Genomic DNA, 72,089 nt, shown 5'->3' with positions numbered 1-72,089 from the left:
AAAATACACTATGAACAATGTCCCCTAACCACCAATGCCATCCTGAAAATCAATTAGAAACTAACCAACATCAATACAATTAGCATCAGTCAATTAATCCATTTCCTCAAACAATTAAAATATAATACAAATCAATTATACAATTCCCTATTCAATTGCTAAAGCCAAACCATTGCCAAAACAATTCTAATTTAAAGTAACCACCATCATTCTATTCTTCCTACCATAATGAAGCCTTTAGCTAAATACAAACTACATTATTCACAACAATGACAAAATAAAGCTGCTAAATACATTATCCATACATGAAAAGAACCTAAACATGAGCCAAACAATCACTTATTATCCCTGTATGTCTATCCATACAGATAGATAAACATAACATACAGGGGCAATAATACAGCATCAAATACAATGCATTTACATACAAAATGCACATACAATACACCCATTCATTGTCCGAGAATGTATTATATACATAGATACATTAACGGGCATTAAATGGGAGTGAAAAAATAAAAGACATGCATAAAAAATCATAAAAACCTGTAAAAGTAAAAATAATAAACTTTCTTTTCTTTACTCACCACTCTCCGAAATCCAAGCGAGCCGGAAGCACAGAAACCAATCCACAGGTAAGCCATAAAAATCCAATCAGAATGGCTTTGCTTCAATTGCCTTTAAGATGACATCATTAAAAGAAACATGGCCGGTCTCACATGGTACCATAGCCAATCAGAGCGTGGAAACTCCATCCCATCTCTGATTGGCTCTAGTATACCATGTGACAGAGGCTTGGGGGAGAACGGATGTGACGTCTTTGAAAGCCTGTCACATGGTACTAGAGCCAATCAGAGTTGGGATGTATTTCCCGCGCTCTGATTGGCTACCGTACAATATGAGACCGGCCATGTTTCTTTTAATGACGTCATCTTAAAGGCAATTGAAGCAAAGCCATTCTGATTGGCTGTGCTTTCATTGCCTTTAAATGACATCATCATTTTTTTATCCATCGGCCAAATCACATGTTTTTCACGGCCCAATCAGGACCGTGTGAAACATTTGACCAAAATGTGACGTCATAGGCCTATAATAGCCTATGTCACCTCATTTTGAAGCTAGTCGCCGAGGAGGGAACATCTCCCCTCCTAAGAAGAGAAGAAGGGCGTGGCCTAAGAAGATGGAAGAAGCCGGAAGACGATGGAAGAAGACCACAGAAGACCCCAAAAGACCCCAAAGAAGAAAGAAGACACAGACGTGGATTTGTTATGGTTTTTTATTTTATGGCTTACCTGTGGATTGGTTCCTGTGCTTCCGGCTCGCTTGGATTTCGGAGAGTGGACATCTTATGGTGAGTAAAGAAAAGAAACGTTTATTATTTTTACTTTTACAGGTTTTTATGATTTTTCATGCATGTCTTTTATTTTTTCACTCCCATTTAATGCCCGTTAATGTATCTATGTATGTAATACATTCACGGACAATGAATGGGTGTATTATATGTGAATTTTGTATGTAAATGCATTGTATTTGATGCTGTATTATTGCCCCTGTATGTTATGTTTATCTATCTGTATGGATAGACATACAGGGATAATAAGTGATTGTTTGGCTCATGTTTAGGTTCTTTTCATGTATGGATAATGTATTTAGCAGCTTTATTTTGTCATTGTTGTGAATAATGTAGTTTGTATTTAGCTAAAGGCTTCTTTATGGTACTTACATTAGAATGAAGGTGGTTACTTTAAATTAGAATTGTTTTGGCAATGGTTTGGCTTTAGCAATTGAATAGGGAATTGTATAATTGATTTGTATTGTATTTTAATTGTTTGAGGAAATGGATTAATTGACTGATGCTAATTGTATTGATGTTGGTTAGTTTCTAATTGATTTTCAGGATGGCATTGGTGGTTAGGGGACATTGTTCATAGTGTATTTTATTGTTACATATATTTTGCATAGTGTTATATGATGCACTGATTAATTGCATCATGTACACACAATGCAATTGTGTGACATTTCATAGACATTTGTGTAGCTGCATTTTGTTTTTTTTTATATTTGCAATGGCTGCTGTATTTATTTTAACATGCAATGTGGTGGTTTTAAGATTAAAAATTCATGTTTTGATGTGTGGATGTTTTATGTGTTTCATAATGGGCAAATAATATATTATCCATATCTGGATAATAGTTATTTGGCACATTATTGTACTCTAGCTGTTGGTGGGGGGGGGTGTATTGGCCCCAAGGGTATATGGGTAGGTCTCCCTTGTGGGTAGTGGGTGAGGGTGGTTAGGCCTCACGGTGTGAGGGGTTATAGTGGGAGGGTATGTAGGCCTCCCGAGTGGTGGGTGAGGGTGGGTTAACCCCTTAATGACTGTAGCGGTTAATAACCGCTATTGTGATTAAGGGGTTAGGGGACATTACATTGGCTATTGTAATTGTTGTGCATGTTTTGCAGCACCGTAGGGGCATGGGCAGAATGAAGATGAGGATGAAGACGGCCTTCATCGTTGGTGCCTGTAAAACATAAGTGTTAAATGTTTTTATTGTATTTATTGTAATTTATATGTATTTAAAATGGCCAAATGCATTATTATCCATATTTGGATAATAGTAATTTTGCCCATTACTATATAGTATGTGTTAGGGGGTGTATTTAGTTAGAATGGTTGTTTTTTATTTTTGGAGGTGCAACATTGGTACCGCAGGCCCGCGGGTACCCCGGGACTCCCGCGGGTACCCTGGGACTCCCGCGGGGACCCCGGGACGGCCGTGGGGACCCCGGGACTCCCGCAGGGACCCCCGCACTCCCGCTGGGACCCCCACTTGGTGAGCCAGGGACACCCGCGTGACCCCCGGGCTCCGTCAGGACCCCTGCGGAGTCAGCCGGGGACACCCGCCGGCCTGCTCTATGGGTTTTGCGCATGCAAAAAAAAAAAAACAGAATTTTTTCTAAGTCCAGATTTCTTTGCGTTTACTCTGACCTGACGATTTCTAATCAACACAACTTTTGCGTTTGCTAAGGTTGCGTTGCTTAGTGCATCCCGCTTAAGGGCAGAATTTCACGCAAACAGGGCTGCGATCGAGCAAAGTTGGACTTAGAAAAAAATCTTTGAAAAAAGTCATTTTCAGAGCGCAAAGTGCCTGTCTGCTTTGCTTAGTGCATCGGGTTGAGCCAAAAATCACGATTGAAGAGCACTTTGCGCTCTAAAAGTGACTTAACGGAGCTTAGTGCATAGCCCCCTCAGTCTTTGATTATATTAAGACAGAACTGTGTTGGTTGTCCCGCCCCGAATTATGCAACCGTAGTTTCCAACTCATGTTTGCAAGGGGGAAGGGCACAAGACTACAGGCTGGTGAACTGCAAAAAGGAGTGGCCACAGGTAATGGGGAGGTGGGAGGAGAACAGCAAAAAGTCTGATATACTGAAATGTAGAGATCTTAAACCATCATACTTTTTGGGGGGTGATTCCAAAGCTCAGATAATCTATATCAGAATTTGATTGTCCTCAACTGACACAGACTTGAATAGAAGCAAAAGCTGCTTGATAGTGTGTATAAGTAATGCGGTCTCCAGCACTTAGAATAATCAATAGATCACAATACACATACAGTATATATTACAAAAGGAAAAAATATTTTATGTGAGATATGCAGCAGCAAAATATAGTAATGTAGCTTGAGAAAACTACAGCAGCACTGGATTAAAACTAGCCTAACCAACATGGAGCAAGGAAAAGTACTATCTTCTTGATTATTTTGACTCTTGACAAAGAGCCAAGAAGGGCTCAAAATGTTACCTCACCAAAGGACTTATAATAACTTTCATTTATCCCTTCCTTTACATTGTTTAACATATCTTTGCACTGTTCTGAGTAAGAGGACATGTTACTGTACTTTCTGTGCGGTAAATACATGTAATCCTGTTGGCAAGAAGACACATTAGTGCAGCGGCCATTATTTTAAGAAATCACGGCGCCGTTTGTGTGTGCGCTGCTGTACTCCATTGGCCTGAACGCGGCCAATCGCCCCAGGCACACGTGTTTATCGCGGTTGCTTTGTTTGAATTTCATGGATTGTGTGCAATTAAATTAAATTAATGAATTGTAATGTGTACAGTACTGTGCTACTGTGTCAATTTCAGGTGTTTAAAAGCCAGAACACTAAAATGCCATTTTATGCACTCGCCTGCACTCGCGTCGTAAGGCGGTACGGTTGGAAGAAATCCCGCGGCATGACATGGGTACTCCGAGGTATACACCGCCTGATTTGTTAAAATAATGGCCGCTGCATCTGTATCTTTTGCTGCTGCATATCTCAAATAAAATGACGTTTCCTTTTGTGTCTTTTACAGTACAGTATGTGTATTGTGATATGTTGATTGTTTTGCTGGAGATCATAGAATGCCATCAGTTCCCCTGTATTATTTGTTCACGCTGATTAAGCTCCGATACCCATTACTGGATGTTCTGTCCTGTGTTTCCTGGAGCTCAGTAAAACTTGCTAAAGTAAAGACAGATGCTGCACACCATAAGTAGAAAAATAACAGCAATGCAGTTGCCGGTGCTCCTGTGTTTGAAGGATAGCCTGCAGTAATACAATGAACATAGTAGGAAGAAGCAACACAAGGGACTTTCGGATTTTACTCAATCTAATTTATTACAGCCAATACTATATATTGTATTGGCTGTAATAAATTAGATTAAGTAAAATCCGAAAGTGCCTTGTGTTGCTTCTTCCTGCTCAGTAAAACTTGACAGGCATCTAAACTCATCCCCTCTTTCATGCAACCATGGAGTCTTCTTTGAATCACTGATTATATTTATTCACAGGAACAAACAATGAAGAGAAAACGTTTCAAAATGCACAAAATAAGGAGTATGATAAAAAAAAAAAACATTATCTCTAGGAGGGCAGGGGTGAGACAAGCATAAAGATAAAGGCTGTCGCGCACATAATAGCGATACGTCACTTCCGGTCTGTTACACAGCCACATCATATCCGGTTTGATTCTGGCCCCTATTGCAGCTTGCCTTGGCAGTCTCCCCACGAGGTTGGATGACATGTGCATCAAGGCGGGGACAGCATGTAAACAGTATTGACCCGCGCATCGCGACACGTCATTTCCGGTTCATTGAGACAGCCGCGTCACTTCCGGTTTTTGATTTTTCACGGCGGTTTTCAAATCTAGCAAATTGGGACCACTATAAGAGGGCGAGTATGGCACACCTACCTGTACTCTCCGACGAAGCGCCACACAGGCGTAGAGACAGAGGCTTTTTTCCTGCACCCATTCCTGTCTGCACCATGTCTTTTCAATAAAGGATTTATTTTCATTATACTGCTGCTGTCCCGTGGATCCAGTTTCTTTGCTGTGCGCTGCACTTCTACATCTGTGGCTACCTGAACTGCTGTAGAGAGCACACTGGATGTAACTCTCTGGTCCAGGAAGGTAAGCAGCCTGGACCGCTGTGGAGAGACCACCTTGTATATGGGCTTTTCATCCTACTTCTGCCAGGAAGCAGTTGGGGCCCCAAAGGTAAACCTTCCTACACCTGACTTGTGTATTATCGTTGGTAAGAGGCTTAGTCCTCCCAACTTATAGATAGGGTAAACACTAATATAGTCAGTGCTCCAGAGAGGAGTGAGGCCTGTTTAGTTTTGCGTCTTTATGCTGAACACAAGCAGTATCTATGTTGTTAAAGCTCTGCTAATAAAAGCCTATATTATTTCCCCCTAAAATTCATTTCCTGTTTTAAACCTCTGCATGCATCTCCTACAAGAGGAAAGAGTAATTGCTGATAGCAACAGGCTGAGGGGCAGTTCTAGTACAAAGATACATAGTAACAGAGAAGACAGAAACTAGAGCAAAGGTTACTGAGAAACAACAAGAGAAAACACAGAAGTGGAGACGGCACACTAGATGTGTATACCGCTTATACAATATGGAACCTAGGCGGAAAACTCTCTGCATGTACAGTAACAAGCTATAAGTTGAAGTGGTTTCATATACAGGTAAACCCCGTTATAGCGCAACCCGTTATAACGCGGAATCGGTTATAACGTGTTACGCCGGTGCTGCCCGCAGACCAGACCCGTCCCCTGTGCTGAGGTGGGACGTAGGGATACACGCACCCGCAGCAAAGGGAGCGCGTCCGGAGTGTGGTGTTAGTGTTGCCAGGCCAGGTATAGTAATGAAGACAATACTTGCCGGTACCGGTAGTAGAGGAGGAGTAGTTATTGCCGTTGCCAAGATCAGGGATAGGAGAGTTGCGGATGATCGAAAGTATAAGCCGTGTTACAGGGATGCCAGAAGTCACGAAGTCCAAGTAGAGCCGAAGTCGAGAGCCAGAGGGGGTAGTCGTCCAATCCGCGTCAATACCTGAGGAGTCACTGAGAGAGTAGTCAAATGCTTCCATACAGAGACTATGTCGAGCGACGAGTGATGGGAAGCACAGGCATAATAAAGCTGGGCAGGCCAATGGGAAAAGGGGGCAGGCTTGGAGGACTGCAAGGAGTCTTCCCTGATAGGAGGGAGGTGTTACAGCCCAGCTGAGTGTAATCCTTGATTTGCATGGAACATTGTGATGCTTGGGGGCAACGCCTCACTGCAGGAGCAGTGGTTAAAAGTGCTCTGTTAGGCGTGTGCTCTGTAAGCTTGGAATGCATGCACATAACGTCTGGGGCTGGCGTGTGTGTAGGTATGCGTGCAGGAGGGCGTGGGCGCGCCCGGCGCTGAGCAGAGGAATCGCCGAGGGGAGTGATCACGCGACGGCGGCAGGGGCGAGGAGCCGTGGAGGCCGGTAAGGCAGGATTGTTTTGTGTGTCCAGGGGCTCCCTGCGGAGAGGGAGTGATCTGTGTGGGAAGCGAGGAGAACGCCGATTCCTGACATAACGCGGTTTTCACGTGGCTCCCGTTTAAAAAAAAATGTTGTTTTTTTTTGGTGTGGGCATAAATTGGGACAAAACATCCCCCCCCTGCTCACAGCCCCCCCTTGCTCAAACCTAATAAAACTCATATATAATGAATATTAAAAAAATAAAGATAAAACAATATATATATATTATAAAATTATTTTTTTAAATAAAAAGTATAAAAAGTATAACTATGTTGGAACATAATGTGCTAACTACATGAATTAGTATTAACAATATATATAATCAATAATAACAGACAAGATAACATTATTTTATTAGAGATATATATTAATATTCATTATATATGAGTTTTATTAGGTTTAAGTGTTGGATCTTTTTGAGCGTAATAGTTTTTAGATTGCATATGAGTTGTCTTCATATAGTTTCTTGTTTTCTATTCTATGTAGTTTTTCATTCTAGATATATACTGTTGTTTTTGTAATTGCCTTTGAATACATCTAATACTGTTATTTTATTGGTTATGAGGTAACCTTAATGAGTCCACCTATGAGAATTCAATTGATTGGTTGCTAAGCAACAATAGGGGTTATATACTCCTACATGTGAACTTCCAAACCATTCCCCTTTGAGAAAGTCGCTGTTGCGATGAAACGCGTCAGGGACGTCATTACGCAATTACGTTACGACACTACGTCATCACGGAAGTGCGCGATCAGGTCGGGTCACACAAGACGTTTTTACAGACCGTGTGTTTTCCTGAGTCTTGTAAGACACTTAGCCGAGCTGCCATACATCCGTAAAAGGGCTACATCTTGCGATTAAGCAACCCTTCACTGACTGCCAACACGGATTACCATTTTTCCTGTGGATTTCATCTTTGTTATCACACAATATTTTTCTTGGTTTACACTTTAGCATATTAACCACACAATCACCGGCGCTACTTTTTTTGTTTGTTTTTGTATATATATATGTTCCTTAGAGCTATCACGTAATGTTCATATTTCAACATCTAACAAATTAAGAGTATCCTTGTGACATTCAAATTTCACTCTCAGGTGATGGGGTTGTCATTTATGCATCTAGCAAAGTGTTCCAGGTCTGATTCAATTCCATGTCAGATTACAAATATGTCATCTACTGTATATACCTGAGCAAAACCTGGACCTTATCCACATACCCTACTATGTTATCACATTAAAAAAATGGTTCTTTTCCACCAACTCAAATAGAGATTTGCCTATGAGAGGCACATTTGGCCCCTATAGCAGTCTTCCTGCCTATAGAAATCTCCATTGATGGTGCAATATTTATTTCTTAGGGTGCGTTCTAATAACTTCAAAAGGAAAGAATGATGTTCTTGTCTATAAATTCCTTTCATGTTCCAAAAATATTGAATGGCCTCATGAAAAATAATAATAAGGATTCCGCTAAGGCAATGAAGGGATTAACTACCAGTGCCATGTTTAATGTGGGTAGCGGGAGTGGGTGAAGGTGGTATTTGGCCCATGGTTGGTGTTCCCTTGCGGGACACTTGCGGGAGGAGTTAACCCCTTCATTACCTTAGCGGTTCATACCGCTAAGGTAATGAAGGAGTTAACCCCTCCCGCTACCCACCCGCTAGTTATAAACACCCACCGCCGGCCAAATACCACCTTCACCCATCCCAGCTACCCACAATAAACATTAAAACACAATACAAACACAATACTAAACAATACACCCATTGGTTGCCAGTGTGGTTACCTGTGCCCTCAATGGGAGCAAAGATAACCCCAATGGCAAGGAATGGGCGCCCCCTCTATCCCCAACAACCATTATATTGTAAACATGTATCATACAGGATTCTGTACAGTGTCAATATAATATATAAATATTATTTACCATAATGCGCAAAATTACTATTATCCAGATCTTGATAATATTGCATTTGTCCAATAAAAAAAACATTAGCCAGCAGCATAAAGTAAATAAAACATCTACTTACCCCTGCCAGGATGAAGGACATCCTCATCACCAACCTCTGCATCCATGTCCTCTGTTGGCAGGAACACAACAAGAAAAAATACAATCTAAATGGCACCTAACCCTTTAATCACCTTAGAGGTTAATAACCACAAAAGTAATAAGGGGTTAACCCCCCTCCTCCGCTACCCCCCAGGGCAGCCGGACCACCCACTCACGGGAAAATATCCTCACCCATTGATTGGCACAGTCATACATCATGCCCATATAATATGGGCATGATAAGCTACTATAGCAGTCAATGGGCAACGTATAAAATAACAACAGCACCAAAAATTGGGTTTTGGATACAAAAGTGGTAGGCAGAAGACATCCTTGCACAGAATGCAAGAGTTAAGCACGTCTATAGCGAGAAACTAGGGCAAAGATGTAAGGAGGCTCAGTCGTGTGTATAGCTTTAAAAGAGAGGAGGAGAATTTTGTAATTAATACGGGATTTGATAGGAAGCCAGGAGAGGGATTTCAGCAGCTGAGACAGATTTTGGAGAGATTAAAGTGATTCTAGCAGCAACATTAAGGATAGATTGTAGGGGAGACAGGTGAGAGGCAGGAAGGCCGGACAGCAGAAGGTTACAATAGTCGAGACAAGTGAGAATGAGGCCCTGCATTAGAGCTTTTGTAATCGAGGGACAGAGGAAAGGGACAGAGTGATCCAGGCAACAAATAAAAGGTTAAGTGACATTATCACGGTTATTGCATATATTATATTGTTTTTTAAGTTTTATATTCACTTGATATTTCATCAGTAATTCAAGGTAGAGTGCTAATAGTCTAACACTTTTATCAACTCAGTTATGATGCAAAGATTAAAAAAATGTTTTGTTACTGTACATACGCAGACAATTGAATAGGTTCAGTAAACAGTGAATTCACTTAAATAGATTTTCTTTAGCCATAAGAGTAAATAAAAAGCTACATATATGCAGGTTCCTGTTAAAGAGAGCAAAGCGCTAGTGAAATTTGTGAGGCTCTACTCTGTATCTACTCTGATATGTTTTCTGAGTACAAAAGATGTAGCAAGACTAACGTTTTTCGGCACCGGGGTAAACAGTAGTCATGCGACTGTGGCTGCACTGGCACTAGAGGATTAGCACTACCGGGGATCTGGTCTGGAAGCATGGACCCCCACAGCGCACCGGCTACCTACAAATCAGGCTTGAAAATATGAAACCCTGTCAAGTATTATACCATTTGTGTGAGTCTCGCAGAATTGGTTTTGTTTCACACGGTCTCATTCTGAATGAGGTAAATCTCACAGTGCTTGGAGAGTCTGGGACACAATCCGTTCCCCATCTCCTTTTGTCATTACACTGCCCCCTTTTGTCTTGTTCACCTCGTCCTGCACTGGTAACGGAATCCATGCTCCAGGATGAAAGGAGAGGTCTCATAGAGATCTCATGCATGTGCAAGGACCAGTCTCATGTTACAGAATGGGGGTCCCTAGATATCTGTGAATATACATATGACACATTAAAGGAATGGGAAGATGAGCAGAGATCCCTGAATTAGTAGCCAAGTAAGAAATTGGTAATGTGTTAAGATAAAACTGTCTCAACCCAAGGCCACTCTACTCAACAGACTACTATATAAAAAGCATAAGTTGTAATATACAGAGAAGTGGAGTTGGAGGAGATTAGAAAGCATGCAATTAAATAGACAAGAACTGTTGCTCTTCAACACATCAAATAAAGACGTAAAGCAGTAACCACCACAAAAAATGAAGTCATAACATGCTGTAACCTGATTGTTCATTTTGTGTTGATCTATTTCTAACTTTTTATTCTTTGAAAACCCAGCACAGACACGTCTGTTGTGTTAATGCGCAGAAATGGCAGCAGACATTTTAACCTCCCAAGGAGGCAACTATTCTAGAACAGATTAGCTCTAGTATTGAACTACAGATTTAAAAAAAAGTATGTATTGTTAAAAACTACGACAGAAGGACTTGTAGTTATGAATAGAGTGGATTGCTGCTTCAGTTCTCAATGGCCCCTATTCACTGAACCAATTCATTTGAAAACATAGTGAATTCTCAGTTGAGTTTTATGACAGTCTATAACAAAATACTTGCAAATAAGCAAATTATAGCCAATCTGTGTGAATATTTGTACTGTAAGTATTAACAAATACTGTATCTAGTGGACGCCATACCTGTATGTGCAATAAATCATAATGAATTGCTGTCTTCCCTTTTCATTTAAAAGATTGTTTGTAATGGTCAAAGAGTCTTCCCAGGCAAGGGAAAGATGGCTGCACAGAATATTGAATAATGGCCTATCAGTGAATGAAGTCCCAAGAGAAGCAGAAGTAGCAATGGGTTTGGAGAGTTCGAGCAACACATCTGGGCTGTGCAGAGCAGCCTGCGAGTCTTCAGTTAACACCTTCATTAAACAATATCAATTGAAATTTGAGGCAACCGCAAGTGTCAGCTTTTTTCATTGTGCTGCACTGTAGAATATGTTTTTTTGTAAATAGACTATGATGATGGTAATAGTAATTGTATAGTTTTTAAACTTCTCTGCATTTTTTGCATATTTAACTGAAGGTAAAGGATGCATCAATATCTGCTTTGTATCTTGACCATTTTCATTAAGGGACAAGAAGAAGTTAGATTAACAGCAAGAAAAATGTCCCTTTTTACAACTATTATTTTGCTTTAAAAACTGTGGAACATCACTAGGTCAAAATGCTACTGTATGAGAAGCACCTTAAGCAAGAACAAACGAGAATCAATTACACCAGCAGAGCTATTGTTTCAGTATGTAAAATTTACCTCAGCATTACATCAGACTTACATCAATCTACAGTAGTTATCTTATTTGGGTAATCACTTTGAGAAATATAACCGGGGCCATGAAAATAGTAAAAAGCTATCGCACATGTATTTTAAAAACAATAGGCGTAAGTGATCCATCATTTAAACATCTCAAATAAAGTATCATGTATTGAATAAAAACATTTTGAACATATCATATTCAAAGGCACGGGTAATTTAAAATAAATATAGGCCTCCTTATAAATATTATTAAAAGCTCTACAATAAAAAAGCACACCAAATGTTAACTGTTTGTTCTATAAATAAAACAGTTGGCTTAGCTCTATAAGATGAGAGCCATATGTTATGAGGTAATTGAAAACACTGTATATTCCTGACGAGAGCTGTAGACCTGCAGTGATAGTAAAGTAGAGTGTTAATATCACTGCTGTTTAAGCTGTTGACCGTGGTTTAAATTCCAGTACACTTACCCAGTATTGTTCTTCATGCAGTGCTCTGCACGTCTCAGTGCTGAATACAATAATAAATAAATATTATTCATTAATGTACAGGAGGGCCCCGGGCATACGGTGGGTTCCGTTCTAAGGGCTCGCCACAAAGCGAAAATCGCCGGAAAGCGGAACCGGCAATTTTCGTCATGTGCGTATGCGCAGACCTGTAATTCCCCCTTCTGCGCATGCGCGAACTCCGTTCTGCACATGCGCGACCTTGGACTTCCCCGTTCTGCGCATGCGCAGACATGGCAGCCCCATTCTCGGTGCCGCTGATCGACGAAAAGCGGGGCACCGAGAAGCGGGGCCCTGCTGTAGTCCATTTGTCAAATAACATTTATATGTATTTCAGTCCATAAATTACTCATATTGCAAAAACAAAACCGACTTTAAAAAAAAAAAAAAAAAAAAGGAATAATGTTGTATAGACTCTGGATTAAACTGTAACAATGTAATCAGTCTGTAAAATGAACATTCGATTAGAGATGGGCAAACGTTTCGGCAACGTTTGATTCCGCTACAAAAATTGCATTTTTATCTCAGGTTTCACTCTCTCTCCCTGGCAAAACCAATATTTTAGGGGAAATGACATGCTTTCACCTGTCGAAAAAACTTTTGTGGGTTTACAAAGAAATAGAAAAGTTTGTGAGATAATTCACAGGCCAAACTTTTACACATTCGCCCATCTATACACACAATACAGCACTGAAATAACAGAAACGATGCTTTCCTCTTGTCGCCTACAGTACAGATGGGGCCACATTTATTTAACATTTGGGTGCAAGGAAACTACAGTTGAAGGGATCCTGACACGCGACCTGATCGCATCTTCCCCCCGTCCAAAAACGCAGTAGACTAATTTCCCATAAGGATTAATGCTGCAGGGCTTCTGAATGGGACTCCCGCTGCATTAGTCCTGCATTAGTCCTGCATTAGTCCTGCCACCAGTCTAAGAGCTGCGCAGAGAGGAGCGGTGCCAATCTCTGTCTCCCTGCACAGCTCTTACAGGTGATCCCGCTGTTTTTATTTTTATTACATAGGATTACAGCAGTGGGTCTTCGGAGTTGATCAGCATTCATTTCAGGTCCGGGGAACCCTTGCTTCCTAAGATACAGGCCTCCGTATCGGGTGCCGGTATCTCCTGCAAGTTTAAATATCCTGTGTCACGGCCCACGTGACCAGGACGTTTAAACTTACAGGAGTTACAGGCATCCCATACTGGGGCCTGCACCTTGGGAAGCAGGGGTCCCCAGACCTGAAAGAAATGCAGTTCAGCTCCAGAGACATCCTGCTTTAATCCTGTGTAATAAAAATTAATTAAAGTAAAAGCAGCGCGATCACCTGTAAGAGCTGTGCAGGGAGATGCAGAGAGAGGGACCGCTTCTCTCTGCACAGCTCTTCCTGACTGGTGACAGCCAGGTAGGATTAATGCAGTGGGAGTCCTATTCAGAAGCAAAGTCCCTTTGTTAATACTTATTTGAAATTCCCCCTACTGTATGTTGCACTTGGCTGCAATCAGACAGCACATTGGCCGTGGTCCACCTGCTCCAAGTACAGATCTGGATGCAGATGAATCTGGCCTCATCTTTATTTTATTTTTTGTTGCTATAAGCATAGAGAAGTTATTACAATATTTGTATATTGTACCATAAAAAAAAAGAATACTTTTACATTATCTTGTGCATACAGGTATGATTTCCACTACCTCCACTTAGCTGTGTCGACCACAAATAGAGTAGTTTCAAAGTGCTTATTTGCAACAGTTTAGCCAAGTCTGCTATAAAAGTGCAATCTCCCAACCTCAGCATCGACCAGGTTATATTTGTATCATATTTCCGTATACACTGTACCAGAATTTGACTTTAGAAACGCTATCAATTTTTAATTAAGCCATAATCCCTAATGGACAGGGCATTACCGGCCCTTTAATGCCCAAAGTGGAGGCAAAACCAAGTAATGCCTTTTCTTATGGATTATTACTATTATGGGCTAAATTTATATTATTATTGTTTTATTGAGTGCGTTTGATTATATTTAGACGTTTATTTAATGCTGGATGAGAAATGTTCCATGTTAGTTGAGAAACGACCTTCTGACAATGTTTAATAAAATCATTCCTTTAAACGGAGCACGTAAATAATTAGTGAAAGTACAAATGTAGTACCCAGTAATCCCTTGTATGAAGTAACACGAATACTACAACGCCAGCCCGGAGTGATACTCATTGTTTTCTTAATTTTACATTTCTTATAGAAAGTTCCCCCATTTACGTACATTTTGGCATTTTTTCTGTTCGGAAATAGTGACGCTGTACCCAATCTACATAGTAGTGAGTGCTTACAGAGCCGCACTTGGTGTATGATAATTTAAAGAGTTATTGTAGGGTAATTGAATACACTTACACTATGTTAGCTCTATAAATTATAATTCTCAATATGGACTCAGTAAAACATTGCAGTTAAAGCATATTGCGTACAATGTCTATATCCGAACAAAAGTTACACAAATTGTATGTCAATTGCATAATTATCAAATTACCATAATTATCTGTGGCTAAGTTTACTGGCCAGTCTGTGCTGGAAAGGTGTGCAATGCAGCAGGCATAAGCTTATAGGGGCCCATGTCAAAATGGATTTGAAGCAAAGGTGACACATTGGTTGCATGTCATTTCCCTGAATCCCTTGCTGCAGTGGCAGCACTGTATGCTAGGAGATTACGGTGAAACACAGGGTTGCAGACTTGTTTGAGACATGTGAATGTGCTCACAAGTGATTTTTTTCATTTGCAATATGCTATACAGTGGAGGGTTTTTGTCATTTTTTTCACTCAACATAACTTATTTATGGAGTTGTTGAAACCTACCTCAGCTTCAATTTGCAAAGCCAGTATAACTAGTCTCAAACTGATGAGACACAAAACGTTGATACAGCTGCCTTTGAGTAGGTTTACTGGCTGTGCATTTAACCCAAGCTGTGCTGAAAATGTGTAATGCAGCGAGCATAAGTTTATAGAGGTCTATGTCAAAATAGATTTGAAGCAAAAGGTCACACTGGGTGGTCATTTGCCTGTCCTTTCCCAGAATCCCTTGCTGCAGTGGAAGCACTGTATGCTAGGCGATGACAGTGCAAAGCAGTGTTACAGACCTGTCTGAGAGGTGGATGTGCTCACAAGTGATATATTCATTTACTGTATAATTATCAAAATAATAATAATAATAATTAAAAAAAGACAATTCTTTTGACGCAGTGGGGTAGTTCTGTCAGGATTAAGCATGCAGGAAAAGCGACATATCGCCCAGAACAGTGCAACTGCATTTTAAACAACAACCATATGTTAAAATAGGAGACAACAAATATAACGTTAAATTGTATTAATTTTATTATTGTAACATTGAAGAGACATGTTTAATTACAAATGTATATTTTATCCATTTTTTTGTTGTTGTTTATTGAAATTGAATCCAAGAAGTAGATCCTGCCCCTGTGTTACTGTACTTCTGTTATATACAGGCATACCTCGCATTAACGTACACAATGGGACCGGAGCTTGTATGTAAAGCGAAAATGTACTTAAAGTGAAGCACTACCTTTTTCCCCCTTATCGATGCATGTACTGTACTGCAATCGTTATATACGTGCATAACTGATGTAAATAACGCATTTGTAACAGGCTCTATAGTCTCCCCGCTTGCGCACAGCTTTGGTACAGGTAGGGAGCCGGTATTGCTGTTCAGGACGTGCTGACAGTCGCATGCGCGAGCTGCCATTTGCCTATTGGGCGATATGTCCTTACTCGCGAGTGTCCTTAAAGTGAGTGTCCTTAAACCGCGGTATGCCTGTACTGTGCTACAGCTCATGTTAATGCCATGCATTATACAGTATAGAGTATACAGTAAATTGTACCTGTAGATGTTGTGTTTGTCTGAGCATCTGTGAGAAAATGAGAGAAACATGGAGAAGTAATAGATTTATACATAAGGCTGGAGACGAGGGAAGGGGAGGAAGGAAAGAAGAATGAAACAAGGAAACGAAAAAAGAGAGAAAGACGAAGATCGAGAGAGGGGCAGAGAAAAAGAGAGAATGGGAAAGACAGAGGGGAAAATAAACAAAAAGGGGGACAAAACAGAAAGCAAGAGAGTGAAATAGAAGAAATGAAGGGAAAATAAACAACAAGTTAAAAGAAAATAAATTTTAAAAAAATGAAATAAACCAGAGAGGAAAAAAAAATAAGAAGAAAGAAAAAAAGACAGAAAAAAGAATAGAAAAAAAAAATAAGAAGAAAGAAGAAATTAAAAATTGGAAGAATAAAGGATCTGCATTTTTCTTTTTCCTCCACACCTCTCTCTATTGCTTTCTTTTAAGTGCAGATTGATATCTATTTACAATATTATGTGGTTTATAAAATCCTGGGCGATTATTGGCCCGAATTTGAATCAGAGAGCAGGTTTTCAATATTCACTTTCTTTTTAGCTGATAATAAATATTAACGAACAGAATTAGCTACGATTGTAAAATGTTAAAAAAAAAAATGCTGTAGTTAATTAGATTTTATCTTTGTCAGATAAAATCAAGTTCCATTAAGAATTAAAGACAGCAGGTGAACAAAAGCTGCATGTGCTACAGTACATTATAATATGTACTGTAGTAGCGATCAGAAATGAACAAAATAAACAATACTGTCTTGTGTATATAATAGGTAAGAGTACAAAAGAAGGTCTCCTTAGTTTACACTTATAGAACTGTACATGAAGTCTGAGCAATGTTTGACCTCCAACATATTTATACTTAAGTAAAGATAAAGATTTTATTTTTCTGTTTATTAATAAGTGAAAAAATGGCATTGGATTAAAAAAAATGAAACGTAGCACAGAGAATATCGGTTTAACTGGAGTACATTATATTATTTGAGTTTGAAAAGAATACGTTGAGTATAATAAAAGGGGCAGTTATCATTCAACTGCTCTAATTCCCTAAATTACTACAGTCAAAATGTACTTCCCTGGACCATTGAAATAACTGATGTTTTTAGTGCCTTTTCCAATTAATTTTCTTGACAATGCACCACATTCAGCTCTAAAAATTAAACTTACCCACTGGAGCTGTAATGAAATCAGTACAAGATCTTGGTTTCTATTAAATAAAAAAAAATCAATGCCGCACTAAGAGCAAGATTAGAAGGTTAATTTTACAGTTAGAAGAATGGTATGATACCTTTGTCATATTAATCCTAGCCTAGGTCATGTTAAATTGGTGTTTTCTCACACACGGCCCTGACACCGCAATTGTTTCTTCCTGCACTTTCTTTGATCCATAATCTAATAATGATATACTGTACTTAATAAAATTAAATACACATAATAGCCTTTTTATCTTTTGGGGGGGGGGGGATAGGGAAGAGAGGTTGTTGTAAATAATCCCATTTTTAATGTGCATTATGTAGAGGAAAACGTTACAAAAAAATGCAAATATCATATTTTACATTTTCTTTGGATAAAGCAATATGCATTTTAATGCGTGACTTTTTTTTAAAGTCACTCAACATCAAATAATAGAATAAGCATCAATGTTTTAGTTAGGGTCTATGCAGTCTCAGTTACCAATGCATGTTTTTTTAATCATTTATATAAATATCCCATTTACAATATAAATTTTCTCAACTTGATGATTGGACTTTGAAGTCGACACTTGAGAAGGGTGGAGGTCAGCATATTTGCTGCTATTACAGCTGCAGTGCTGAAGAATAATTGCTATTAGTCATTGCAAACGCTGGAAACAATCAATTCCTGACAACAATTATGAAGCTGTCTGCGTCTTGAATAACGTATTATTAATGCCATAAAAGAAATACAATTATATTATTTCATACATGACTCATTTGTTCCTAATCATTATAACAAGGCAGTGGGTTACCAACAATTAATTTTCAACTTAGGATAATAATTTTTTTTATGTCATAACAACTGCATGGACTGTTAGATCTTCAAGTTTTACAAATCACCCAGGATTTAATATTTAAATTTTATAAATGCAGCTTATTGTATAATATATTGTAGTTGAACATGCTTCCAGTGTAAGGCATTTAGGCATCAGTATTTGCAGTCCCAATGTCTGTTCCTTTTTTTTAAGACTCAGAGTTAATTGAAGATTTTATAGTGATATTTCAAAAAAGCATAAGGGAGGGGCACAGAAATAAAATTGGGATGGGGCAGGAAGGGTTTTGGCGAACATCCTTAAACAGTTTTAGACAAATTTTCACAATCACATTTGAATCCTACGTCTTACAGAACGGTGCTGGTATATTTCTGAATGTTACAGTATCTGATCAAAATAAATGTCAAATGGGCCTATCAAGCAGGCTTTATAATGGGCCAGTAGGGCAGTTGACAAAGGAGAATGTGGGCAGGGTCCCCGGAATAAAATGGAAAGGGATGGTCAAGGGCAGAATTTTCTCCTGAAGACAACCTACATGGTCTCGAGATCAGAAAAGGATTGTAAGGGGGCTGAGGGGCCCGTGTAGGATAAACAGGGCTGACAGACTTTTTGACATTTTTAGCCTGGGTCATCTTTTCCATCTGATAGATGAAACAGATTTGATTAGGATTTTTGGACAGATGTGGAGTGTCTTTCCATATACCATCTCAACATGACCTTGTACACATTCTCTCTGATAATAGTGCATATAGAGCTTTTACTGACAGCCTTGAATATGTCCTCCCAGTTGTTCCCATTCAGTTCCATGTCCAGGTACAACTCCCACTGTCTCATGAATTTCAGCTTGTTTTTGAGGACCTTTTCTGGATACGAAATCAGCAGCCATAGACTTGATATGGAAGTTTTTGGTTATTCACCATGCCCAGACACAACCTCTTGGATTGAGCTAGGAGGGAATCTGGGCTTGTTTTAGAATAGAATGCTCTCATTTATAAGAACCTGTATAATTCTTCATTGGGGATCCCTTTCTCTTTATTGAGAAATTCAAACAGTCTTGTTTTGAGATCTAGATGTAATTTATTACGTTTTGTGATGGCGATCCTGTTCCAATTCATAGAAGATCATTCTGCAAAACCAGGTTCAAAATTCGGACTCCCTAGAAAATATATATTTAAGGGTAATTCTCTATTAAGATGATAGATATAATTAAGGAGTTTTTGAAATTAAGGTTACATTTGAGTCTGATTGATTCCCAAATTTTTAGTTAGTTGGAGACCATGAGTTGGACCCCACTCCTACTTGTTCTAATCAATAGCGGCAGCCAGATTACTGTAGCTTGTCAAGCACCTCTGGTTGAATAAGTGAAGCATCTAGTGTAGGACCACCCATTGCCTGTGTAGCTCTATAATAGGAAATCAGGCTGGGTAGGACAAGGCCACCTGAGCCTGTGAGAAGAGTGAAAATACATCTACTAATTCTCAGTATTTTATTGTCCCAATTACACTTACACTACCGACACACTTAATCACACTGCGGCCAGATCCGCAAGCCGGGAAATTTCCCGGCTTGCTTGTGGCCGCCCCTCGGCGTGCCGCGCGTCATAGACGCGCGGTCACGCGTCTTCGGGAGCGTGCGCCCCCTGCACGCGCGTCCAGGGGCTCCCCGAGGGAGCCCTGGTGTCCCGCGATCGCGGGACAGCGGCAGGGGGTTCCGGGGGACCCGGCGGACCCGGCAGCGGTAGGGAGAGCGCCCCGATCGGAGGGCGCTCTTCCGCTGCTTCGGCGCGCGCCCGTCACTCTCGGGCGCGCGCCAGGCTACTGCTGCGGCCAAGAACGGGCAAATGCTCGAATAAACTTGGCCGCAGCAGTAGTTATTAGAGATTGAAGGTTACGAATAGCCTAGGTATGGACTGAGATGGGTAGTGTGTTAAATAAATTAAGCAAACGCGGAAGTTTAATTTGAATAGATTGACTTTTGCCAATCCATGAGTGTGGCAGGACGGCCTGTAGCCGAGGTCAGGGAACAGTCCACACGTATAGTTTCAGGATAAATAAAAACGTTCAGTGGCTTTATTTCTCCACAGTAACATAACATGCGGGTACACTGTCCCTTTAACAAAATAAATCCTGCTCCACTTTGGGAGAAAAACTGACTAATAACACAGCAGACCTATCTAGCATGCTGGCTGGCTAAACCAGAACCAAACCATAAGGGTACTTTAAGCAGTCAGTAAACAAATGAGTAATCCTTACTTTAGTTGAAGTAGTCTTTGGTGAAATCCCTCTGGCTAAGGGCTCACGCAGCAGTGTGCTTCTCTCTCTCTCTCTCTCTGGCAGCTACTGCCAGTCACATGATCCTTTATCTACCTTGCTGGCTCTCAGGTGTCAGCTAAAGAGTTCTGATTTCCTAACATCCACCTGAGTTAACCCTTATGAGTGCTGGATGAAGCACTCAGACATATGTCTCCCAGGCGTAACTGATAGGAGTTGACTTCACTCTGTCACATACCTCCCCTGTTTGTGTGTGGCTAGTGTCCCACACGGCTGAAGCCCGACCCTCCACTCCTTCCCTTGACAAAAAATCAGCATTTCCATGGTCCTTTCCAGGTCTATGCTGAATATCAAAAGAGAAGGGTTGGAGGGCAATATACTACCTGGTCAACCTTGGATTTGTGTCCTTCATGGTGTTTAACCACTTCAAGGGCGCATGGTCAGTGACCAGGGTGAAGTGTACTCCGGCGACATAATGTCTCAAGGCCTCAATTGCCCATTTTACAGCGAGGCACTCCTTCTCAATAACGGAATACCTCACTTCCCTTGGGAACAGCTTCCGGCTGATGAACAGTATGGGGTGTTCAACACCATCAAATTGCTGAGACAGCACTGCTCCCAGTCCTACCTCTGAGGCATCCGTCTGGATGATGAAGGGCTCTTTAAAATCTGGGCTCCGAAGAGCGGGGCCCTCTGACAGGCACTTTTTTAGCATGTCAAAGGCGTCTTGGCACTCCCAAGACCATTTAACTTGGGTCGGGGCACTCTTTTTTGTCAGATCTGTTAGGGGTGCAGATATTTCTGAAAAATTGGGGATAAACCGCCGGTAATACCCTGCTAACCCCAAAAGGGAGCGGACCTGTGTCTTTGTCTGTGGGGTGGGGACTTCCTTTATGGCGGCCACCTTGCTAGCTAGTGGACTTACTATCCCTCCCCCAACGGCATAGCCCAAGTACTTTGTAGTGGATTTACCCAGGGCACATTTTTTTGGATTTGCAGTGAGCCCTGCTTCTCTTAAGGACGTTAGGACTGCCCTTAACCTTTTTATATGAGACTGCCAGTGTCTTCTATAGATGACAATGTCATCCAAGTAGGCCGCAGCATATGCCCTATGGGGTCGTAGTACCTTGTCCATTAACCTTTGGAACGTGGCTGGAGCCCCATGTAACCCAAATGGCATAGTGACGAATTGGTATAAACCGAGAGGGGTGGTGAAAGCAGTTTTGCATTTGGTTTCTTTCTCTAGAGGTATCTGCAAATATCCTTTCGTGAGATCTAGGGTGGAGATATACTCTGCTTTACCAAGCGAATCAAGCAATTCATCCACCCTAGGCATTGGATATGCATCAAATCTGGATACAGCCTTTACCTTTCGCAGATCCACGCAAAACCTCACCTTCCCATCTGGTTTAGGGACCAACACGATAGGGTTACACCATTCGCTGTGGGACTCCTCGATCACGCCCAATTCCAACATGTCTATTATCTCCCTCTCTACCAGGTCTTTTCGGCCCTCTGGCAATCTATAGGGACGAGACCGTACTTTTACGCCAGGTTCTGTCTCAATCCTATGGGACACTAAATCAGTCTGCCCTGGCAGCTCAGAAAAAACATCTAGGAACTGGTCACATACATCAAGTAGGTCTGACCTTTGTTCCGTTGTTAACTGCTCTCCCATGGGAACCTGATGGTCAGTGTACGTACTACCCTTTGGAAGCTTTGGACCCAAATCCGTCTCTCCTTCCCGAGGGTGAATGAACAGCGATCTCATCGTTTTCCAGGGTTTCAGGAGGTTCACGTGGTAGATTTGTTTACCCTTCCTGGACCTTGGTTGAGAGATCTCATAGTTCACCTCCCCGGTGCGGCGGAGAACTTGGAAAGGACCCTGCCACTTCGCAAGGAGTTTACTCTCTGATGTCGGTAGCAGTAGCATCACTTGGTCCCCAGGTTGGAAGACCCTCAAGCGAGCATTTTGGTTGTACTGCCTCTCTTGACGTTCTTGAGCAGATTTGAGGTTTTCCTTCGCAAACCGACCTATCATGTCTAGGCGGTTTCTAAGGTCTATGACATACTGAAGGGTATTCTTGGAGGGGGAGGGCTCCTCCTCCCAGGATTCCTTCAGTAGGTCGAGAATACCCCGAGGTTGGCGTCCATATAGGAGCTCAAACGGGGAGAAGCCTGTGGATGATTGGGGAACTTCTCGTACCGCAAACAACAGGAAAGGGAGAAGTTCATCCCAAGCTCGCTTTTCAGTGTCCACAAACTTCCTAAGCATAGTTTTTAAAGTACGGTTAAACCTCTCTACCAATCCATCAGTCTGAGGATGGTAGACCGAGGTCCGGACGGATTTTACCTCCAATAACTTCAGGACATCCTGCATTAACTTTGCCATGAAATTTGTTCCCTGGTCAGTTAACATTACTTGTGAAAGTCCTACCCTAGAAAACAGTTCTAACAGCCTGTGAGCAACCTGTGGCTGATCTCAGAGGGAAGGCCTCAGGATACCTGTGGCTGATCTCAGAGGGAAGGCCTCAGGATACCTGGTGGCATAATCAACAACAACGAGTATAAATTTATGTCCCTTCGCAGAGGGTTCTAAAGGTCCGACCAGATCTACCCCAATTCTCTTGAATGGGACGGCTACCAAGGGCAGAGGAACCAAAGGAGCCGGCTTCTGTCCTTTTTGGCTAGTTAACTGACATTCAGGACATGTCTCACATAGTTTCATGATGTCACCATGTATGCCTGGCCAGTAAAACCGGGACGAGATGCGGTCCGTGGTCTTATCTCTGCCCAAATGACCACGCCATGGGAGAGTATGGGCTAGGGTAAACACTGTTTTAATCAACCCTTTAGGGACTAGCATCTGTCGAATGACCTCCCCTGTTTGTGTAACCTTATTCACACGATATAGTATGTCATTCAACAGTTCAAAATGTGGAAACACTTTTACACCCTGTTCATCTATTATCTTGTTTTTGACCTGTACCACCTTCTCATATTGTCTAGCCAGAGCTGGGTCCTCCCTCTGCCTCTGACGGAGGTCAGGAAGATCCAGGTCTGGCAACACTCCCGTATCTATCTGTTCCCCACCCTGGTCATCCCCGGCCATGACCTGCAGTCCTTTGGGCTGACTAATGTTACCAAAAGTCCCAGCCTTTCTTAACCAGTCCTCTTTTTCCGCACGTCTCTGTTTACGTGTCTTTGGGACATGGTGTCTACGGGGGAAAATCTCTGGGGAAAAAGGGAACAAGTCTCCGGGCTTCTCCGGTACCAGAGAAGAAGGCTCCGTAGGAGTAGGGGCCAACAATGTTTCGAGGTAGGGCCAGTCTCGGCCAAGTAGAACAGGAGCAGGTAGCCAGGGAGAAACTCCCACTAGTAGGCTAGCCTCTTGATCCTGGATACGCAGTGTAACGTTCGCCGTTTGGTATCTCTTTGTATCCCCATGGATACACTCGATATTCCAAGGAGAGTCACAAGATAGTCTATTGCTTGGAATTAGGCTCTCTAGGATCAGGGTTTTTCCAGAGCCCGAGTCCAGTATGGCGTTTACTTTTGTCCCCTCCAGAGATGCTGGGACTAACCACGGATTGTGGTCCCCTCGGAGATAAGCTGTGGCAGTGGTTCTGCCATATGAACAGTCCATTTCCTCATCTCCTGAGTCCGCAAACTCGGTCGTCCGCGGAAGCTCTCGACGGGGCTCGGTGTTTGGACCTCTCTGCTGTTGGATGGGGTCCTCACTTCTGGTTGGTGGTGTTATCCTCTCCAGTGGGTGGGTGACAGGAGTCCAGGTTCTCGGGGAATACTGTGGATGGCGGCCTCCCTTGAGTGATCCAGTGGCCTCGGACCCAGGATGGGCGTCTCTGCGGGAGTTTGTACCAGGAACCCTCCGAGATGGGAAAGGGTCTTCCGACCGGGTTGACTGGATCTCCCTAGCTGGCGGGTTGTAGACCCCTTGATTGTCTGCTCTCCTGCCTCTAGTATCACCGGAAGCAACTGGTGTTTGCACCGGCCGTTCCCAGCTATCCTGTTGGGTGTCGTCGCCCAGGAAGTTTTCCACCAAGCGGACCGCTGAATCCAGGGAAAATGCAGCGTGTCTTTTTACCCAGGAGCAGGAGGAGGGGGCAGTATCTGTATGAACTGCTCGAGCACAAACTGTTCAAGGATCTCTGCCTTGTCATGTTTTTCCGGTTGTATCCACCTGGCACATAAGTCTACTAAGCGGTGGGCTACGACCCGGGGTCTGTCTCGGTTTGTATATTTGACTGTCCGGAACCGCTGTCGGTAGGTCTCTGGCGTGAGGCCTAGGCGATCCAGAATAGCAGCCTTTAGTTTCTGATAGTCCATGGCCTCGTCCGCTGGAAGAGCCTGGTAGGCTGCCTGAGCTTCCCCTATGAGGAGTGGAGCCAGAGTCGTTACCCAGCGATCAACTGTCCAGCCGTGGGCCATGGCTACCCTTTCAAAAGTGAGGAAAAATGCCTCTGGGTCTTCGTTTGGCTTCATTTTAGGCAGCATCACCTTTGGGTTATTTGGAATCCCTGGTCTGCCTGGGGTTGGGCCTTCGACCAGCAGTTGGAGTAGCTTTTCCTCTCGCCGGGCCTGTTGCTCATCTTGCTGGGTTTGTCGCTCAGCTTGCTGGGCTTGTCGCTCATCTTGCTTGGCTTGTCGCTCTGCTTGCTTCTCTGCTAGCTGGAGCTGTTGCTCAAGGAACTGAGAAAAAAATGTATCCATTTTTTTTTGTGTGGCCCTTCAGATACAGGGGCCGTACGACGTCCCACTTCTGACACCACCTGTGGCAGGACGGCCTGTAGCCGAGGTCAGGGAACAGTCCACACGTATAGTTTCAGGATAAATAAAAACGTTCAGTGGCTTTATTTCTCCACAGTAACATAACATGCGGGTACACTGTCCCTTTAACAAAATAAATCCTGCTCCACTTTGGGAGAAAAACTGACTAATAACACAGCAGACCTATCTAGCAGGCTGGCTGGCTAAACCAGAACCAAACCATAAGTGTACTTTAAGCAGTCAGTAAACAAATGAATAATCCTTACTTTAGTTGAAGTAGTCTTTGGTGAAATCCCTCTGGCTAAGGGCTCACGCAGCAGTGTGCTTCTCTCTCTCTTTCTCTCTGGCAGCTACTGCCAGTCACATGATCCTTTATCTACCTTGCTGGCTCTCAGGTGTCAGCTAAAGAGTTCTGATTTCCTAACTTCCACCTGAGTTAACCCTTATGAGTGCTGGATGAAGCACTCAGACATATGTCTCCCAGGCGTAACTGATAGGAGTTGACTTCACTCTGTCACAATGAGATCTTAAAATCAGACCATGCCCGGATATCGTCCCGCAGGATTTAGAGAAGTTTAGTGTAATTTGCCTGGTATCGCGTGATATAATCTTTGGTGATATGCACACCTGGATATTTAATAGCGGAGGGCTGCCATTTAAAATAAAAATGTAGTGCTATTAATTTATTAATTCTTAAAAAAAATTCCAGATTAATATTAAGGGCCTCGGATTTACTGTTATTGATTTTAAACCCTGATAGTTTGTTAAAATCTGAGATCTTCCTAAATAAATTAGACAGGGGGCTAGAGTTCTTGAGATTTTCAGAATAATATCATCAGCAAATAGGGTAGTGCTAATTTAAACAGTTGGTATCCAACTTTTATCCCTCGGATATCTGGATTATTTTTGATGTAACTGCTAATGGCTACATGCATAGTACAAAGAATAATGGAGAGAGTGGCCAACCCTGGCGAGTACTACTATTAATGGGGAATAGGTCAGAGTTAAACCCCTCACAAATCAAATTTGTTGTGAGGCTGATGTAAAGCGCAAAGATTGCCTTGAGGAAATTACCCCCAAAAGCTAAAAGCCCACATTGTGCTCTGCATGTAAATTTCCAAAATAGTGCACTCGTTGCTAATGAATGAATAAGTGACAAACAGACAGACTCACATTTAACATAGAAGGTTGATAAAAAATTATAAAAGGGACGAGAAGAAAACAAGAGAACAAATAGTGCAATATGTTTGAAAAGTGTAAAATAGATTTGTACCACTCACATATTGCAAACCCTTTAGGGCATTGTACAATCTCTAGGGTCTCCGATCCCAACACTCTCACTCTTGCCATGGTCCTACATGGGTTCCTGAACTCAGCTGAGTGCAGACTCTGTTTACTCACAGTTCCAGTCGGCATTTTCCACACTGCTCTAACTCTGCTCTAAATCGTGCGGTCCCGCCAGCATGCACATGCGCACGCAGTACTTCCACTTTCTAAACTTTTCCAAATGTCCTTGACTGATGATAAAGTCTTGCCCATAAGGGTTCCCACTAATTTATTGTTGCCTAGGTGACCCTCTCCCCCCTGACTGCATGCGAGCAGACGTGTTGATCTGTGGTCTTATTAGGACTATCTGGGATATATATTTTCTGTTGTTTTTCTAGTGTTTTTGTATTGTTGTGCTGGTGCTATGCACCAATAGCAATATCTATATTGGCCCTTGTTGTCCATTTTTTTGTACCTTTCACCAGTGTCTTTCTATGGCCGTTTGTACCTAATTTTTCAGAGATTACAGCACCACTAACAGACTTAATAAAAACGTTACATGGTCTTGGGAGTGGGAAAACACACTAGATGGCGCTCAATATCTAATCAGCTAAACATAGTGCAAGTGAATACTAATAAAATCTAAACAGACACAATGTGAAAGAAAATGCAAATGAAATCATATGCAAACAAGGTACAATAAAACACTCAAACCCTTAGACGGACTGTTTCAAGGTCCACACGAACAGAGATAATGGAAGAACCAGGGGAGCGTTGATACCTTAAAAAGAAATAAAATACATAGTGCAATACTGTAGCAATATGTCAATAGGAGCTCCCAAAAGAGCACCTCTACTATTAAATGGTTAACAGACTAGAGTGCCACAGATGGAGGCTGAATGGAGGAGGTGTAATCTCAAGGAAGATAAACACACACGGAGCTCAGGTAAAATCACACAATTTATCCAAACACAATAAAAAGAAGCCGTCATTCAGAACGGCGAAACGCGTAGAGTGTGACCCTTCGATTGAGAGGGAGAGATTGCCTGGAATCCCATGAAGTCATTTTCCAACCGGCGGCGACACCGGAAGTGACGTATCGGCTACCAAGATCGGAAGTGACGTGTCGGCTCCAGGCTGTGATGCACCGTGGCGGTTTGATGCAGTAGAGACGCTGTTATGTGATATTGCGATCACCAACGTACTATGCTGTTATCCCATTGGGATCTTGTAAGCCTCCACTTTTTATTGTGTTTGGATAAATTGTGTGATTTTACCTGAGCTCCGTGTGTGTTTATCTTCCTTGAGATTACACCTCCTCCATTCAGCCTCCATCTGTGGCACTCTAGTCTGTTAACCATTTAATAGTAGAGGTGCTCTTTTGGGAGCTCCTATTGACGTATTGCTACAGTATTGCACTATGTATTTTATTTCTTTTTAAGGTATCAACGCTCCCCTGGTTCTTCCATTATCTATGGTCTTGGGAGTGCAAAGAGCCTTTGAGGCACTAAAGAAGTGCCTATCAGAGAGCCCCGCCCTTAGGAGCCCAAATGTTAATGATCCCTTTATAATTCAGATGGTTACCTCAGAGATAGGACTGGGAGCAGTTCTATCCCAACAATTTGAATTTGTAGAACACCCCATATTATACATAAGTCAAAAGCTTTTCCCAAGGGAGGTGAGGTATTCTGTCATCAAAAAGGAGTGCCATGCTGTAAAATGGGCAATTGGGGCATTGAGACATCATGTAGTGGGGGTGCACTTCACCCTTAAATTGGATAAATACCATGAAGGACACAAATACAAGGTTAACCCGGTGGTATATGGCCCTTCTCTTTTGACATACAGCCTAGGCCTGGGAAGGAGAACGCAAATGTAGATTTTTAGTTGTTGTGAGGAGTGTAAGATTGGGCTACAGCCGTGTGGTTCCCCGGCCACACACAAACAGGGGAAGTATATGACAGGGTGAAGTCAATCGCTAATAATTATGCACGTGAAACATATCTCTGGTGGCTGAAACAAACAGTCAGAGGGTTAACACAGTCAGAGATACCTGGGCAATCAGGGCTGAGTTAAGGCAGCTGTCAGGTAGCTGTATAAGGTGCCAGACCTGAGCAGGAAGAAGAGAAACTGTTTGAACCAGGAAGTAAGCCGGAGCCTCTGGACACAGCCCTGTCTACAAGGAACCAGCCTTCCAACCCTGCATAGCAATTAAAGCTGCTGTTGCAGTATGCATAAGGGATTACTTGGACTCTCTTGGGGTGGATTTCCCCAAATACAGAGAAGAACTTTTATATGTTCATGCCAGACGTTTGCATAAAATTGTTTGACCTGGAAGCAGGTTAGCTACCCAGGGTGTAGCTAAGGACCTATTGTATAAATTAATCTCTCTAGGGGAGTAGAGTTTTATTTTATGGTTTGTTTTCCTTAAAGGGACGGTGTGCCTATTAATTGTCTGAATGTGGACAATAAACCACTGAAGTTAAAACCTTACCCACTGTTTGGGACTCTTCCTGAACCCACTGTGAGGCCGTCCTGCCACAATGATGTACACACAGCAGGCACCAGCAATGTAACCACAAGCAACCAATGCCAAAGGCCACATTGCCCACTTTGTTGTTCAAAACACTGAACAGTACTTTATTTGTTTGTATAAATATATTATAAATATTTTAAACATTTACCAGCAGACAAATTGTATTCTTTCTGTATCTGGGCCCTATATGTTGCCTGTTGAAAATTAGAGAATTTCTAGTTGAACTAACTTGAAAACTTTTTGTTGCAATTTTAAACATTGTTTGAGATTGAGAATGTACAAAATTTTCCATTTTTGGGAGTGTGTTTTAATGTTTTTTTATCTGGGTTGTAATACAGTAGAACTACCATTTATAGAGATATGCGCTTATTCTGTAATGCAATTATAAGTGCACACAATAAAATCAAATGTTTTAATACAAAAGCATTTTAACGTGGCATGCAAAAATAATTGGTTGGCCTGCTGTGTTTCAGATATTTGTTTCAGCCCATAATTAAATGATACACCAACACTGCATGCGATATAAGAAGCTGTGTATCATTTTATATGCTGAAAAGAAATCACTGTATACTCTATCATTATATAGTGAAAACATTACATTAACAATTTGAATACAATATTTACCATATAATCAGAGGTGTGCAAACCCTGTAACCAGAAATTAGGATATCACCAACGGTAATAATTAATTATCAGTTAGTTATATATTCCATTATTCAAAATGAGGTAACTACATAATCACGGATTTAAATGACAATGCCTGAATGTTTCAATTATATGCTACTTTGTGAGAGTGAGGCAAATGCCGCTTGATCTGAATAATGGTCATCATTTAAGATGCAAACTGTAATTTATTATTATTATTTTGAATCTAGTGCAGATTATTGATTAGTATTGTATGACATGGCAGAAGTATTATAGGCCAGAAATGCATGTGAAGGACCAGCCACACTCTTCGCAAAGTGAACATGCTGCAGGGGCACATCTTTAAAGAGGACAATTTTGAAGTGGACTTTAACAGGGAGTTCAAAAATAGTGGAGCAAGAAGTGGACAACTTGTCTTTTACTGGCCCTGTATTCTGGATTTAAACGATGCTAGAAAGGAGGACATTTTCTATCACTGACTCAAGATACAGTGCCCTTCATTCTGCAGCACCTCTATCCATATATTACATTTCTGGCAGTTTGCACATTTTTCTTATCCTAAATCCATTTTTATTGCCCAGGACGCTGGCTACTCAACACTGAATTTGCAACACTGCCATGTCTCCTCTGCTATTAATATTCGCTCTAACCACACTTCTTTCCAAACTACACTTTTTCTACAAGTCTTATGTCGCTATCTTCATTCATATTTAACCATCTCTCCATCCTTCTAACTTCTCAGTTCACATGAACTGCTTTCCTATCTGCACCCTTTGACTCCTCTCAGCTATAACCCCTGCTCTAAAACCCACCCATACAAATCCTCCTCATACATCCACTCTCTTGCCCTGCTTCTACTGCTTGTTTCTGTGGATATCTCTCCCAATCCTGGTCTTACTCTTATTTCTACATGCTCTCGTCATTGCCTCTCAAATTTAACCTCACCTCCTTGTGGTGTTAACCCCCTAACCTCATACCCATCCTGTGTCAACTGCCCTCCTCTCCTTTTCTCCCGTGCCCTTTGGAATGTTTGTTCCCTTTCTTACAAATTCATCTCTGTACATTACTTCTTTTTCTCTTACTCTCTGCTCCTGTTTTCTACAACTGAGATTTGGCTCACTGGGTCTGACTCTACACTGGAAGCTGCCCTCTCTTATGGTGGCCTTTCTTTCTCCTACACTTCTCGCCCTGATGGCAGAGGTAGAGGCGTGGGGCTCCTTCTCTTCTCAATCTGGCGTTACCAAACCCTTCCTATCCCTCCTTTCTATTTCCTTACCTTCCTTTGAAGCTCACACTGTCCAGCGTTTTTCCATGTGACGGTCACTTATCACCACCTACCTCTACTCATCCCCTTTCGGTCTTTCTTTCTCACTTTGAATTATGATTTTTTTTATCTCCACAGATTCCCCTGTTCTTCTCCTTAGTGATTTCAACTTCCATATTGATGACCTCTGTCCCTTGGTCTTCTCGCTTTCTCTCCCTAACCTCATTTTTTGACCTTCAACAGTGGATTGCACCCAGCACCTACAAGGATGGCCAGTATTTGGACCTTGTTTTTCACTAAACACTTTTTGCTCGCTGACATCTCCATTTCTCCCTTTTCTCTCGCTAACCATCATATTATCTTGTTTTTGCTCTCTCACTTTTCCCCTTCTCCACCTCCATCTACCCTCTCTGTAGACACATGCATTCCATTAACCTCCTGGCTATTGACTCCACTTTGCGCTCCTCCCTCTACTCTCTGAACCCCGTTACAGACTCTGACAACCTGGTCAGGAACCAAAATTCTGCCCTATCATCATCCCTTGATAAACATTCCCTTATTTTTCTTTCCCACTCTCGCCTATCTAACCCAGGTCCCTGCCTAAACTGCCACACACGTATGCTCCGCTCCTGCACTCGCTACTCTAAATTTCACTGGAGTAAATCTCATACTCTCTCAGACTTCCTTCACTAAAAATATATCCTAACCTGTTTCAATTCTGACCTTTCCCAGGCTAAACAAACCTGCTTTTCATCACTAATCAACACACACAAGACTAACTCATGCAGACTCTTCTCTGTTTTTGACTCTCTAGTCAGACCACCGTCTGTTACCTGTCTTTCTTCTTCAATTTCAGCTCAGGTGTTTATTGACAATTGAATGACTACGGTAGATTTCTATTCAGCAAAACATGCCCTCTGTATCCTCCTTACATTCTACACCTCTTCCTAACTCTCCTCCTGCTTTCCTCGACTCCTTTTCCTCTGTCACAGTGTAGGACTTGTCCAACTATTCTCCTCTTCTCCCTCTACCACCTGCCCTCTTGAACCCATTACCTCCAATCTCCTCTAACCTCTTGCTTATACCCTAATCCCTACTTTTATACACATTTTAAACTCCTCCCTCTACTCTGGTACCTTTTCCATCTCCTTCAAGCACGCAACAGTTATACCCCTACTCAACAACAGCAAGCTTCACCTTACCTTGACCTCTTTAAGTATCGCCCTTTCTTCCTCCTGCCTTTGCCTCAAAACTTCATGAATCCTTGTTTTCTCTTGCTTGCTGCACTTTCTCACCACCTACTCTCTCGTAGACCCTTAACAATCTGGCTTCAGCACTGCTCACTCCACTAAAAGTACCCTAACAAAAATAACTAATGACTTCCATGCTGCAAAAGACAAATGTCATTACACTTTGCTCATATTATTTGACCTCTCTACAGCCTTTTATACTGTAGACCACCCTCTTCTACTTCACACTCTCCATACTCTTTGTATCCACAACAGAGCTCTATCCTGGATTTCCTCTTACCTCTCCCATCGTACTTTCAGTGTCTCTTAAACCAAAGGGAAATTTGGATATGCAAAATGGTATTTAATATATAAGAAAATATGTTAGCAATATACAACATGCAGAATACCCGTGTGGTGTATGAATACAGTTTTCAATGTCATATGATGTTGGCAAGTGTGCCCACAATGTACGCAATGCGGGACAACGTCAATTGCATAGAAAAATGTAACATGAGAATAGGGTATGGGAAAGGGGGTGAGGGGAAGGGGTGAAGGGAGGACAAATGGAAAAAAGGGTGTGAGTGGGGAATAAGGGGGGCACCATTTCGGGGGGGGGGGGTAGTTCCTTCTTCAGGACCATTCCCAGAGACCAGGTGGGTCAGAGGTACTTCCCTTATCCCCTGTAGTAAAACCTTCCTAACAAGGAGAAATTAGCAACAGGTGGTGGCTGGTGTGTTGTGTAGCAGGAGAAAGGGCACCACCAGACGCCACCTGTTTGACTGCCCAGGACTCCATGATCGCACTAAAGGAGCATACAGTGACTTGGGTTTATACCTGATTTCGTCTGCACGTAATGTTTACCCTGTATGGTACCTACCAGTGCTGTCTCAGGCTTATTTCTAACAAGGGATTTAACATACTATTAATTAGAAGGAACTCTAATTTCCTTTAGTCTGATGTTTTCTGGCTGCATGATTTCATTGCCCATTTGGGCTGTTGCTGATTTCTCCTCCAATCTTTCTCTTGATTGATTTATTATAGCCCTGTGCTGGGTTGCCTTCCATTGGTCTCTCAGGTTGTGTACCCATAATCTGGGACTACACATATATCCTACTTGTTAGGGAGGTTTTACTACAGGGGTTAAGAGAAGTACCTCTGACAAACCTGGTCTTTGGGAACTGGCCTGAAGAAGGGGCTCATCTTCCCTGAAACATTGCCCCCTTTATCCCCCTCTCACACCCTTTTTTCACCCTGTCTTCCCCACCCCTCCTTCCCCTTACCCCCATTCCCCTTCCGATCCACGCATTGCATTTTTCTATGCAGTTGACATTGTCTCACATTGTGTATATTGTGAGCAGCATTGCTAACATCATATGGCATTGTCAATACAGTATTCATACACCTCAAGTGTATCCTGCATGTTGTATATTGCTAACATATTTTCTAATACAGTATATTAAATATCATTTGGAATATTCATATTTCCCTTTGGTTTATTTTGAGTGCTGGCAACCATTTTTTTATTGAGTATGTAGAGGGTTTAGGGTCCCTCCCTATTCCTGCAGCACCATCTGTGACTTATTTCTCATTTACAATTTTCACACAGAATTCTGCCTACAGTATCTCTTTAACAGGGACTTATACCTGTTTAAATAAATCAGCCTCAGAGCTCTGAGAATCCAGCAGACAGATAGTTAATTGCAGCCACCCAATTAACTAGTCTCCACCTGGACTAATGAGAGATCTGTAAAAAGCCTCATGTGAGATACAGGAGAGAGATTCCTTAGCTCACATTTGGGCTGACATAAGGAGAAGAAGGACTGCAAAGATTTTCCTTAGCTCACATTTGGGCTGACAGAAGGTGAGCAGAGAAGTCTGCACACAGACATTGTCTTGTGCACAAAGGTTGTGATGAGATCAAGACACCCATACACCCAGAGACCTATATTTCCTGGACACAGAGGACCCAGGAACCTGCCAGAGACTGACATGGAGGGCCACATGCTTACGGTACTTCCTGAGACTTTGGGGTTAGAGGCGGGTAATGGGAATATCCCTCCAGTTCTGCAGATAGGGTCTGGGGAAGTAAGTTAGCCCCTACAAAGGGATAGGGTTTTTTTATTTTGTTATTTTTGTATGTTTTGCCTGGATAAAGGAAAAGGCTCAATAAAATCAAGATATAATTTCACCCTAATCGGTCTCCGTTATATGAACCTCTGCACACATCTCTAAAAAAAAATCTCATATACTTTTTTCATACACCCAGTATCACAAGCACGCTGCCTAGGGGTCACACTTGACTCCCCCCTCACATTCTCTTCTCACATTCAAAATGCAGCTAAAACCTGTTGTTTTTACCCCCGAAAAATTGCAAAGATATGCCCTTTCCTCTGTCCCTCTACTGCTAACTTTTAAAGCAGGCCTCATTCTCTTGCCTATTGTAACCTTCTACTGTACAGCCTTCTTGCCTCTCAATTGTCTCCTCTACATTCTATCCTGAACGCTGCTGCTAAAATCCCTTTACTCTCTCCTAAATCTGACTCAACATCTCTCCTGCTGAAACCCCTCTCTTGGCTTCCTATAAAATCCCGTATTACTTACAATATTCTCATCCTCTCTTTTAAAGATATACTGTACATTCTTCTGCCCTTCCTTACATCTCAGACCTATTTTTCCACTATGCACTAGCCCGACTCTTGCGTTCTGCTCAAGGGTATATTCTGTCTACCCCTTTTGTTTCTAAAGTCCCCTCCTGCCTAAAACCTTTCTCACTCACTGCCCCACACCGCTGCAATGTGCTTCCCTTCATTATCCACCCTCTCTCCACCTTTAAGACCTATCTATAAGGCAGCTCTTTAATGAAGCATATGGATAGAATGGCTGATGCTGCTGTATACAGTACATCTCAGATGCACTGACCTTAACTCCTTGCAGTTGCACTTACAGTACCATAACACCCTCCAACTGTCTGCAAGTTCTTCCTAATTATCTCTTAGATTGCATATTCTTCGGGGTAGGGACTCCATTCCTATTGTTACTCTCATGTCTGAAGCACTTATTCCCATTATGTGTTATATTATTATGTCACGTGTATTACTCCTGTGAAGTGCTATGTACTGTACATAAATGGTGCTACAGTACTGCACCGACACACTTTATTCGAGCAAATGCCCAGTTTGTACCTGGCAGATACCTGGAATCCGCCGCTGCTCACCTCTTGCATGCTTCGTTGCGTTTGCCTTCCCAGCCACGGTTCATGCCTGGCTGACGGGGGCCTGATCTGTTAAATGATAATGATCAGGATTTAATAGGCTGCAATACTTCGCGTGTCCACCAGATGGCATAAATTCATGAATTGTAATGCAGTATATATATATACAGTACTGTATATACACAGTATATATATATATACTGTATAACAACAACCTCTATAAGCCCTAACATACAGTACTGTACACATACATAAATGATACTACTGTATGGGCGGCGGGGGCGAGATGTGTTTGCAGCAGAGAGAGATCCGCTGCTCTCTCTGCGCAAACATCCGCACATTAAAAATTATTTTAAATACATTTTTATTGATAGTGTAGATGTGCAGGGGGTCTCCGAATCGCGTTGGTTTTAGGTCTGGGGACCCCCTGCTCCCCGAGACACAGGCCCCTTTAGGGGGTGCCGGTATCCCTCTGCTTGGTTTAAAGGGCCCGATCACGTGATCGCGGCCTGTAAACCAAGCAGAGCAGAGGGATACCGGCACCCCCTAAAGGGGCCTGTATCTCAGGGGGCAGGGGGTCCCCAGACCTGAAACCTGTGCGCTTCTGCTCTGGAGACCCTCTGCACATGTACAGTATCAATAAAACACATACAGTATACAGTATAAATAAACACTCGTTCTTTACCTTAGCGGCTATGCGCTATGGTAAAGAAGCATCATTTCTGTATTTTAATAATATTGTACAGTGAGCAGGGGGTTCCCTGAGCCAGAAATTAATGCTCAGGGACCCCCCATGCTCCTGCTCAATATTATTAAAAATACAGAAATGCTGCGTCATTACCATAGCGGATAGCCGCTATGGCAATGAAGGGGTTAACCCACCGTGCCCGCTTTATTGTGTGTAGTGGGGATGGGTGAGGGGGGGTATTTGGCCCTTGGTGTGAGTTTAGGACTTGCGGGGGGGGGGGGTTTGTGGGTGCACTTAACCCCTTCACGACCGTAGCAGTTAATACCGCTACGGTCATGAAGGGGTTAAGCCCTCCCGCTACCCCCCCCCCCCGCAAGCCCTAAACAACCATCATTGGGGCTAATACCCCATTCACCCACCCTCCCGCTACGCACAATAAAAAAATACACACACACAGCACAGCAGCCGCCAAAAAATAAATAAATATATCTAAATAAATAAATAAATAAATGACAATAAATACATTTGAAATACATTTTTATTGATAGTGTAGATGTGCAGGGGGTCTCCGGAGCTGAATCGCGTTGGTTTTAGGTCTGGGGACCCCCTGCTCCCCGAGATACAGGCCCCTTTAGGGGGTGCCGGTATCCCTCTGCTTGGTTTAAAGGGCCCGATCACGTGATCGCGGCCTGTAAACCAAGCAGAGCAGAGGGATTCCGGCACCCCCTAAAGGGGCCTGTATCTCGGGGGGCAGGGGGTACCCAGACCTGAAACCTGTGCGCTTCTGCTCTGGAGACCCTCTGCACATGTACAGTATCAATAAAACACATACAATATACAGTATAAATAAACACTCGTTCTTTACCTTAGCGGCTATGTGCTATGGTAAAGAAGCAGCATTTCTGTATTTTAATAATATTGTACAGTGAGCAGGGGGTTCCCTGAGCCAGAAATTAATGCTCAGGGACCCCCCCTGCTCCTGCTCAATATTATTAAAAATACAGAAATGCTGCGTCTTTACCATAGCGGATAGCCGCTAAGGCAATGAAGGGGTTAACCCACCGTGCCCGCTTTATTGTGTGTAGTGGGGATGGGTGAGGGGGGTATTTGGCCCTTGGTGTGAGTTTAGGACATGCGGGGGGGTTGCGGGTGCACTTAACCCCTTCACGACCGTAGCAGTTAATACCGCTACGGTCATGAAGGGGTTAAGCCCTCCCGCTACCCCCCCGCAAGCCCTAAACAAGCACCGTTGGGGCTAATACCCCATTCACCCACCCCCGCTACCCACAATAAAAAAAATACACACACACAGCAGCCCCACAATTAATAAATAAATCTAAATAAATAAATAAATACATGAAAAGAAATAAATATATACTGTACAGTTATGAATATTAAATGAAATTGATTTTAATTTAGTGTGTATGTATGGAGAAGTGTTTGGTTGTATGACAGTGCTTTTGATAACCCTTCTACATTTATTTGTACTGTATATTGGTTTATCATGGGTGTGTATATAACGTGTGTATATATATATATATATGTATATATATATATATACTGTATATATATATACTGTATATATCTCTCTCTCTGTCTCTCTGTATATATATATACAGTATATATATATGTAGTTGCATGATGAAGCCACAGTACAAATTCATGGGTGAAGGGTGGGTATCGGGCCTGTGTGGCTTAACCCCTTAATCACCTTTGCGGTTATTATCTGATAAGGTGTTTAAGGGGTTAATTGATATCTGAATGTAATTGCAATGTATTGGCTTTTGATTTTTGTTTACTTGGTTGTAGGGCAGTATGCTTTTGATAACCCTTCTACATTTATTTGTACTGTATATTTGTTTATCATGGGTGTGTATATAACGTGTGTATATATATATATATATATATATATATATATATATATATATATATATATATACTGTATATATATTTACTGTATATATCTCTCTCTCTGTCTCTCTGTATATATATACAGTATATATATATATATATATATATATAGTTGCATGATGACGCCACAGTACAAATTCATGGGTGAAGGGTGGGTATCGTGCCTGTGTGGCTTAACCCCTTAATTACCTTTGCGGTTATTATCCAATAAGGTGTTTAAGGGGTTATTGATATCTGAATGTACTTGCAATGTATTGCCTTGGTTTTGGCTATGTATTGTGTGGGCAAGAGAAGGAAGGCGCTGGCGTCGGAAACTTCGTATTTATGAGGTCAGTAGTACTTTATTTATTTGTATATGCTAGTTAATGTTTTTAATAATGGGCAATTAATCTATTATCCATATCTGGATAATAGTTATTTTGCACATTATTGTACTGTAGGTGTTGGGGGGGAGGGTGTATGTATTGAATGTATAGGCCAGGTTTATTTTTTTTACATTCAGTGTTTGATTCCGTGGTTTTGCGTTTGGCCTATGGAGACCACCTGTGGGTATCCTCGGGTATCCTAAAGGGTAGCAGGCTGGTGGTTCCACGGGTGACACATGCGGGGATGACGATGTGTGGTCCCACTTCTGTGGGGGCACCTCCGACCTGTAGTCTGCGGGCATGACGATGTGTGGTCCCACTTCTGTGGGGGCACCTCCGACCCGTAGGTTCGGGGATGATGATGTGTGGTCCCACTTCTGTGGGGGCACCGTGGACCCGTAGCGAGCACCCGTGAGTTCCCCAGACCCCCATGGGAAACACCCGAGGCCCCGCAGACACCTGTGGGTTTGACCCGGGGCTCCCAGACATCATTGGGCCTACCGTGGGGACCCAATTGTGGCCCACGGTGACCCAAGGAGACCACCTGAGGGCTATGGTGCTGGCAGGATCCACCAGCAGGCCTCCAGAACCTGTGGAATGCTGCTGGTAAACTGTAGGTCTGTCCAGGTGCCCTGCCAGCCCACTGGGGACTAGCGTGGGGCTGCGTTATGGACCCTGAATGTAAAAGAATAAATCTTGTATTTATGGGGGGGCACAGGGGGTGGGTAATGTATTTAATAAATATAATGCTGTTTATTGTGGGTGATTGTACTGTTTTTATTGTGGGTACTGGGGTGGGGGTGGGGTGTTTCCCCAACGGTATGTGGGTAGGCCTCCCTTGTGGGTACTGACTGGGTGGTTAGGCCTCACGGGTGGGGGGGGGGTTAGTGTGGGAGGGTATGTAGGCATCCCGAGTGGTGGGTGAGGGTGGGTTAACCCCTTCATGACTGTAGCGGTTAATAACCGCTATGGTGATTAAGGGGTTAGGGGACATTACTTTGTATGTTTTAATTTTTGTGTCTGTTTTGCAGAAGCGGAGGGGCCATGGCCAGGATGGGGGGGGGGGGTAACGGTATGTGGATAGGGGGTGAGGGTGGTTAGCAATGCAGGGAGGGAGATTTACTGGTAACAGAAACATCTCTCTCCCTTCAGTGTAATCTGTTTAAAGCCCCCTCCCCCCTAATGTGCGTTTCTGTAAAATCTCTCTCCCTTCAGTGTAATCTGTTTAACAGAAACATTAGGGGGAGGGGGATTTAGGCCTTTACATCTCTCTCCCTTCAGTGTAATCTGTTTAACAGAAACATTAGGGGGGAGGGGGCTTTAGGCCTTTACATCTCTCTCCCTTCAGTGTAATCTGTTTAACAGAAACATTAGGGGGGAAGGGGCTTTAGGCTTTTATATCTCTCTCCCTTCAGTGTAATCTGTTTAACAGAAACATTAGGGGGGAGGGGGCTTTAAACAATGCTGTGTATAATGTATAAGGTTTTTTACAATTAGATAGATGTAATCCTTGGTATTGTAAGGGTTAGCTTTGGTTTTAAATTGTGTTTTCTGGTTGGTACTTACAGTATATATTGATTTTTGTATACTTGATTGGTTAAAATAGTTGAATTGTTTGGAAGTGTTTGTATTTACTGGTAGAGTAGCTTGCAATTATATTGTTAACATTCATTTGCAGAATGTATATGGTGCATAGATTTTATGCATCATTTATACAATGTAAATGCAATGTACTGTGTGGATTGGAATGTTATGTTTTATATTGTAAAATCAGTTAGGATTATTAAATGGATTATTATTATTGTCTGTATAGAGAAGCGTTATCTGTAGGACAGTATGATTTTGATAACCATTCTACATGTATTTGTATATTGGTTCATCATGTGTGTATATATACTGTATACTGTATATATATATATATATATGTATACAGTGTATATATATGTATATATATACAAAGTATATACTGTATATGTATAGGGATTGTTATTATATATATACTGTATATATATCCAGTATATATATACAGTATATATTTATTTCTCTTCATGTATTTATTTAGATTTATTTATTAATTGTGGGGCTGCTGTGTGTGTGTATTTTTTTTATTGTGGGTAGCGGGGGTGGGTGAATGGGGTATTAGCCCCAACGGTGCTTGTTTAGGGCTTGCGGGGGGGTAGCGGGAGGGCTTAACCCCTTCATGACCGTAGCGGTATTAACTGCTACGGTCGTGAAGGGGTTAAGTGCACCTGCAACCCCCCCGCAAGTCCTAAACTCACACCAAGGGCCAAATACCCCCCTCACCCATCCCCACTACACACAATAAAGCGGGCACGGTGGGTTAACCCCTTCATTGCCTTAGCGGCTATCCGCTATGGTAATGAAGCAGCATTTCTGTATTTTTAATAATATTGAGCAGGAGCAGGGGGGGTCCCTGAGCATTAATTTCTGGCTCAGGGAACCCCCTGCTCACTGTACAATATTATTAAAATACAGAAATGATGCTTCTTTACCATAGCGCATAGCCGCTAAGGTAAAGAACGAGTGTTTATTTATACTGTATACTGTATGTGTTTTATTGATACTGTACATGTGCAGAGGGTCTCCAGAGCAGAAGCGCACAGGTTTCAGGTCTGGGGACCCCCTGCCCCCTGAGATACAGGCCCCTTTAGGGGGTGCCGGTATCCCTCTGCTCTGCTTGGTTTACAGGCCGCTATCACGTGATCGGGCCCTTTAAACCAAGCAGAGGGATACCGGCACCCCCTAAAGGGGCCTGTATCTCGGGGAGCAGGGGGTCCCCAGACCTAAAACCAACGCGATTCAGCTCCGGAGACCCCCTGCACATCTACACTATCAATAAAAATGTATTTCAAATGTATTTATTGTCATTTATTTATTTATTTATTTAGATATATTTATTTATTTTTTGGCGGCTGCTGTGCTGTGTGTGTGTATTTTTTTATTGTGGGTAGCGGGAGGGTGGGTGAATGGTTTATTAGCCCCAACGATGGTTGTTTAGGGCTTGCGGGGGGGGGGGGTAGCGGGAGGGCTTAACCCCTTCATGACCGTAGCGCTATTAACTGCTACGGTCGTGAAGGGGTTAAGTGCACCCGCAAACCCCCCACCCCCGCAAGTCCTAAACTCACACCAAGGGCCAAATACCCCCCCTCACCCATCCCCACTACACACAATAAAGCGGGCACGGTGGGTTAACCCCTTCATTGCCTTAGCGGCTATCCGCTATGGTAATGACGCAGCATTTCTGTATTTTTAATAATATTGAGCAGGAGCAGGGGGGGTCCCTGAGCATTAATTTCTGGCTCAGGGAACCCCCTGCTCACTGTACAATATTATTAAAATACAGGAGGGGAGAAACAAGGACATTGGAGCACAGCAAAAAGACAGGCTGGCGGCAGTGACTGCGTGCAAAAGCTTTATTCCGGCAACATTGGTAGGTAAAGAACGAGTGTTTATTTATACTGTATATTGTATGTGTTTTATTGATACTGTACATGTGCAGAGGGTCTCCAGAGCAGAAGCGCACAGGTTTCAGGTCTGGGGACCCCCTGCCCCCGAGATACAGGCCCCTTTAGGGGGTGCCGGTATCCCTCTGCTCTGCTTGGTTTACAGGCCGCGATCACGTGATCGGGCCCTTTAAACCAAGCAGAGGGATACCGGCACCCCCTAAAGGGGCCTGTATCTCGGGGGCCGGGGTCCCCAGACCTGAAACCAACGCGATTCAGCTCCGGAGACCCCCTGCACATCTACACTATCAATAAAATGTATTTAAAATAATTTTTATTGTGCCGATGTTTGCGCAGAGAGAGAGCAGCGGATCTCTCTCTGCTGCAAACACATCTCGCCCCCGCCGCCCATACAGTAGTATCATTTATGTATGTGCATATACAGTACTGTACTGTATGTGTACAGTACTGTATGTTAGGGCTTTATAGGGGTTGTTGTTATACAGTATATATATATATACAGTATATATACTGCATTACAATTCATTATAGGGGACGGCTTCACAGAGAACAGCTCGCAAGTGCCACCATGTGTATTTTCACAGCATTGCAGTATTTCAGCAAGCCGGAATAAAAAGCTTAAATCCCTGCCGGAAAATAACGCAATGCACTCTGGCAGAAAACGATCAGAAACCTGAATACACCCGAGTACACCCGAATTCGCGGGACTTGCCGAGCTCGAATAAAGTGTGTCGCCAGTGTATATAAATAACAGATACATACATACATTTAAAGAAGAATTGAATATCCTTAATCACTTCAACAGAACAGGAGAACAGAAACTCAAAAACAAAAGTTACTGTAGTAATTATGGTTGCTGAGTTTATGCACCAATAGAGAAAGTATTACTTTAAGGAAATACTTCTATTAATTATTAGCACAAAATATCAATATAGCATTATTAAGGAACTTTCTCATTTGCATTTATTGCTAAAAATGTGTTTCTTCCTCCTTCTCTTAGCACTGCTGCTTTTTATTTCTCCCATAAATGTCTTCATCAGTTTTCTCTGTATCTTCTAGTTATGTTAACAAAATCTTTGAATGCATACAAGCTTTGTGAAAAGTTATTCTGACAAAAAAGCCATGGATCTGATCTGCACCATACAGTAGCTCACAATTACAACATACAGTACCTACAGATGTAGCTACCAGTTCTCTACCGCTTGCCGTGAGTGTTTTACACAGCAACATCTAGCACACTGCGAGATTCCAGCAGCCAGACTAATGGCCCATCGGATTAACACATCGGAGGTACCTGCTGTGGGAATCCTACCGGGTTCCACCTTTCTGAAGAGACGCGCAGTAAGAGAGACTGAATCAGTCACTCTACCTGCTTGCCTCTAACAGGCGATCGTGGGCTTTAATTTTACTTTAATAATACAGTATTGTAGCAGGGGGTCTCCGGAGCTGAACCGTATTGATGTGAGCTACAGGGACCCCCTGCTTCCCGAGTTACAGGCCCCGTTATGAGGTGTCAGTATCCCGGCGGCCATGTTTAACTTCGCCCGCTTCACGGCCCACGTGATCGGGGGATTTAAACAAACCAGAGGGATATCCCCTTGTAACTCGGGAAGCAGGGGTCCCCGGACCTGAAATCAATCCGGTTCACCTCTGGAGACCCCGTGCTACAATACTGTATTATTAAAATAAATTAAAAGCCCCGCCTGTTAGAGATGCACAGGTAGAGTGACTGATTCAGTCTCTCTACACGTCTCTAACAGACAGGTGGAAACCGGTTGGATTCACACAGCGCAAGTCCCTATCAAATCCACGGACCCCTGCTGTGTTAATCCGATGGTCCATTACAGTCTGCTATGGATCATCTCACAGAGTTCTCTGCGAATTGGTCGTGGTTTTGTCCTGTGATGCGGTAGAGAACAGGCCGCTACATCTGTATCACAGAGTATTCCATCTTTTCTATTGGATTCAATCATAAATATTTCAGTATGAAACTAAAGGAGGAAATTATGAGATGTCCAGCACATGGGGTATGAAGAAGAGTCCGGTTTGTGGTAGCAATTTATATGAGGAGGCATTGTCAAGAATACAAAAAAAATTGACAGATGCTTTGGAAGTTGTGATACCTTTTAATGGACCAACATATTAATTGTAGAAGGTTTTCTTGTATATAAGCTTTCAAGTCTTAAATTACAGTATCCAAAAAAAATTGCAAATCCTGCTAGACTTTCTATGTACCCAATTTGTTTTCACACTTTCATCAAAAAACAAATCAATCACACTATTCCTAAGCACACTGTCTAGTCAATGCATCTTGCTCTCACTTTTATTTGTTCTCAGTTAACTCTTGCTAAAGTGTATTTTACAATTTTCTTGATAACATGGTTAATTTTTTTTCAATGTCAGTGTACAGCAACTGTAATATATAACATTAGCTATTACAACTGAATCTCATTCTTTTTTAGGAATTTCTGCCCTTTCTCAAATTTTTATATTTAATGGCATTAATAACTTAGGGGGCTATGCACTAAGCTCCGTTAAGTCACTTTTAGACCGCAAAGTGCTCTTAGAACGTGCTTTTGCGCTCAACCCGATGCACTAAGCAACGCAAACAGGCACTTTGCGATCTAAAAATGACTTTTTTCAGGAATCGGTGCCAGTGCGGACGACATCTTTATAGAGCCCACGTCGCGTCTTGGACGCTATAATGATGGCAGCGACATTGGCCTCCGATGCCCCATACCGGGGCCTGAAACTCGGGAAGCAGGGGGTCTCTGAGGCAGAAATCAATGCGGTTCAGCTCAGGGGACCCCCTGCTCCTGCACACTATTATTAAAAATACATTAAAGCAGCTTCATTACCATGAACAATAAACTAACTAACTATATACACTCTCTATCAGCGCTCGATCCAACAAATATTGTGTGAAAAATAGTGAATACACTAAAACAATTTCTGTGTAAGTGCAAAAAATCAGCAGCCAAGGGAACGACAAACAATAGACGGTTCCAAATCTACTAAACAAAATACATATACAAAAGCAGTGTCCCCGGCGCTAATGAGTTGATGTCCAAAATACCATACTCCAAAGACAGTCCTGGATGGAATGACAGTCCTGGCAGATGGATGGATACACCAACAAAAGTTCTGAATGGATTGAATAGTCCTCAGAATTGATTCCAGGTGGTTTCTGTAATCACATAAGAACAAAGACACACCAATTGCGCAGTATAATAGACCACAAAGCCCTAACCAAAAACGGGAAAATCCAAACTTACAAGACATACTCTTGTTGGTTCAGGGGAGAGAATCTATTACAGGCCACGTCTCCACCTCGATATCCACAGACCGCACGTGGTTAACGGAATGATCCTCCTTGTACTAGATGGCGCCCTGTTCGGGATCTTCAATGTGGATGGCCTTGGATTTACTTTGATCACGTCGCGGTATGAGAGCTTCCTGATATGCCGTGATTCGGAGGGTTAACGCTTCCCATTGTCACTCATTATACATATACATACGTAGCTTGCAGACGAGGATTCTGGGCAGTGACGTGCAAACGGATACTCAGGAGCTATTTACAGGACTCACAGTGAGGACCCCTGTCAGAACGCTGATGAACCGTATAGCCGCTACGGTAATGAATTATTGTTTATTGCTATGTGTGTTTTACTACTAGCGTAGATGTGCAGGGGGTCTCCTGAGTTGAACCGCATTGGTTTCAGGTCCGAGGACCCCCTACTTCAGGAGATATAGGCCCCTTTATGGGGTGCCGGTATCCCCTGCAGAATGTAAATAATCCGGTCACGTGATGCGGGAGCTTTAAACTGCAGGGGATACCGGCACCCCATCTCGGGGCCTGTATCTGCAAAAGTAGGGGGTCCTCGGACCTGAAACCAATGCGGTTCAGCTCCTGGCACCCCCTGCTCATGTACACTATTATTAAAATGTTTTTATTTAGTGTACAATCGCCTGTAACAACCTTGCATGGAGATGGCAAATCTGCATGCAAATGTTACATGCGGCTTTTTTTTCTATCAGCTAGCGTACGTAAAGGTTAAGAACGCTAGCAGGGGGGAAAAAGCATCACGTACGCTGTGGCTGTTTTGAGCTATTTTGAGCAGGTACGTTAAAAAATGGCCTCAAGGCCTTAGTGCATCGCGTCCCCGGCTTCACTTTTTAGCGAACCTGCTTTTTGGCCAAATCAGAACGCAAAGCCATTGAGCTTAGTGCATAGCCCCCTTAGTGCTTACCTATTTAACATATTAGCTCAGTTTGGTTCTAGTGTACCGACTGTATTTGTGGAAATGCATCTTTAGGGTGAGTCAAAAGCATGTAAACAATAAATTATGAGCAGAAGTTCAACCCTGGACCGGTCCAAATCTATAAACTATTTTACTATTTTACTGGTTTACTAATCTAGATAAAAATTTACAACTGCAGAGTAAGAATTAATTGTTGTCAGTGAAATATACACACTTTTCTCATTATGTGATTTAACTTTTTTCATCAGCCATATATTGTACTGTATTTTTTTTTTTTTTTTACTAATACTGTTGGATCGTAAAATTAAATTACAGTTGGTAGTGGAAATATTGATGAATTCCCCCAATGACTCTCTCAAATTATCTTCCGACATTTTTTATGATTTCATATTTGCAAATTTACATAGTCAGCCTGATAAAATGTCATACTGAAGAGCAAATGAGAAAACTTAAAAACCTCTGTGCAGCTCTGGTCATTTTTTCCATTTCCAATGGGGACTGTGCATCTAGCAGATTGCTGCTAAGGTGTTTTATTATCAGGAACACCACCTATAACTTGATGTACATTCCATTAGCAAGTATGTAAGAACTAATAAGTGTTTATACCTTTCGGACAAGTGTTGAAGGCAGAAAACATTAATGAGATCTGATTTGCCAACAATTGTAGTCACAGGTGCCTTTTAGACACTGTTCCAACATTTTTAATTTGAATTATACTAAATCTATGTATTCATGTGTTGCTTATCCCTCTGACACTAAAGGAATATGATTTAATTTTCCATATTGTTTCAGGGCCATGAAAATATCTCACTAACAGACTGGGTTTTAATTCCCTTATTCACTGCTAAGCAATTAAGCTTTTCTTTTTTTTGGGCAGTATTGAGATTTAAACATTAATAGGTTTTAAACATGCCCAACATGTTCGCAACCAGAAACAAAAAAAGTTATAGTGAGTAAGAAAATTACAAAACTCTCACCCGTACAGCATACAGCAAATAAACATACTATGTATGCGCACATTCAATTGTTTCAGACAGGCATGCTCATTTCCATGTCATTACCCAGAATCCTTAGCTGCATGACAGGTTTGCAAACCTGTCTGAGACATGTGAATGTGGTCAGCAGTGGTATTTTTATTTGCTGTACAAAATGTATAAACATTAAATGCACTTAAAGGCATTCATACAGTATAGTTTTTCTATTCGTGTTGTTTGAAATTGCTACATTGTTAAAAGCCAATTTCATAGTTCTCGAATCTGTTAAAACATGCCATATACATTTAGTTTCATTTCCTGTCTGTTTTGTTATAGATATCTCTACTTACATGTTTTTAATAAGTACAGTAAAAAGAGTAGTGTCACTGAACATTCATTTTTATGTCAGTTTTATGATGTGTTATATAGTTACATAGTAGATGAGGTTGAAAAAAGACAAACGTCAATCAAGTTCAACCTATGCTAAATTTAGACGACACATACTTTATCTTATTTTGGTACTTATAGTATATTGATCCAGAGGAAGGCAAACAAAAAAAATCCCCATTTAATTTAAATAAGTCGCCTTTTTATTCTTCTTTCCCAAATGCATAACTTTACATTTAACTGTATTAAACCTCAGCTGCCATCTTACCTGCCCAAGTTTCCAGTCTATCGAAGTCCTTCTGGAGGGAAATGACATCCTGCTCAGATTTTTGAACCTTACACAATTTAGTGCAATCAGCAAAGTTGATCAGCTACTCGCCATACCTCTAACATCTAACGCCCCTCCCCGCCATCCCGATTAGGACCAGCTATGTGGGTGGACCAATATCCACCCTACGCAACATTCCCCTCCACCTGAAAAAATAAAAAAACCTTAATGGCTTCAGTTGTCAGACTGGGCCATACTCTAACCTGAGCTAAACTTTATCCAACAGTAAGCAGCACGTTACTTTCTTCTTTCAAGATTGACCCTCACCCCCTCTAGATTGTAAACTCTCATGTGCAGGGCCCACCTTACCTCTTTGTATATGTTTTTACATGTTTATCCTCTCCTCTATCTAACAGATTAGGTTTCTGTAATATACATAACTTTGTACCGCATTGTACCACGCTGCGGAATATACTGATGCTTCACAAATAAACAATATTATAGGCTAAAGCAGTACAATTCAGGGCATTATTGAAAACCCTGCTCTCTGAGTGGTTAAAATTCCGGGCTTTATCCACAGTAATGCCCTGAATTTCAGCAGTTTGCAAAATGCAGTTTTCAATCTGTTTATTTCCAGCCAATCAGCTTTTAGAACAGCTGAGACAGGGCAGGGGATTTGTTTGAATTAAGTAAAAGCTCTGAGAAATGGCAGGGGATTGGTCAAAAAGTATCAGCCACGGTTTGACTCCTCCCACTCCCGAGCTGATTGAGATTTTCTGAGCAGATTCAGTTGAATTGGAGAGGGGTGGGGGAGGGGAGAGAGACTACAAAGAAGTAAGTGTGTTGTGTATAGAGGTGCAGTGTTGTGTGTGTGTGTGTGGGGGGGGGTGTAGAGAGGCTGTGTTGTGTTGTGTGTAGAGCTAGGGGGGAGAGTGTAAAGTTTAGTAAGTGGCTGCATTTTTTATTGTGGCTGCAGTGTGTGTGTGTTGTGCTGTTGTATGTGTAGCAGCAGTTTGTGTGAGTGTAGAGCTACTGTGTGTGTGTGTGTGTGTGTGTGTATGTGTGTGTGTGTGTATGTGTGTGTGTGTGTGTGTCAGTAGCAGTGTTTATGAGTGTAGCATGTGTGTGTAGCAGCAGAGTTTGTGTGTGTGTGTAGAGCTGCTGTGTGTGTAGAGCTCCTGCCGTGTGTGTAGAGGTGCTGTGTAGTGAGTGTAGAGGAGGTGCTGTGTTGTGTGTCTAGAGCTCCAGTGTGTGTGTATGTGTGTAGAGGCACTGTGTTGTGTGTGGTGTGCTGTTGTGTGTGTGTGTGTGTGTGTGTGTGTGTGTGTGTGTGTGTGTGTGTGTGTGTGTGTGTGTGTGTGTGTGTGTGTGTGTGTGTGTGTGTGTGTCAGCAGTTTGTGTGTAAGCTGCTGTGTGTGTGTGTACAAAGAGGAGGCGGCAGTGTGTGGATATAGATATCTGCAGTGTAAGAGTATATAGAGGTGGTTTCATGTATTTACCATATTATTTTAATAAAAAAAATCTATTTAACTATACAAACGTGTCTATTATTTATGAAATAAGCCTACATTTAGCCTATAATAGTAATAATCCCCTCAGAACAGGGCATTACTGGCCAATAATGCCCTGGCTGGGTTAAAGTCCCTTGGCTTCGCCTCGGACCTTCAACTCTTCCAGCCAGGGCATTATTGGCCAGTAATGCCCTGTTCTTCAGGGATTATTACTTAAATAATGACAAACATGGAGACTTTGATGTCTATGTTAATTTCAAAGTCATTAATAAATAAGTTAGAAGGCAGGGGTCCCAGTACCGATCCTGGAGGTACTCACTCATAACTTTAACCCAATCTGAAAAAGTTCCATTTTCAACAGTTCTCTGTTATCTATCCTACAACCAGTTTTCAATCAAGCAGTCCAATTTCCTTTATTTTGTAAACTAACCTCTTGTGTGACGCCGTATCAAAAGCCTTTACAAAATCTAAGTAGACCATATCAACTGCATTCCCCTGGTCTAAATTTCTACTTACCTCCTCAAAGAAACTAATAAGGTTTATTTGTCACGACCCATCCTTCATAAGTCCATGCTGACTATTACTAATTATGGTATTACAATTAGGTTTTCCTTGATATTATCTCGTACTAAATGTTTACGTGGCTTCCCCCCTATTGATGTCACGCTTACAGGTCTGTAATTACCCGGTTGTGATCTCTCTCCCTTTTAAAATATAGACACCATGTTTGCTTAACGCCAATTTTCTGGTATTGAGCTTGTGGAATTGGAGTCCTTGTATATTAAATGTAATGGTTTGGCTATTACTGAACTTAGCTTCTTAAGAACTCTTTTATGTATTCTTTTATGTATTCTAACGGAGCCAAGTGCCTTATTTACTTTAATTTTATCTAGCTGCCTATGCACTTCTTCCTCAGTTAACCAATTGTTCATTTATATAGAGGTTGTGGCTTCCTCCTGTGGCCCTATTTTTGCAATTGAGTCTTCACTTGTTAATACAGAGTCAAATAATATGTTTAACGCCACTGCTTTTTCCTTATCTGCAATAATTTGCCTGCCCATTTCACACTGAAAGTGTCCTACTGTATATTATCTAATCTTTTTGTTATTAAGGAACTTAAATAACTTTTTAGGGTTTATCTTACTTTCTATTGCAATCCTTCTTTCATTATTCATTATACATACATACATACGCTTAACATTCCTTATACAGTAATTCTGATGTGATGTCTCCGTTCCTTCTTATTTTAAGAATCTAAATGCCTGCCTCTTCCTTTCCCTTTTCTCTCCTACCTGTTTATTTAGCCAGATTTGTTTAAAGTTGTTTCTTTTATATTTATTACCCAAGGGTATACACTGATAAATGTGCTTTTCTAACAATGTTTTAAAGACTGCCCCTTTATCGTCCCAATTTTCCACTACAAAACCATCATCCCAATGTATTCCTTGTAGATTATTCCTCCGTTTATTAAAATCTTCCTTTCTAAAATGTAAAGTCTTTGTTGAACCCATATAATGTTTTTTGATCATTAATTTCAAATGAGAACATTTTATGATCACTGTTTCTTAAAACTGTTTGTTATTACATTGTTTGACATTACCAAATCCAGTATTGCCCCTCTACTGGTTGGTTCCTCAATAATTTGGGTCATGTAATTGCACCCAAAAAACTATTTCTTTTCGTGTAATGCTAATCTCATTGCCCCAGTCTATGCCTGGATATTTAAAATGACCCATTATGCAAACATGACTTAGTTTTGATGCCTTCTCCATTTGCAAAAGTATTTTGGGTTTCTCAATCTCACAGATAGTTGGTCATTTATAGCATACCCCTGCAAACATTTTCTTTGTACTTTTATCTCCATTGCCAATTTCTATCCACAAGTTTTCTACATTTTCATAATTCCCTTCATAAACATCTTCCCTTATAATAAGTTTTTGATCCGGTTTAAAATATAAACATACAGTACTACCTCCTCTTCTTCTGTATTTGCTTGATCCTTCCGATCAACGGAATAACCCTCTACATTAACTATCCAGTCATGAGTTTCAACCCATCATGTTTCAGTAATGCCTATGATATCTTTACTCTTCTTGTAGCTATTAATTCAAGCTCCCCTATTTTATCTGTCAGGCTTCTTGCATTAGCAATCTTGCACTTAAAGTTTTTATCCAGTCTGTGCTATTATCTTATCTGCTCTTGCCTTTCTACTCCAATTATTTTTAGTCTTTAGAAGTGTTCTAGTATTATCTATATTTAATATGGGTGTCTCCCTGCTTGCCAAACTTACACTTGTCCCCATTCTAACTCCATAGCCCTTAGCTATTTCCCCATTCCTATCTATTCTGTTTAGACTTCATATAAAAATGGAAAGCACTTACTGTATACTTATTGCACATAGTAATACAATATAGTACATACACATACTTAAATTTCAGTACATGTAAATCTGAAAGCATCATACATTATGTACTGAGCCTTTACTTCAACGAGTCTATTTTACTTTCTTATAGGTCCATCCACGCCTCATCAAGAGCATCCAACTTGGCCACTATGCTCCTCTTTAGCTGGTAAGCAAATGATAATATGTGACGTTTCAAAATGTTTCTAAAATTTGGTTCAGTTGTTACATAGCGGTAACATAACATGCATGCAACATACAGTGTTTGATTGACAGCTGTCTGTAATGTTCAATACCCAATTCGGAAATAGAAATAAACAACTAGTTAAATATAAAAATATTTTTCATTACATAACATTTGACTGTATTACTTAGCTCTACATGTTATGTCACATCCACCACCAGCTTAAGTATCCACCACCAGCTTAAGTTCTTTCAAATCTAAGGCTGTCTCACACTTTAATCTGGTCTGTAACTGTTTCATACGCTCATAATATATATTTTCTTTAACTGTGCATGCAATGTCTTGTATATAATGTATACCTTGTTCATTTATGTAACTGTATTTGTAACCATGTATTATTTTGTTTTACTCTGTGCCCAGGACATACTTGAAAACGAGAGGTAACTCTCAATGTATTACTTCCTGGTAAAATATTTTATAAATAAATAAATAAATAAATAAATAAAACATAGTACATATTACTATAGCAACATGCAAAAGTTTTTCTAACCATAGAATGTAATTAGTAACCACTAACATGTTAATCAATGTATTTATATAACACTATACATATACTGTTATATCAACATTTTATCACATATCAAGTGTACATATTGCAGGCGTATGTAAAACATATGCAAAAGCATGAAAACCTTTTCCTGTTAGAATAATTTATTCATAGATTATTTGCAACCTTTTTATAGGTCCATCCAGGCGTACTGAGGATCCCGTTAGTCACTGTCCGAGCCAGTCTCCACCAAGTAAGCTAATAATATTTCACCTGTTACAATGAAATACAATATACTGTTCAATGCTCACATAGTTACAGAATTAATGTGTAATACAAAATATATTTATCAGACACCAATCTATATTTTTCATGAAAGGTAATAATGTGCTTGCATCAATTCAAATTCTCACCACAACTCATAAACAAACACAACAAAACAGAAAAGGGAACAGCACAGTAAGCCCAACAGACTCACGGTCTTCACATCAGCTAATAAATACATGGCACATATTCATGTATTTTTATTTCAAATATTTATGGAAAAGTAACAGTCAAACACACACACGTTTCAGGGCTACATGGCGTTTCAGCAGTACTTTCGTGATACCATGTGTGGCCAAAATGTTTCAATCTCTTTGCCTGTTACTTTTCAATGTCAAGGCATATGATTTGAATACATGTAAATGCCTCAAACGTTTATTACCTAATTTTAAGTCCCTGAGTATGTGTTACTTACTGTGCTGTTCCCTATTCTATACATACATACATACTTTAAAAAATTACTGTAAATCCATGTTACATACAGCATGGGACTTACATTACATCACAAAAGATTTACTTACCAAATGTTCATGATATGCCAAAATCTTAATAATCGGCAGTGTACTTATATATGCATTGTATGTATGTCACGCCTGTATGCCCGCAGACCTGGCTAGACCCCAATACTGAGGTGGGAACGGTATTACCACACACCCACAGCAGTGGGGGCAAGCCCAGAGTGTGGTATGGCGTTGCTGGGCCTGTTGGAAGATAGTTAATAATACTTGCAACGTCTTGGTGGTTAAGCGTAAGAATAGTGGTGTCCATGCGCCAGAGTCCAGGGATCCAGACAGTAGAGTAGTCAAGTTCGTAAGCCAAGTCCAGGGGTTACAGAGGTCAGCAAGGTAGAGTTCGTAAGCAGGGTTCAAGGGCAACAGAGAGCAGAGTAGTCCAGGACAAGTAGGGGTCAAACCAGGGAAATCCAAAGATACGCAGGAGCAGGAACAGGCTGGAAAACATAGAGAGAGCAATGCATAGGACTGCACACACAGGGATAACAAAAGCTATGCAGAGCAATGATAGAAAGGACAGACAGGGGTTATAAAGTAGGGAACACCAATAGAAGAGAGAGGAGGAGCAGAGGGTGAAGTGGGAGACAGCAGAGATAGATTAGGAGGAGAAGAGGAGGAGACAGGGGAATCAATCAGTGAGATCACTTGCAGGGCATGGGAGGAGGAGTTGGGAGATTGAACAGCCCTAGAAAAGGAGCGTGTGCGCGCGCCCTCTGTAATCTGAGAGTGCGCGTGCACAGGCTGAGTCACAAGGCACGCGTAGCGCCTCGCCGCGGGAACAGCTGTGGAGGGGAGTGGAGGAACGGAGGGGACCGCCACCGGAGGTGAGGGAATGGGAGCTGATACTGGAGGGACCTGAGAGCGGGGAACGTCGCCGCGGGGGCTTGGGGATGCGCTAGACTTGCGGGGCACGCGCCGTGGTAAAGGAATGGCATCAGAGGCTGCCAGAGAGGGACAGGAGTGGGTAAGAGAAGGGAGGTTGGCAAGGAAAGGGACAGAGAGGGTGACATCAGGGATACCAACAGGGGAAGATATCCCCTGAACCGTCACAGTATCCCCCCTTGAGGATCGATCTCCGAGCGATCCAACCATGGTTTTTGCGGAAATTTTTGGTGAAATTGTTGGAGTAGTTTAGGTGCATGGCTATGACGTGCTGGTACCCACGAACGTTCCTCCGGGCCATAGCCCTTCCAGTGGATGAGGAACTGGAGCTTGTTTTTAGACCAGCGAGAATCCACGAGAGATTGGACCTCATTCTCTTGTTGTCCTAGGGTGGACACTGGACTGGGTTTATGGGAAGGATCTGGAAAATGTGAGCTATGTACAAAGGGTTTAAGCAGGGAGACGTTAAACATGGAAGGAATCCTCATGGTGGGGGGTAGGTCAAGACGATAAGCGACTGGGTTGATTTTCTCTATATTTTAAATGGGCCCAGAAATCTTGGTGATAGTTTAGGTGAAGGAGTCTTGAGCATGATATTCCTCGAGGACAACCACACCCTGTCACCAGGCTTGAAAGAAGGCCCAGGTTGGCGATGATGATCCGCCTTGGTCTTTTGTTTGGCAACAGCGGATTATAGGGATTTGAGGATCCTTTTCCAAGAGTTCTGTAGGGTCGTAACATGAGAGTCGGCTGCAGGAACGCCAGAAGGGGAAGACGAGAGAGGGGGACTACTGGGGTGGAAGCTGAAATTAATGAAAAAGGGGGACTGCTGGGACGACTTATTTTTGAGAGAGTTGATTGCAAATTCGGCCCACGGCAAAAGATCCACCCAGTTGTCCTGTGAGTTAGATACGAAGCATCTTAGATATTGCTCTAGGGTTTGATTCATCCTCTCGGTCTGACCATTGGTTTGAGGATGGTATACAGAGGAGAAAAGGAGGGAAATTCCGAGTCTCTGGGAAAATGCCCGCCAGAACTTAGAAATGAATTGAGATCCTCAGTCAGAGACAATAGAAATGGGAACGCTATGTAATCTGAAAATTTCCTTGGAAAAAACATCGTCCAGAGTAGCAGAATTGGGAAGACCCTTGAGGGGAATAAAGTGTGAATGTTTAGAGAATCTGTCTACTACGACCAGAATGGTGTTCATTCCTTTGGAATTGGGCAGTTCGACAATGAAATCCATCGAGATATGTTTCCAGGGTTGTTCTGGAATGGGAAGAGGCAAGAGGAGGCCAGAAGGTTTGTGATGGAGCATTTTACTCTGGGCACATATAGGACAGGCACTAGTAAAGTCGAGAATGTCTTTGTTCATCTTCGGCCACCGAAATGTCCTTTTAATAAGATCCGCTATCCTTTTGAAGCCTAGATGACCGGCAGATCTAGAGGAGTGACCCCAAAGTAAAATATTATGGCGAAAGCATGGAGCTGTGTATAAGCGTCCTTCTGGTACCCTGAACCTGCTGGGAATGTGAGCTTGAGCTTTGTTGATTTCGTCCAACACATCGAAATTGTTAGCGGAGATTATACATTTGGCAGGAAGGATAGGTTCCGTGGTTTCACTAGCTTCGGTTTCCATGGCGAACTGGCGAGAGAGAACGTCTGCTTTGACATTTTTGGTACCAGGAATGTATGAAATGGTATAGTTAAAGCGGGAGAAGAAGAGAGACCACCGAGCTTAGCGGGATCCCAGACGTCGGGCCCCCTCGATATACAGCAAATTTTTGTGGTCGTTGAGGATAGCAACAGGTTTTTTGGTACCTTCTAAAAGATGCCTCCATTCTTGGAGAGCCAATTTAATGGCCAAAAGTTCACAATTACCAACATCATAGTTCCTTTCGGCAGATGAAAATTTCCTCGAAAAAACCCCCCAGGGATGGAGTTTTTCTTGTGGAGAAGACCTCTGGGAGAGAACTGCACCAGCTCCCACGTCTGAAGCGTCGACTTCTAAAGTGAAGGGGAGAGAGGTGTCCAGATGGCGTAGGATGGGTGCGGACACAAAAGCTTTCTTGAGCACCTCAAAAGCAAGAATAGCCTCCGGAGACCAGGAAGTGGTATCGGCACCCTTCTTGGTCAAAGCAGTGATGGGAAGAGCAATATAAGAATTTTTTTTGATGAATTTCCTGTAATAGTTGGCAAAGCCAAGAAAACGCTGCACAGCCTTGAGTGAATTAGGCAGCGGCCAGTCGAGAACAGCTTTTAGTTTTTCTGGATCTGTAGCGAAACCTCGGCTGGAGATAATGTAACCTAGGAAGGCAGTAGAGGTCTGGTGGAACAAACATTTCTCCATCTTGGCGTATAGGTGGTTAGAACGGAACCTAGACAGCACCAGTTTGGTATGTTGAATGTGTTCCTCCAGGTTTTTAGAAAAAATGAGAATGTCATCCAGATATACTATGACAAAAGTTCCAAACATATCACGGAAGATGTCGTTCATGAACTCTTGAAAGACGGCAGGAGCATTGCATAACACTACACGTAAAGAAAACCCGCACTGCTGGTGTTGACCCTGGTGAGGTGCTAACTGGGTAAAGACATAATAGTGTAAATAAAGAGAAAAAGAACCCAGTTTACTAGCACTCCTTCACAACAATTGTATAATGATAATATTAAAAATACTTTATTAATAACTAATGAATAAAAAATAGGGTGTTAAAACGTAATTAAATACTCTATAGAACAGCACGTGACTGTATCTGTTGGTAACCCACCCGGATCTAGGTGGGTAGATATGGTATGATCCCTGATAGATACTCGGGATCAATTGCTATATGTTATAGCTACCTGTAATGCAGGAAAGGAGTCAGAGAAAGCCCACCTAAGAGACTGTCTCTATGTGAGTGTATCGCGGCGTGTAGTGCGCTCTACTGGATACACTCTATATATCTGGTATATAATGCGTTAGGTTAGACCTAAATGTATCTGCCCCAAATAGAGATTGCACTGGTTGCTATATATATTCACCAGCGTTGACAAGGTTAAATCTCTATAGAGGACACAGATTGCCCATACTCTTCTGCACAGACTAGTAGTCAAGCACTAAAGTGTGGTAATACAGTATCAGCAAGCTAAGGTATCTACATGTAATTACCCATACATTTTGGAGGTGATGTAAGCCCAAATAGGCACTCCCTCACTACTGTCAGTATGGTGTGGGTAATTGTAAGATGTTTGTGCATTGCATCTAATAGTTCAGACAGAATAATATCTAAAATGCCACATATGCACAATCTCAGCACATTTGTAGTCACCCTTACACTTGGCAGAGTGGTATACTGCGTAGGTGGTGGGGGTTAGTGTGAAGACACCCCCCCCCCCACAGTATAGAGAGGGTAGGTATGGTGGTAGCACTGACTACTAGGGCTAATTACATGCACATGAGCAGCTGGGAGGTTACTCATCAATGAGGAGATACATTTGCTAGCAAATACAGCCAACTGGAGTGGGGTACACAAGGGGTTAATATAGGATGAGATCAATACCCCAGAACACCCCTCCCCCCCTTCCCCTCAGAGTATTGAGCAATATATATGCACTCAATGATAGCGTGGGGAGCCGGTCTAACTGGTGATCGCATAGTCCCCTACATCAGCACTGATCCTGGTTATATCAGTGCCGATGTGCTCGAGGACATGCCTGTCTGTAAGGTGGGTTTAGCAAAGACTCCTTGAAAGCATAGAGAGTCACGCGATACTGGTATACAGCGCGATCCCGTGTCAAACATGCACAACTGGGGAAGCTGAATTGCGGTAAGGCGGATCAATATCCTTAGACTCTAATGTTTGAATAAACAAGCTTCCCGCGTGTGCAGAGAGAGAACTGCCGACGCGCGCGTTTCACGTGTAAAAACGCTTCTTCAGGGCATGTAGGGGGAGGTCCCTGCGTGTGGAGGTGGGTTTTTATAGTCAACGTGAAATTTTCTGTTGTCTCACTTAACCCCTTCATCACTGGTGCATAACAGATGGAATATCCCACTTCCAGAAGTGCACTTGTTGTGGTATGCAACCAAGTAACTGCCTTGTTGCCAGAGACAATGTGTCCATAGACTGTTGCAAATGTGTCAATCCTAATGCAAAAGTATACTGGACTGAATAACTATGGCTATGATAGTGTTTGTATATGTGATGCTTAACTGTCATAATTGCTCACATAGGCTATGGGGTAGTGCTGTATGTCAGATTTGATATTCATTAAGATTTGTGATGGTTAATCACTAATAGTGATGAGGTATGTTCTTAGACTATATCTCTTGTACATACACTGTGTTCCATCAATTTAAGTGTGAAAAAAATATAGATAAAAGATATAATAAATGATATTTAGAACAGAGTGTGTCATTTTTTATCAAGTTATTTAAATTATGAATATGATGATATGATATATTCTTTGAATGTAGGTTTTGGACGGCTGTTCTAATACGAAATTAATACTATTAAGAATATTGTTAAATACACGGGAGTTTATCCATATATCCCTATTCAGGGATGGACACATGCTTGTGGGTTAAAATGAACTGAGATTGTTGGATTTATATGAAGGTGCTGAACACAAAACCCTCATTCAGTCCCCATGGGCTCAGTGTTCCTAAGGTATATATCCACCTTGATTCAATCTTCAATAGTTCATTGTCCCAGTCCCCACGTCTAATTCCTGGGTAGAATTGGTCTATCCCCATAAAGGTGATAGCTTTTGGGTCACCCGGTTGACACCTATTAGCATGGGTAGCCACAGGGGTATCCAGTTTATTACGGATTGAACCCACATGTTCTAGTATCCGTATCTTTAGGGGGCGACGGGTCTTTCCCACGTACTTTTTCCCACACTTGCATGTTCCCATGTAAATCACTCCTTGTGTATTGCAGTTTATAAATTTGCGTATATTATACTGTTTCGTATTATTGTGATTACTGAATATTTTTGAAACTGTCATATACTGGCAAGCCTTACATCTTTGGCAATGATAGTTTCCATTTACACAAGGTGGTAACCATGTGGCCCTCGGTGTTGCCACAGTGTAGTGGCTATGGACCAAATGATCTCTCAAATTTTTGGCCCGTCTGCTGACCATTGCTGGATAGGGTGGTATGGAGTCACGAAGGTCTTCGTCCGCCCTGAGTATGTGCCAGTGTTTCTGTAAGACTTCCCTAGCCACCCTCCATTGTTTATTGAAGGTGCCTATGAATCTCACTGTTCTTTGTTCTGGCTGTATTCTCTTTTCCATAACCAGCTCTGATCTAGCTTTCTGCTTAGCCCATTTGTATGCTCTTTTTAACCTCTTAGGTGGGCTTTCTCTGACTCCTTTCCTGCATTGCAGGTAGCTATAACATATAGCAATTGATCCCGAGTATCTATCAGGGATCATACCATATCTACCCACCTAGATCCGGGTGGGTTACCAACAGATACAGTCACGTGCTGTTCTATAGAGTATTTAATTACGTTTTAACACCCTATTTTTTATTCATTAGTTATTAATAAAGTATTTTTAATATTATCATTATACAATTGTTGTGAAGGAGTGCTAGTAAACTGGGTTCTTTTTCTCTTTATTTACAGCATTGCATAACACAAAAGGCATAACTAGATACTTATAATGTCCTGATCGTGTATTAAATGCTGTTTTCCACTCGTCCCCCTCCCTTATGCGAATGAGATTATAGGCACCTCTTAAGTCGAGCTTCAAGAAGATAGAGGCCCCCTGGAGACGGTCGAACAATTCAGAGATTAAAGGAAGGGGATACCGATTCTTTACCGTGATTTTATTGAGTCCGTGAAAGTCAATGCACGGCCTAAGTGATCCATCCTTCTTCTTCACGAAGAAGAAGCCTGCCCCGGCAGGGGAGGTAGAGTTGCGGATGAATCCTTTTTACAAATTTTCTTGAATGTAGGACGTCATGGCCTCGGTTTCCGGAACGGACAGAGGGTATGACTTCGACTTTGGCAGGATGGTCCCAGGAATCAAATCGATGGGACAATCATACGGGCGATGGGGAGGTAGAAGCTCAGCTTGTACCTTGTTGAACACATCCAAGTACTCATGATACACGGTTGGCAGGATCTATAGATTGGAAGGAACGGGATCCAGACCGGCAAGTACCGCAACAGGAGAAGCCGCAGGTGCAGAGTCCGTGGAGGAAGGCCACTGGATGGGCTGGGTACCGGTCCAATCAATGCGCGGATTGTGGAGTTGAAGCCAAGGCAATCCTAAAATAAGTTGGACAGTAGGAGATTGAAAAATATCAAAAATTATTACCTCCTTATGACCGTCGGCCAAGGTCAGTGTGAGAGGTATAGACTCCCAAATGATGAATGCTGGCTGGAGTGGTCGGCCATCGATGGCCTCGAGACCAATAGGAGTTTTCCTCCTGACCATGGGGATTTGGTTCTCAGAAGCGAAGGTTTGGTCCAGGAAGTTACCACCAGATCCAGAATCAATAAAAGTTTTTACCTGCAGGAAAAGTTTAGGACCCTCCAGAGTGGCAGGAAGCAGAAACATCTTTGGGAGATTTTCAGGGAGAGAGGGGCAAGGAGAGACAGAACCCAGTAGAAGCCCCTCTACCTTTACTGGGTGTTCCCATTTCCCAGCTTCAGGGGACAATTCTGGAGGCGATGTTCCGGAGAGGCGCAGTAGAAGCAGAGTCTATTCAGACGGCGTCGCATTCTCTCCGCGGCCCGAAGTTGCTGACTACCAATTTGCATCGGCTCCGGTGCCTCCAGTGCCAGGAGGGGTGTTGTGGGCGACCTGTGAGAGACAACAGAGGAAGAAAGAGAGCGAGAACAGTGTCTCTCGTTCCGTCGCTCCTGGGTACGCTGGTCCATGCGTATGCTCAGGGTAACCAACTCCTCCAGGGAAGAAGGCCGGGCATGGGTAGCAAGATCATCTTTCAGGGTATCTGAGAGTCGGTGCCAGTATGCGGCGGCGAGTGCCTCATCATTCCATTGGGTCTCTGTGGCAAGAGTAAGGAAATCGATTGCGTACTTGGCAGCAGATCTTCGGATCTGTGAAATATGGAAGAGAGAAAACGCGGCTGTCTCGCGCCATGCCGGAGTATCAAATACTTGCTGGAACTCACATCTGAACATGGGGTAATCTTGGGTTAGTTCGCTTTTACGTTCCCAGAAGGGGAGGCCCAAGCGAGGGCGTCTCCGGTAAGCAAGGCGTAGATGTACGCCACCTTAGAACGACCAGTGGGACACAGGGAGGGGGACATCTCGAATTGCACCTCGCATTGGTTTAGGAAACCGCGGCAGGCGAGGGGGTCCCAATCGTAGCGATTAGGTGATGGAATACGGGGTCCAGAGCTGGCATAGGTTGTGGCAAGCAGGGGTGCTGGAGCCATGGGAGTCTCCTGAAGGCAGAGTTTAGCCAATTGCTGAGAGACTGTGGACAGCTGATTGCTCACAAATTGTAAGGCCTCGAGTGAAAGACCTGTACCCACCTCAGGGGGGTCTGCGTTTGTTGGGCTCTGCATAATGTCACGCCTGTATGCCCGCAGACCTGGCAAGACCCCAATACTGAGGTGGGAACGGTATTACCACACACCCACAGCAGTGGGGGCAAGCCCGGAGTGTGGTATGGCGTTGCTGGGCCTGTTGGAAGATAGTTAATAATACTTGCAACGTCTTGGTGGTTAAGCGTAAGAATAGTGGTGTCCGTGTGCCAGAGTCCAGGGATCCAGAGAGTAGAGTAGTCAAGTTCGTAAGCCAAGTCCAGGGGTTACAGAGGTCAGCATGGTAGAGTTCGTAAGCAGGGTTCAAGGGCAACAGAGAGCAGAGTAGTCCAGGACGAGCAGGGGTCAAACCAGGGAAATCCAAAGATACGCAGGAGCATGAACAGGCTGGAAAACACAGAGAGAGCAAAGCATAGGACTGCACACACAGGGATAACAGAAGCTATGCAGAGCAATGATAGAAAGGACAGACAGGGGTTATAAAGTAGGGAACACCAATAGAAGAGAGAGGAGGAGCAGAGGGTGAAGTGGGAGACAGCAGAGATAGGTTAGGAGGAGAAGAGGAGGAGACAGGGGAATCAATCAGTGAGATCACTTGCAGGGCATGAGAGGAGGAGTTGGGAGATTGAACAGCCCTAGAAAAGGAGCGTGTGCGCGCGCCCTCTGTAATCTGAGAGTGCGCGCGCACAAGCTGAGTCACAAGGCGCGCGTAGCGCCGCACCGCAGGAACAGCTGTAGAGGGGAGTGGAGGAACGGAGGGGACCGCCACCGGAGGTGATGGAATGGGAGCCGATACTGGAGGGACCTGAGAGCGGGGAACGTCGCCGCAGTGGCTTGGGGACCGCGCGGGTGCGCGAGACTTGCGGGGTGCGCGCCGTGGTAAAGGAACGGCGTCAGAGGCTGCTGGAGAGGGACGGGAGTGGGTAAGAGAAGGGAGGTCGGCAGGGAAAGGGACAGAGAGGGTGACATCAGGGATACCAACAGGGGAAGGAATCCCCTGAACCGTCACAATGTACATGTCATCTATAATGTTTACAAACCTTACCGACATTGATATGACATTTACTGTGTGCACATTAGAATTTAATATAGTCCAGACACATTTAGTTCTATGTCTGTACATGTCAATGTGTGAAACTATAACACATCATAATGTAGAAAAGCTTTAATTAATTAATTATGTTACCTTGTTATAGGACCTTCGTCCTATCCAATGCATTGATCAACCACTCCAGATGACAAACAAGGGCAATTTTGTCCCCACAGCACTGGCACCCTAGTGTTCCACGGCATTGAAATGAACACTCCACAGAAGCACGAAGGCCAGTGCAGTTTACTCCAGAAACGATGTCCCTACAATAATTGCTTTATTCAGGTACAGCGCACCGGCAAGAGGGGCGGGTACTTGACACTGCACGCATCATGGATGGATATGTTCGATTATGTAACTTTCGAGCGCAAGAGATTGAATAGACCTTACCGAAAAGATCACTCCAATCTGCCTCCACCTGAGTACCTGCCTACACTCAAGTACCTGGCTCCACCTGACTACCGGCCTACACCCAAGTACCTGGCTCCACCCAAGTACCTGCCCAAATACCATTACCAGTATGGACCAACCAACTCCGAAAACAAGATGAATCTATATCCTATCTACATGATCGAACAACTGCAGGTAGCACACCTACAAAAAAGAAAACTGTGCGCTACTACCTAACTACCTATAAAGTTTAAATGTATAAATATATACAGTGCAGTGACTATACCATCAATTTAGTGATAAAAAATTTATAAAAAATTAAACCACAACTCCCACAGTGAGATAATTATACATTAAATAATAAGTGCCACATAACCGTGTTGGGGATAATGGCGTCTGCAGCTGTAAACGCAGGGGTGGCTCAGCACCCCACACACACTAAGAGAATGGAAACAAAAGAAAACAGCTCACAACGCCAAATAGTGAAGCAAATTCAACAATATATTATAGAATTAAAAAGGGGGTAATATATCTGCGTACATGAAAAAAGTTGGTAAAAGGCATGTAGTGTGTATCACACTGTTTACCACTCGGCAGCTGTTAGCTGCAGCAGTGGTGGATTCAATAGTTCAAATGTCCAAAACAGCACACAGGATGAAATAAAAACAGGACAGGCCAATACATAGACAAAGGCCAATGTAAGCAGATATAAGGCAATAGAATGTTACATCCAACTAGTTTCGTAGAATTAACTACTTCTTCTACACATCTTCCCTATCACGCAGACCATTACCTATTATAGATGATTGGTCTATCCCTAATTGGTTGACCAATAAGGTATCTATGTGAGGTATTTAAGACCTCTGGGTAATGGCCTAATTTACCCTGAAGAAGTAGTTAATTCTACGAAACTAGTTGGATGTAACATTCTATTGCCTTATATCTGCTTACATTGGCCTTTGTCTATGTATTGGCCTGTCCTGTTTTTATTTCATCCTGTGTGCTGTTTTGGACACTTGTGAGAGACTTTGTAAGACTGTTCAAACTTCCCTATTGAATCCACCACTGCTGCATCGTGGCACGCTGAGGGCACCCCAGCAAGCTGCGTTTTAACCTCTGTGCAGAGGATACACCTGCCGAGGTACAGGAGCAGCTTCATATCGGCCAGGAAGCAGGAGCGATTTCACCGAGCCCCAGTACCAGCTGCTGAACCTGGCTGCATGAAGGGAAATCCCCTTGGGAGTGAAAAGACTGACGTCCTGCCCCAAAATCAACTGAGCTGCAGCAGCAGAGGGAAGCAAGCACCTGAATCTACAGCTAACAGCTGCCGAGTGGTAAACAGTGTGATACACACTACATGCCTTTTACCAACTTTTTTCATGTACGCAGATATATTACCCCCTTTTTAATTCTATAATATATTGTTGAATTTGCTTCACTATTTGGCGTTGTGCGCTGTTTTCTTTTGTTTCCAGCACACCTACAACTTCTACAATAAGGTTGCTGCCACCCTATCGTCTGTCCATGAATAATAAAGGTAAATGTACTGTAAGTTTACATACAGTAGAACAGTAGACAGTAGAACTGTAATTCCCAAATGACACACATATGCACTCCATGCAACACGCATGTGGATACATTTAAAGGCATGCATATGTGTTCCATGCAACATGCATGCGACTACATTGAAAGACAGGCATTAGTATAGGCCAGTACTTTCAGCATTTTTTTAAATGTCCGGCCACGTGGGCTGTGATGCGGGAGATTTAAACATGGCGAAGATACCGGCACCCCATACCAGGGCATTTAAGTCGCGAAGCAGAGGGACCCCGAGGTTGAAAATAATGCAGTTCAGCTCCGAAGACCCCCTGCTTCAATACTGTGTTATTAAAATAAAATAACAGCATTGTGATCGCCTGTAGGAGGAGCACAGGGAGAGTGACTGATACTCTTAATGCGCATTCTTACAGACTGATCCGGTCCGGTAGGATTGACCCAGCAGAAGTCCCATTCAAAAGCAAGGACTGTGTTAATCTGGACTGGCCATTAGTCTGGTTACTGAGACTCAGTAATGTACAGTACCTGTGACGGATTTCGTGTGGGAGCACGACCAACCATGATGCTACAGTACATTGGTAAAGCATTACTTACATGTGATTAAACATCAGCATCTCAAAGTCCATTTAAGTAGACACATTTAACATACTGCATTGTTCTTATTAGGGAAATATACTTGATCATATTTATGATCATGACTAGTTGATGACTCGGACTACGAAGGGTTTAATATATTTTGAAATGTGTCAAAATAACTATTTAATCACCTACCCCATGCTGTTTGATTTATATTGTCTATGCACACATTTTTACATTCATTCTCCATTATATACATAGGAAAGATATGCCTAGCGCCAGCCTGGAGAAGGTGATAAAAAAGTAATATTATTTCAAGAGATAACACAATTTTTTTAAATATCGAAATTTGATGTATACCATTTTTTGACTAAAAAGTTCGATATTATGAATGATTTTTTCAAAATCATCAGTTTTGATAAGTCCAAAAAACTGTGCGATATTTTTGACAGTGCAATGTTTATCGTGCACAATAAAAATAAGGAATTTTTGTTTTTAGATAATTGCGCATTTTTAGGTTACCAAAGTTTGATGTATCTGGCCCTATGGTGATTGAAAGATAAGGTCATAATGATGCCCACTACTGTTTTATACATAATAGTTTGTATTTATTGGGCATGTTAAGCAGTTTTGCTTTGTTTACTATTGTACTGTACATTCACAAAATTGCTTTGGTTGTTTAATGAATCTAGCAACATACAGGTATGCCGACGAGTATTCTAAAACTTGCCTTGGAAAATCTGGGGCTATCGCCAACAAGATCCAGGTACAGTACATGCTGAGTACATGTTGCAAACATTTCAGTGACATTTCTACAGAGACTAATGGCCCATCAGATTAACACAGCAGGGGTCCTTCGCAGTCCCATTCAGTTTAAATGGGACTGCCAGGGACCCCCGCTGTTAATCCGATGGGCCATTAGTCTGTCTGCAGAAATGTCAGGGAAATGTTGCAGCATGTAACCAGCATGTACCCAGCATGTACTCAGGATATACCCAGGATGTACCTGGGTCTTGTTGGTGATTGCCCCAGATTTGTTTTAGAATACTTGTCAGCGCTACAGAACAGTCCGTGTATATTTCAGGTGTTTTTTGTTTCTGGTGTGAAGTAACATTTGAATCAGTTGATCCTCTTCATAGTTTTTATTTAATGTACAAAGGTAAGATTGATGTGAAAATCTAATGAAGAAATCACTGCATTGAGAAACAGCGATGGTTCTTTATCTGCAGCCTTCTTTCTAGGCAAAGAGCCAAAATCCAACGCATACACAAGTAAAATGACAGATTTACTGTGATATCTGATACTATGTTTCTACCTTTTTTCTGGATGAATATCAATTTAAGAGTATAAGTTCCCATAAGATTGTTTTCTTTGATAAATATTGTAGAGTTTTTTTGCTCTGAATTTATAGCCAGGAATCTTTGATACACAACCCCCAATGTATTTGGGGCTCAGAACATGACTATACCTTCTCACAACGCATCAACTGTAAGACAAGTAAAATACAGATATGTATCAATTAATTTAGTACAGAAGAAGTCTGCTCATTTTATCCTGATCCAAGGCTACGCTGCAGGCAGATTTTGGCTGTTGCTGTTTACCTTTATAATTCTTCTCCTTAATTGTGATATATAAAACCTGTTCAAGTGATCATCAAAAATACAACGTAATGGAGACTTCCGGTGACGTCGACTGGTATGGAGTAGCAGCCTGGGAGCTCCGCAGACTCTCCCGAATAAAATCTCAAATAAGCACCCTTCCACCTGAAATTTCCGCCCAAACTGGATACCCTCAAGCGGGGGAAGTAACGGTGGGATGTCCAGACAATCAAAGAAGCCGGCACCACAAGTTGTTACGAAGTACTTCTCCCCGCAGCAGAAGAGCCCCGAACAGCAGCCTGCTACGCAAGATGGCGGAGGCGCACGTGATAAAGAAGCGGCACAGAGTAAGACTACTAGAGCCAAAGAGACCGCCGCACAGGAGCAGCCTTTAACCAGGGCCTTTAACCATGGAGGAGCTGATGGCGGCCCAACACACAAGACTGCATACATCCCTCCAAACGGAGATAAAAGCGGCGGTTCACGATCTCACGCAGCAAATTAATGGCCTAGCGGATAAAACCGCCACGCTGGAAGGCGAAATGGAGGAGACCCACACACAACAGACAAAGGTGGAGAACGAGATCTTCAGGCTCCGAGAGGAGACCGCCCTGCTTAAAGACGGATTGGAGGACCAGGAGAACAGGGATAGGAGGCAAAACCTCCGAATACGCAATATCCCTGAGACAATTCTCCCTGGCCTCCTTCGTCCATACCTCCGGGACCTGTTTAAATTCGTGAGTGACTCACTTCAAGATGGGGACTTAGAAATAGACCGGGCCCATAGGGCCCTAGGCCCCAGATCTGAGGACCCCGGAAGAAGGCGAGATGTAATAGTAAGGCTGCATAGCTACTCTGCAAAAGACAGCATACTCCAAGCATGCAGGGAGAAAGAATCACTTACCTTCCTCAATGAAAAGCTTCAAGTCTTCAGCGACCTTTCCAGCAGAACGGTGCTGCGGAGAAAGGAGATGAAGCCCCTAACGAGCCTCCTGAGGGATAACGAGATAAGGTATCGTTGGGGGTTTCCCTTTAAACTCACAGCCAGCAACAAAGGCAAGTACCTCATGATAAGACATCCTAAGGATATGGCCCAGTTCACGTGGGCCTTGGGTCTGACCCCGCCAGCGGCGTGGACACAAGATCATCACCAAGCCCCAGCCCAGAGCGAGGAGGAGGATAACAACACTGAGCCAGGAGAAGGGGAGGCCTCGACACATAGGAAGATGCCCAGACGCTGAGGGGACCGACGGCGAAGAAGATCTCGACCCGGCGCTGCCCGCTTCCCTGTGATACTCCCCAACGTTAGCAACGCGGGTCTCCCCACCACACTACCGAGGGCATAGCCTAACAGCAAGGGAAACCAGAGGCCCGCGACCGGCACCCCAGGATGGGGAGGCCCTCTGTTGAAGTTCGTGGAAAACCAACCAAAAAGTTTTAAACCTGTTTAAGTTGTTTGCTCGTCAACATCACTCACCTGCGGAGGCGGTACACCCGGCTCGGGTACAGCACAGCCGGGAAGCCAGCATGGTCCCGGAGGCTTAGGCCTGGGGGGTGGGGGGAGGGGGGTGATGGGACCCACCACATCGTGGCGGAAATCTCCGAACAGTAAGTACTGCACCCTCGAGCCCTACTGGGCCCCCCCCCGCCCCATGAGTATGGTCCCTCCGGTCACCACCAGGAGACGGGGGGAAGACGGCTCAGTCTTGGACATCTGGTGGGCACCCCCCTCCTCCTCCCCCCCCCTTTTTTTTTTGGCCGAGCCAACATTTCTTCCGAACTTAACGGGACTACCAGACCCCCCCCGCTACCCGCGCCCCCCTCCCCCCCCTCCTCCTCCCCTATCCCCCCCCGTCCCCCCCTATTCCCCCCCTTTCCCCCCAAGATTGCACAAAGAAAATTATACACTCAGGAGTCATCAGCCATCCCTCTGGCCTGAACTGAATGTTGACCTGGAGAATATATCCCCAGGCGCACATGTATGCGCTATCGGCCAGAAGTGACTATGTGGAGTGGTTCAGGTGGGGGAGCGGGCCCCCGAATGTTAACAACGTAAACGTAGTTCTTGATGCAAATATGCGCACTGTCTGATGGTAATATAAGTTTCAATTGAGAGATGTGGGGAGTACACCCCCCCCTCCCCCCTCCCTCCCCCCCTCCCACCCCTATCCCCCCCACACCTCCCCCCTCCCTCCCCCCCTCCCTCCCCTATCCCCCCCACACCTCCCCCCTCCCTCCCCCCCCCTACACCTCCCCCCCCCAAGGTTATGCAGAGCAGGCTATGTACTCAGGGGTCAGCAATCACATCCCTGGCTTGAACCGTATGGTGACCGGGAGAATGTATTCTCAAGCGCGCGTGTATGTACTTTTTACCAAGTGTGTCTAAGTGGAATGGTTTATATAAAGGAACAGCTTCTCGAATGTTAGCAACCTAAATATAGTTCCCTATGCATACATACGCATTGTCTGATACAAATATATGACTCAAATGGAAAATGTAGGGGAATATACCCCCTCCCCCCCCTCTCTCCCCCTCCTCCCCCCCCTCTCTCCCCTCCTCCCCCCCCCCTCCCCTCTCCCTTCCCCTCAACCCTTCCCCCCCCCAAGGTTATGAAAGCAAACTAGACACTCAGGAGTCAGCACTCATATCCCTGGCTTGAATTGTATGTTGACTTGGGGAATGTAGCCTCAAACGAGCATCTATGTCCTATTTGCCAAGTATAGCTGTGTGAAATGATCTGTGCAAAGGAACAGGTCCCCGAATGCTAGAAACGAAAATATATATCTTTAAGCATGTATAAGCATTGTGTGATAATAATATCTGTCTCAAAAGGAAAATGTAGAGCAACATACTCCCCTTCCCCCTTTCCTCCTCTCCCCCCCCCCTATCCCCCCCCCCACCCCCTCCCCATCCCATCCCACATCCCCCCCATCCCCCCCCCCACCACCCCCCCATCATCCCCCTCCCCATCCCCCCCACCATCCCCCCCCATCATCCCCCCCATCCCCCCCATCACCACCCCCCTCCCCCATCCCCCCCCCCATCACCACCCCCCCCCATCACCACCCCCCCCATCCCAACCCCCCCCCATCTCCAACCCCCCCCATCACAACTGCCCCCCCATCTCCACCCCCCCCATCACCACCCCCCCATCACCACCCCCCCCATCACCACCACCCCCCCCATCGCCAACCCCCCACCACCCCCCCCCTCCCATTCCCCCGCCTCCCCCCTCTCCACCAACTCCGCCTCCCCCGTCAACCCTCCCTGACGAGAACCCATAGGATAGGGTAAGATGTTTATAGTTTCAGAGAGTCTGCGTCCCGGACTTGCCTGCTCCCTCGGTGCAGGAGTCAGCGGATTTCTCCCATCGGGCCTTTTGCCCACATGTCGGCTACGACAACCGGCAGTAAATTAAGAGGTCCACTCCAGGCCCTCTTTCCACCCTATCTCTCCCTGGCGATCCTGTCCCGCCAGGTCTTCCCCCCAACCCCTCCCCCCCCCCAGCCCCCTTTGGCGCCCCTTATGTGTCTCACCAACCCCTCCCCCGCACGAGGCCTAGCAAACCGCCTTATGCACGACAGACCAGGCCTAACAGTTCAGAGATCCAAAAAATCCTCTTGACATGGGAATCCCAAGAGCTTTGGAGCCTAAGGCCCCGAAGAAAACCAAAAAAACAATAATGTCTTCCATTAAATTGATCTCAATAAACGCCAAGTGGCTTAACTCCCCGAGGAAAAGGAAACTAGTTCTGAAAGACTTGAAAAAATCCAAAGGAGACATCATCCTTATTCAGGAGACCCATTTTAACTCCGCAACTCCCCCCAACACTTTTAAAAGCATGTTCCCACAGGCATACTTTGCCTCGTCCCCGAGTAAGAAGCGAGGAGTAGCCATCCTTATGAGAGTAGGGACACCATTTGCTCTCACAAAGACCCATCCAGACCCGGATGGCCGATTTCTAATAGTCCAGGGCACGCTTGCAGGCACACCAATCACATTGGTGAATATCTATGCCCCCAACGACAATCAAGTCCCTTTCCTCAGAAAACTCCTTGAGTCCCTGGAACAACAGTCCTTGGGGTCTCTTATTATAGGTGGGGACTTCAATATGGTAGCTTCCCACACGCAAGATAAGTCAATCCCCCCTAGCAATGTCCAGCCGCCCCCCCAAGCCAGGTACATAACACAATCACAAAAGAAAGCTAAAGAATTTAGGGACACTATAGAGGAATTCTCGTTGGTTGACATCTGGAGGGCCCAGCACCAGGGCCAAAGGGACTATACCTTCTTCTCATCCCCTCATCAGTCCTACTCGAGGATTGACTATTTCCTAGATACAAGAAATGTTTTCCAGGCCTCCGCCCAGTCAAGTATAGGATCAATCACCTGGTCGGATCACGCACCCATAGATCTAACTCTAACCCTCCCCTTCGTCAAAAACACGCAATATAAATGGAAGCTAAACGATTCCATGCTCAATTGCCCAGACACAGAGGCAACTATACGTGAGAAACTATCACTATATTTCCAGCAAAACATAGGATCTGTCTCCACCCCAGCCATGCTCTGGGAGGCTCACAAAGCTACAATAAGGGGAGACCTAATTTCAATAGCCTCATACAAGAAAAAGACCAAATTTAAATTCCAAAAAGACCTGACAGAAAAAATCACACAACTGGAACAACAGCACAAAGCCACAACATCAAAAAAAGTACTTAAAAACTTAAACCTAGCTAGGGCGGCCCTCAAGCAGTCCCAATTAGAAGATGTCGAAAAGGCCCTCAGGTGGACTAGACAGAAGTATTTCGATAAAGGCAACAAAGCAGGTAGATTGCTGGCCACCAAACTGAGAGGAGCCAGGGTCAAATCCCAGATAACTCGTATTAAGAAAAGAAAAGGACAGGTTACATTCGCCGAAAAAGAAATAGCGCAGGAATTTGCGGATTATTACTCCGAATTATATAACCTCCACCCCCCAGGCCGAGACCCAGTGAGCCTTGAAACAATTACTAGCTACTTAGAGCAGTGCTCCCTCCCAACACTAACTCCGGAGGAGCTAGAAACACTCAACGGAGAGATAACACAAGAGGAGCTTAGTCTAGCTATAAGCTCGCTCAAGCCATCCAAGGCCCCAGGACCAGATGGGTTCTCCAACTCTTATTACAAACTGTTTAGGTCTACCCTGTCACCTCACCTCCTCAACATGTTTAATTCCTACCTGCAAGGTGAACCAATCCCAGCCACCATCACAGCGGCAAATCTTGCCATAATATACAAGGAGGGCAGAGACCCACTCCTCTGTGGAAACTACAGACCTATTTCACTATTAAACACAGACCTTAAAA

At 43.1% G+C, this 72,089-nt stretch overlaps 1 long non-coding RNA gene across 1 annotated transcript; it reads left to right on the top strand.

Moving 5' to 3' along the window:
* The first annotated feature begins 48,441 nt into the window (after positions 1 to 48,441).
* Positions 48,442 to 63,282, top strand: LOC142491171 (uncharacterized). Its single transcript, XR_012800324.1, has 4 exons — positions 48,442 to 48,491; positions 51,682 to 51,738; positions 52,497 to 52,553; positions 62,726 to 63,282. It is a non-coding gene; the product is annotated as an uncharacterized LOC142491171 (long non-coding RNA).
* Positions 63,283 to 72,089: the final 8,807 nt, after the last annotated feature.

Source organism: Ascaphus truei, chromosome 3 (assembly GCF_040206685.1).
Source record: "Ascaphus truei isolate aAscTru1 chromosome 3, aAscTru1.hap1, whole genome shotgun sequence".
Classification (NCBI taxonomy): domain Eukaryota; kingdom Metazoa; phylum Chordata; class Amphibia; order Anura; family Ascaphidae; genus Ascaphus; species Ascaphus truei.
The sequence above is the reverse complement of the archived record's forward strand: the minus strand, read 5'-3'. Positions and strand labels throughout refer to the sequence as shown.